This window comes from Petromyzon marinus, chromosome 21 (assembly GCF_048934315.1).
Source record: "Petromyzon marinus isolate PM22_M1 ecotype Great Lakes invasive population chromosome 21, UKy_Petmar_22M1.pri1.0, whole genome shotgun sequence".
In the NCBI taxonomy this organism is placed as follows: domain Eukaryota; kingdom Metazoa; phylum Chordata; class Hyperoartia; order Petromyzontiformes; family Petromyzontidae; genus Petromyzon; species Petromyzon marinus.
In genome coordinates, this window is record NC_133687.1 from 14,224,758 (window position 1) to 14,296,846 (window position 72,089).

A 72,089-nucleotide genomic window follows, 5' to 3' on the forward strand; every position below is an offset into this window, starting at 1 on the left:
GGCCAAGCCCCCCTTCTGGAACCTACTAGCGGGTTCTAGATGCGCCCCTTCTATCACCTTTCCCCTACATCCCTCTCTGGTCGATCACGTGACCTGCTGTCAGTCAGGGCTGCTGTAAGCTGCAGTTCCCTTCCCTGCCAACAGCCGGCGCTATGCTGCTACGTGACCGATTCTATGTCACTGCCCGAGTACTGCACGTTCAAATTTGACTGCTGCCTGACGATGCCGGTTCTAATTACTGGCAAACGTCGTACTCAGATTGTAAATGTTGTGGATTTGTTCTCCAACACACCGGTGTGCTGTACTAGTGTAGAGGATGTTCGGGACATCCTCACACACGAACACCACACAACCACGGGTTAAGGGTCACGAAGTGCGGGTTAAGGGTCACGGGGGCGCTGCCGTGTACGCCACCCAATCCGAGTATTGAGTGGAGGACACTCTGGTCGGATTGGCCCCCAGGAGGATTAGCGGTAGATATGTAAGCCCGAGAAGGGAATGAGTGTAAAAAAAAGGGCAGAAGACGGGCTATATAAGAGAGTCGATTTGGAGGGTTCGGGGTTGGTTTTCGGTGTTCAGTGGAAGTACAGTGTGAGTTGCCTTGAGAATAAAGATACTGCTTAAACCATCTCAAGTCTCCGCTTCACTAGTAACGAATGTTCTGTTTCCTTGACACTACTAAACTAATTGGCTGTGTCGGGTGGCGGCGGGTTTAACGACACGTTTATATATTCACGCGATTTAACCCAAAACAACAACCTGTATTATGGATAATACAGGATGCTTACATTTTTTAACACTTATATGGGACTATCGTTTTTAATGGAAAAAAGAACGAATAATACACTAACGTGATAACATATGTATGTAAATAGCTTCAAAGGGTCTCCAGTTGTTCGCCATCATTGTCAACGCGTGCCTGGAATCTGCTCCAGGTGGTCTCCAGAGCCCGGAGGAACATTTCTTGTAGTATTGTTGCAAATTCTCAAAAGTGTGAACACTTTTTGAAGCAACCTATATCGTGTAGTTACGATATACCGCTCCCCACAGAGCACGTGTTACTGCTGCTGTTATTGCTACCACATAGCACGTGTTGCTGCTGTTATTGCTACCACATAGCACGTGTTGCTGCTGTTGCTGCTACCACATAGCACGTGTTACTGCTGCTGTTATTGCTACCACAGAGGACGTGTTGCTACTGCTGTTATTGCTACCAGATAGCACGTGTTGCTGCTGCTGTTGCTGCTACCACATAGCACGTGTTACTGCTGCTGTTATTGCTACCACAGAGCACGTGTTGCTACTGCTGTTATTGCTACTACATAGCACGTGTTGCTGCTGTTATTGCTACCACATAGCACGTGCTGCTGCTGTTATTGCTACCACATAGCACGTGCTGCTGCTGTTATTGCTACCACAGAGCACGTGTTGCTGCTGCTGTTATTGCTACCACAGAGCACGTGTTGCTGCTGCTGTTATTGCCACCACAGAGCACGTGTTGCTGCTGCTGTTATTGCTACCACATAGCACGTGTTGCTGCTGCTGTTATTGCTACCACATAGCACGTGCTGCTGCTGTTATTGCTACCACAGAGCACGTGTTGCTGCTGCTGTTATTGCTACCACATAGCACGTGTTGCTGCTGCTGTTATTGCTACCACATAGCACGTGTTGCTGCTGTTATTGCTACCACAGAGCACGTGTTGCTGCTGTTATTGCTACCACATAGCACGTGCTGCTGCTGCTGTTATTGCTACCACATAGCACGTGTTGCTGCTGCTGTTATTGCTACCACATAGCACGTGTTGCTGCTGCTGTTATTGCTACCACATAGCACGTGTTGCTGCTGTTATTGCTACCACAGAGCACGTGTTGCTGCTGCTGTTATTGCTACCACATAGCACGTGTTGCTGCTGCTGTTATTGCTACCACATAGGACGTGTTGCTGCTGCTGTTATTGCTACCACATAGCACGTGTTGCTGCTGCTGTTGCTGCGACCACGTGGACCCGGGGTTTTATGTTCGTTTGTATGGGATCCGGTTCCTCTGTTTGACACACGGCGAAGGATCCGGTTCCCTCGGTTCTCCATCCAGGGTCTCGGGTCGCGATGGCGGCGCCGATGGAACAGCAGCAGCGCGGAGACTTGACGGAAAACAACAACAACAACAACAACAACAACGGCGGCGGCGGCAACAACAACAACAGCGGCAGCGGCGGCAGCAACGGCAGCGCGAAGGTGGCGATGGAGACGGGAGACGCGGAGAAGGAGGAGGAGGCTGCGGCGGAGGCGGCCGAAGCGTCCAGGAAAGACTCGGGCGCCGCCTCCGAGGTAGGCCCGAGTGTTGTGACCGTTTTCGTCCCTCAGCCGTGCTCGCTCCACTGCTGGATCGACGTCACCCCCACCCACAACCCTGTCACCCCCCACCCACAACCCTGTCACCCCCCACCCACAACCCTGTCACCCCCCACCCACAACCCTGTCACCCCTCACCCACAACCCTGTCACCCCCCCCACCCACAACCCTGTCACCCCCCCACCCACAACCCTGTCACCCCTCACCCACAACCCTGTCACCCCCCACCCACAACCCTGTCACCCCCCACCCACAAACCTGTCACCCACAACCCTGTCACCCCCCACCCACAACCCTGTCACCCCCCACCCACAACCCTGTCACCCCCCACCCACAAACCTGTCACCCACAACCCTGTCACCCCCCACCCACAACCCTGTCACCCCCCACCCACAACCCTGTCACCCCTCACCCACAACCCTGTCACCCCCCCACCCACAAACCTGTCACCCCCCACCCACAACCCTGTCACCCCCCACCCACAACCCTGTCACCCCCCACCCACACATCTGTCACCCCCCACCCACAAACCTGTCACCCCCCACCCACAAACCTGTCACCCCCCCACCCACAACCCTGTCACCCCCCACCCACAACCCTGTCACCCCCCACCCACAACCCTGTCACCCCCCACCCACAAACCTGTCGCCCCCACCCACAACCCTGTCACCCCCACCCACAAACCTGTGGCCCCCCACCCACAAACCTGTCACCCCCCACCCACAACCCTGTCACCCCCCACCCACAACCCTGTCATCCCCACCCACAAACCTGTGGCCCCCCACCCACAAACCTGTCGCTCGCTGTTCTCTCTGTGTCCGTGTGTGTCTGTGCTGTATGTGGGGAGCGGTGGTGTAGCGGTTAGCGCTGCGCTACGAACCTGGCCACCAAGGTTCGATTCCCGGCCGTCCCGCTCACGGCCAACACCAGTGACGATTTTCTGAACCGGTCCTGGGCCTCCCCTAGGTCGACTCAGCCTCAAATGAGTACCTGGTGCGGTGTGTAAACATTGCCACTAGGGAGACAAAGGCGGTCGGGCGTGGTGCTGGCCATCCACCCGCTCGTGTGCCGTGCCGGTCTTCATAGGTGCTCGCTAACAGCACTTGCCCCTACAGTCTGTTCAGGCTACACGGGGGATATTTGTCTTCGCTGTGGGTTGAACTTCTTTCGCACCGTACGTGACCAACCGCGCTAAATCTGGAAGTGCGTGGTGGTGGAAATGAGTTTGTCAATCTGGATGATGATTTAAAAGTGGCGTAGTACCCAGTGTCTTCCTAATATCCTAAGGAAGAGCGTTCCAGGCGTGTAACGATCCATCTGCTGATTTCTACGCTCCATCTCTCCGTGGACGGAACCCTTAACGCGTTCACTCCTTTCCCCGGCGTCACTCCCCTCCTCATCATCGTCACCTCCCGGCTATCCGGTCGGTGCCTTGTGTTAAACACACGCCCATGTTACATCGGAATGCTTACTCAATCTACGAGTGCGTTCTCTTTACCGCGACGATGTTCTACTACCAAGTTTGTTGTCTTTTGTTTTGGGCGAAGTGTGCCGCTCTTCGGGCGCGTTGCTCTTCTAAGATACCCTCTGCGGAGCGCCTGACTAGATTTCAAGATCGCACACTCGCAGGCGCTATTGTCATTACCCACGTATTACAGAGAGCAGGGTGCACCACAAGAAGATGACTGAGAATGATTGTAATGATAAGACAATGGGATTTGATCGGGACATTTACCTCTCCCCTCACATCTCTCCTCTCTCCTCTCCTCCGCCCCGAGCTCTTTATTATATTACTATAAAGTACCTCTTCCATGTCATCGTGGTGGTGGTGGTGGGTTCGGTTCTTTTTTAGTGCAGGGGTCGGCATCCTGCGGCTCCGGAGCCGCATGCGGTGGCTCTTTAAAGACTGCCGCTGCGTGACGCGTTATTTATTAAGGGATCATCACCGTCTCGTATTCATCACACAGTGCATTGCGGCTCTTGATATATTGACTTATTATTTGTGGTTGCCGGACCCCTGTTGAAGTGTGTTGATAGTAGATAGTAGTAGGGAGCGGTGGTGTAGCGGTTAGTGTGCTGCGCTACGAACCCGGCGACCCGAGTTCGATTCCCGCTCACGGCCAACACCAGTGAGGATTATCTGAACCGATCCTGGGCCTCTCCAAGGTCGACTCTGCCTCATGAGTACCCGGTGCGGTGTGTAGTAAACATCGCCACTAGGGAGACAAAGGCGGTTGGGCGTGGTACTGGCCACCTACCCCCTCGAGTGCCGTTCTGGCCTTCATAGGTTCTCACTAACAGCACTTGCCCAAACAGTCTGTTTTTAAAGACGTCCAGAGAAACCGAGTGACAGTCAACTTGCCATAGTATCTAAACATGAAAGTTGGATTGCATATTGTTAATTAATTTGCATATTGCCTGCTGTGACTTGGATCAGGAACATGGACTGCGATGAAAATGGAACAAAGGCTGAAAAGTGCGCAGAGTAGAATGGAAAGGTGCATGAAGAAAGGGGGAAGACAAATTGACGGACGGCGATATCCACACAGGGGCGAAATTATCGAACCCTTAACCGATCAACAAAAGGCGTCCAGATTATGACATATACAGCCAGCTAACCCTGTGAAGACCAAACATTCGCGTATAGATACCACGTACATAATATTCAGCCGATGTTCAGTGTCGCAATTGTAGCATGGGAAATCGTAACACTGTACTTCGTGGATAAATGCCCGACAGGCATGTGTGAATAAAGCAGGCCCTATGGTGGATAGTGCAGTCGCCAACTCATCCACTATATCTGTTTGGCCTCTCTATGTCCTATGAAGAAGGTCCTTTGGCCAAAACGTGGCTTATATATTTTTGTTCTCAAGCCAGCATTCTTGATGAATGTGTTGAGTCTTTATTTTAAGATAATAGGACATTTTATGCATCTGTAGCCGCCGGAATCGCATTTTATCTTATATATGCATGTTTGCACATGCGTAAAGCAACATGCGGGGGATCTTTGTCTTTGCCTAGGGCGAAGGAGGCGGTGGTAGCAGTGGCGGTGGTGGTGTCGTCCCACCGGCACCACCACCACCATCGTCGTCATCTTCCTCCTCCGTGCTGGACCGCAAGGCCCTTGCGGCGGTGCTGGAGTTCCTGCAGAGGAGTGGCCTTCACGACTCGGTCGAGACATTGCGTCGTGAGGCGGGCGTCGCGAGCGACCCTGGTCTCGTGACCTCCGGAGGGACTGCTTCCGCCGCAGCCTCAAAAGACGCGGGGGCCGCGGGCAGCAGCAGCAGCAGGGCCACGTCGGCGGACGTCAGCTCCCTCCTGTCGGCGTACAAGCAGGCGGGCGAGGCGGCACGTTACCACGACGACTACACCGGTACGGTTGCCCCTGCCGCCCACGAGAGAGTGTGGTTCTCCTCTGTTGCACTCACATTCTGGAACCCCTGAATAGATTTCAAGATCGCACTCTCACCGTCTTCGATATCCTCCATGGGTGCACCCTTGCCTCCCTCTCCCCTCTCATCTCTCCTGCCCTCCACGTGCTCGTCTCCTTCCTCCCTGTTATCTCACTGTGCTCGATTCGATGATTATCCTACGTCTCTCCTGAACCCCATTCTCTTCCCAATGTTGTCCTACCTCTCCCCTCTCATTTATCTCTACTCTCCTCCCCTCCCCCACACTCTTCTGCCTCTTTCCTCTAATTTTACTCTGGGTGGGAGAATAATTCCACACGCATTGCTTTCCAATCTAGCATTTATGCTTTAGCTCTGTCCCGTCTGCAACGTGGTGGCATTATAACTCCTGAAGATGATCTAATATTAACCAAAGTGGTTAAAGTTTGTGTTGCTATTCGGGACTTACCTGATTGAAAACTAGCCAAATTGGTTGAATGTTTGCCCAAAACGTGGAGAGACAAACCAGTGCAAAAAGTATTTGCAAATGTCACGTGAATTTGTGCTTTGACAGCTACCATCAGCTTCTCTACCGCTCAATAAATACTCGTGAAGACAAGCACATGCTTCCGTAATCCATGGATATAATGCGTGTTGCCCCTTGCACCTCGAACGTGCATCCTCGCTCCTTTCACGTGCTTCTCCTGCTCTTCGCTTCATCCCCCCCACCCCGCCCGGGGAGTAGAGATGAAGCGTTTTGTGGAGTCGAGCCTGGACTGTCACAAAGCGGAGCTGGCGGGGCTCCTGTACCCGCTCTTCCTGCACATGTACCTGGAGCTCGTTTATCACGAGCATGAGGTCGAGGCCAAAGCTTTCTTCACCCTCTTCAACGGGGACCAGGAGCCCTGCTACCAGGACGACCTGAGGTGAGCATCGCCTCGCTCGCCGGCACGGCGCCACCGCACTGCAGCCGGCACGGCAATGCCCACACGCGCAAAAAAAGCTTCACCGCGTTGCACTGCGCCAGCAACTTGAACTGCACCGCACACAATATACGCTCAGTCGTATTGCTCTGCGCGACTGCACTCAACGGCACCGCACTCGAGGCAACGCGTCGTCCCGCATCGCGCTGCACCGGCAGCCGCACTGCACGACACTGCACAACACTGCACCATACTGCACCGCTATCCCGCACTGAACTGCGCTGCTTACAATGCACTGAATTGCTCTTCACTGCTCGCCTGCACTGAACTGCACCACCCGCATTGAACCGCACCTGCCGTTCGCTCGGCATTGCATTGAATGCATTGTATTTATGCTGCACCATGCTGCATAGCACTATGCCAGCAGTACTTCACTGCACCATTGATCCGAGCTGAACTCCACCGCATCATTAGTTAGCACTGTGCTGCACCCGTTGGAACATATTGCACAGCACACACCACGGTCACTTGCAGCATACATCACTGCTCTTCACTGCATCACATTGCACTGCGCTGTATCATACATCACCACACTGCACTGCAATACACCGCACTGCAGCGCACCGCTCCGCCTTCACCGTGCGGCCTCCCTGCACTGCACAGGGTGCTGTCCGGACTGTCGAAGAGGCAGCACTTGCTGCGTGGGGACACCAGCTCGGCGCTGCTGTCCTCGTTCCGCACCGGCAAGTTCGTGGTTCGCATGGCTCGCGACAGCTACGCCGGCCTGCGCAGACACCTGCAGGTGTGTCTGCGTGCGTGCACATAGCCTGGCGCAGGCACCGTGTCGACGTCACCGCCGCATAGTGGCGAGCGGCGGCGGTTGTTGTTGCTGCGTGGATTCGTCGCGCAGTGGTTAGCGTGCCGTGCTACGAACCCGGCGACCCGAGTTCGATTCCCGCTCACGGTTAACGCCGGTGACGACTATCTGAACCGGTCCTGGGCGTCCCCTAGGTCGACTCAGCCTCAAATGAGTACCTGGTGCATTGCCACTAGGGAGACAAAGGCGGTCGGGTATGGTGCTGGCCACCCACCACCTCGTGTGCCGTTCCGGCCTTCATTGGTGCTCGCTAACAGCACTTGCCCCGACAGTCTGCTAAAGGCTACACGGGAGATCTGACGTCTATCTGAATGCAGAGTGACACCATCACCTCGCACAGAAATCTGCTCTTATCAAGACGCTCATTCATCGAGCTAAGAAAGTGTCAGATGGTGACAGTCTGAGAAGTGAAATTCAACATGTTAAAGAAACGCTGCAAATGAACGGTTACAATGATGCACAAATCAACAGGGCATTGAATGCCAAAACCAAATAAAATAACACGAGCATTGAAACTGCCCAAATAATTAAAACGATCAAAATAACTGATAAACTAGCCAGATGTTTGGAAAAAAATCATCCGAGTCAGATTTGGAAAGGTACATAAAATACAGAAATTAATATCTGGTACAAAAGATGTATTACCGAAGCTATCAACAAAAGGTGTGTACAGGATTAACTGCACGTGTGGTGAATGTTATGTTTGGCAAACAGGACGAATGATCAGCACGAGACTAAAAGAACATCAGAGAAATATTAAATTATCTCAAATACAACTGTCAGCAGTAGCAGAACATGCTTGCCAACAAGGACACTCCTTTGATTTTGATAATGTGGAAGTTCTGTGCAAAACTAGCTGCTACTGGCCAAGACTAATTAGAGAATCGACATTGAAAGAAATAAAAATAACTTTAACTGTTCGGATAGCTACCGCCTGAGTGCTGCATGGAAGTGAATCATCAAATAACACATTATTTAAATGCATGCCTATAATACACACAATAGACAGGAAGGACAAGTTCAAAGGGCTCGCATATTGCATAATGTTCGTTGCCTCAGTAATGCAAGAGCGCAGAGGCCTGGTCACCACATCTACGCCTCTATATAATGAACGAAACAGTTCGACTTCTTCACAAATCTGGATGTCGCCTGATGAAGCTAGTTGTAAATGCTGGTGAAACGTCGTACTCAGATTGTAAATGTTGTTGCTTGGCTCTCTCAACACACCGTTGTGCTGTACTAGTGCCGAATTTGCATTTTCTGTTTACGTGACAACCCTTATTAGTTGGCTGTGTCGGGTGGTAGCGGGTTTTAACGACACATTTATTTACGCGATCTAACCCAAAAAACCTCTATTATTAGGGAGATCTTTGTCTTTGCGGATACGTTGCTCTTGTTGTGGTTGCGACGGTTGTGCATGGCACAATGGTTTTGGCCGTTACTCCACGTCTGGTTGCTGGTGTGTGGCTTTGCATCGGCTTGTCGTGGCTGTGCGTTTGTGAGGGCATCTCGCGGACGTGGTGGCTTACGGGTTATGGTTTCTAACGGTCGCTGCCTCTGGTTCGCAGGAGCGCCCCACGTCGCGAGCGTCGCTCATCACGCAGGAGCACGTGTACGTGGACGTGTACGACGGCGCGCCCCGCACCGCCGCGCAGGTGGCGCTCACCTCGGGCGCCATGGGGGGCGAGGCGCCGCGCCACGCCAACAAGTCCAAGGTGCTAGCGCCACGACGACCACCTGACACCGTTTCGGGCCACGTCACACCCTCAAGGACCGTTTAGCCAATTAGAATAACGCTCGGGTGATGCATTTCAAGACATTCCCCCCTCCCCAACCCAATAAGAATAGGTAGTAATAGTATTACTCGAGCCCTGATAAAAATATCTTCTCTCAAAATCCTGCCACCTAAAGGCAGGAACCCCCCCCCCCCCCCAAACTAACAATTTTTTTAATTTTACCAGGTAAGGCCCACCGAGCTATGTAGCTCTTTTTCGGAAGCTACCTGACCACGAATGATAGCTCAAGAAAAATCCACACGACCACAGGGAGAGAGAGAGACATGCAAACTCCAAATATACAGTAGGCATCAGGGTCGGGATCGAACCCACGACCTCCTGTATACCAGGCGAAGTAGTTAACATCTCATAGCCACCATGGCGGCCACACCCAGTGTGACAACGCCTTTTGCCGCTGACGACATCACCAACGCCCACCCACGTCCCCCTCGCGTGGTCGCGAGCCGTGCCAAATGAAGCCGTGGGCCCTATCCATCCCAAGAGACCCCCGAGTCGCCCCCCCTTACCCCTGCCGCAGACGGTTCAGGAGTGCATTCACGGTGACCGGGGGCGATGCCGTGTCCACGCTCGCAGGTTTACTACGGGCTGCTCAAGGAGCCGGAGCTAGAAGTCCCTCCGGACGACGAGGATGAGGAGGGGGCAGGGGAGGGTGAGGAGGGGCGGCCCAAGAAGAAGAAGTCGAAGAAAGAAGCGACGGCCGGAAAGAGCAAAAAACAGGACCCGAATGCCCCCCCCATCACTCGGTGAGTGTTTCGAAGACTTCCACGTGGCAGGGAGTTGATAGGCGACGCTTACGTGGTGATGCCGACGCTGGCGAGCCAGTGGACGGCTTCCGTAGTACAGGTTTCCCTCGTTCTACGTGGCGGCGGTGGTAGTGGTAGATGCGTTCCAAGAAAAGGGACCGAGCGAAACCGCACAATGAGACGGCTGCCTGCCAAGTAGAGTGCACAGTACACACAGTACACACAGTACAGACAGTACGCACAGTACACACAGTACAGACAGTACACACAGTACACACACACAGTACAGACAGTACACACACACAGTACAGACAGTACGCACAGTACACACACAGTACAGACAGTACGCACAGTACACACACAGTACAGACAGTACGCACAGTACACACACACAGTACAGACAGTACGCACAGTACACACAGTACAGACAGTACGCACAGTACACACACACAGTACAGACGGTACGCACAGTACACACACACAGTACAGACGGTACGCACAGTACACACACAGTACAGACAGTATGCACAGTACACACAGTACACACAGTACAGACAGTATGCACAGTACACACAGTACAGACAGTACGCACAGTACACACAGTACAGACAGTACGCACAGTACACACACAGTACAGACAGTACGCACAGTACACACACACAGTACAGACAGTACGCACAGTACACACACAGTACAGACAGTACGCACAGTACACACACAGTACAGACGGTACACACAGTACGCACAGTACACACACACAGTACAGACGGTACGCACAGTACACACACACAGTACAGACGGTACGCACAGTACACACACACAGTACAGACGGTACGCACAGTACACACACACAGTACAGACGGTACGCACAGTACACACACAGTACAGACGGTACGCACAGTACACACACACAGTACAGACAGTACGCACAGTACACACACAGTACAGGCAGTTCGCACAGTACACACACACAGTACAGATGGTACGCACAGTACACACACACAGTACAGACGGTACGCACAGTACACACACACAGTACAGACAGTACGCACAGTACACACAGTACACACGCAAAGTCCGCACGCAAGTACACACAGTACACACACACAGACAATACACAGAGATCACACAATGTTCCACGTCTGACCATGTAGCCGCATACGGGTGAATTCAAACCACGCAGTACATTTTGTGTAGAAATCGGTGCGCTGCATATACGCGGAATCACACCAACCGAATCCGCACCCTTGTCCTGTCCGATACGGAGCCCTCATCCTGTCCGACACAGTACCCTCATGCCGATAGAGGAGCCTCATCCCATCTGGGGATGGGGGTGATTTTTATGAAGACAGCGATCACGTTTTTGATCGTAGGGATAATAAATCCGGTGGTGATAATAACGATGGTTGTGAATGTGGCTGCGATGACGATAGTGGTGATTGTTACGTCGGGAATGACGATAATTTTGACAGTAATTATGTATGCATGTTGAACTTCTATCACACCTTACGGAGCCAACCGTGCTAATCGGAAGGACAACAAACTAACGCACAAAAAGCAAAGTAGGGATGATGGTGATGACGTAATCACAATGCACGTCTTTCGTTTCCCTTGTCTCTCCCTCCCCGTGACCACCTCAAGGATTCCGTTGCCCGAGCTGAAGGACTCGGACAAGCTGGACAAGGTGATCGCTCTCAAGGAGAGCATGAAGCGGGTACGCCTGGGCCCTGACTGCCTGCCCTCCATCTGCCTCTACACCTTCCTCAACGCCTACCAGGTGGGTTTTATCAGTCTCGGCCATTGTCGATGGAGGCCCTCCCCAAGCCTGTCGGGATCTCTCACCGTCCCGCTACGCGTTTAGTTTTGTCGTCCTTCCCTCGCAACCTCCTCCGATTAGCATGATTGGCTGCGTACGATGCGAAAGATGTTCAACATACACACACACACACACCTCCAACATACATACACACCTACTACACCATACACACGTACGTAACAATCCGTCTCGCCTCCTTGCACACCGGCTGATTTCACCGCCGCGTCTTCATGCTTGATGCCCTCTCTGTGGCGGGTTCCCTCCTTTGGCCGCCACTCTGGCGTTCATCTCGTCCACCGACCATCGGTGGTTCTAGCGACGTATGCTGCCGCAGCCCGCTGCTTCAGAGTCGATATTCTGTGTGCAGTTTTGCGTTTGTCTTCTAATCCGTGTGTTCCTCTTTCTGTCTCGGTGTAATTCGGCGGCTTGCATTTGCCCACCTGTGTGGACGTTTTACTTTTTGGTTCCATTTTATTTGTCAATGTCAATGATTTTGCTCTGTCATAGCAGATAATGTATCGATTAAAAGGTTTCTTATAAAGGCTCATTGGTTTGCTGATTTTCATTACTTAGGTAAATTTTTATTCCAAAAATACTGCAACCTTCTCTCATTTGAAGGAGATTTAACAATATTTGGGAACTTCACAGTGCTATAGCTCGTAAACAGTGCAGGATATTCTGGCGATAATTACTGACGAACATGTTAATAAGTCGGCTCGTAATCAATGAGTATACGGGAGGATTGTTACGCTCATTTATATCTACACAGCCTCGTGAATTTAAGAATGGATTATTTGATGGTCTACATCGATTTGTATCAAAATGAAATGCTATCGTTACATTTAGGTAGATTCAATATGCATCAGAAACCCCGGGATTTCCTCAGCGCTGGTTCAGTCTCCTCTTACCCCTGAGCTACGCGGCCACCGCCCGTGCCGGATTAAGGTGGTGACTTGGCCCGGCGGTAGCGCCTCCATCGTCCGTGGCGGAGGCTCTCCGTTCGAATTCGATGCATTGGGGTTGTGATAGCCGTTTTAAAAACGGCGATTGTTAAAGATAGCGTCACGTCACTCGCGCGAGAGTGGGCCACTATATTTGAAAATTACCTACTGAAAATTGGGGTGGTAATCCTCACCCCCACCCCCCGCTAATGTCCCAGGTCACGGAGACTCTCCTGGCCTCGTGAGTTCTCACCTGGTTAAACAAAATATCAGAATCTTTATTCGTCTCGGATGAATCCGATGAGCTCAGGAGCTTTTATTCGCCAGTTGCAAGAAAGTTCACTCCCACATCCGAGTGTTTTTTTTTTTAACGGTCGTGTGCGAATCGGTTTGCCAAAAGTGTGCACAAGTGAGTGTCAACCGGGCCGCACTTCGTTGCCGCTCCTCCAGGGCCTGTCCTGCTGCGACATCTCTGATGACTCGAGCCTCGTCGCTGCCGGCTTTTCCGACTCCACCGTGCGGGTGTGGAGCCTCACGCCGAAGAAGCTGCGCTGCATCAAACCATCCAGCGGTAACACACGCGTGTGTCGGTGTCGGTGTGTCGTGTGTGGGGAGCGGCGGTGCAGCGGTTAGCGCTACGCTGCGCTACGAACCCGGCGACCGATTCCCGCTGACGGCCAACATTGGTGACGAATATCTGAACCGGTCCTGGGTCTCCCCTAGGTGGACTCGGCCTCAAATGAGTACCTCGTGCAGTGTGCAAACATCGCCACTGGGGAGACAAAGGCGGCCGGGCGCAGTGCTGGCCACCCACGCCCTCATGTGCCGTGCCGGCCTTCATAAGTGCTCGCTAAAAACACTTGCCCCAAGGGTCTGCTTAGGGCTATATGAGAGATCTTTGTGTGTGTGTAGTGGTTGTGTAGTGGTTGGCGTGCTGCGCTACGAACCCGGTGACCCGCGATCGATTCCCGTTCACACCCAACACCAGTGACAATTATCTGAACCGAGGTCGACTAAGCCTTAAATGAGCACCTGATGCAGTGTGCTTTCATCAGCATCGGGAAGACAAAGGTGGCCAGGCACAGCACCTGTCCCAACCCAACAGTCTGTTAAGGCTATACGGGGGATCTTTGTATATGCGTGTGACTGTGTGTGTGTGTGCGTTGGCACAGTTGGGGTGCACAGGTAGTGCATCGGCCAATCATCTCAGTCGACCCATGGCACCTGCTGGGTCTGCCCCGTGACCTCATGCCAGCGGGCGTTTGACACTTCACGTGGCCTGAACATGCTCCTAGCCTGGCACAAGCGCCGTGGTGACGTCACCGCCACTTAGTGCGTGTGCGTGCATCTCACAGAATTGGTCCTCATCGACAAGGAAGCGGACGACGTGATGGAGCGGATCATGGACGATCGCACGACGAGCGACTCGAAGCTGCTGCTCGGTCACGGTGGACCCGTCTTCTCCACCAGCTTCAGCCCCGAACGGTGCGGCACGCGCTCACTCGCTCACGACCCCCGCCCAGCCGTCAAACGCACCGCCGGCTCACAACGGCCAATGTCGGATACATTGAGCCTCGGAGCTGTGCTGTTTCTCTGTGGCTGTGTGCATCTTTATCTGTGTGCCCGGTGTGTCTGAGTGTGTCTGTCACCGCCACTCCGTGGCGAATGGCGATTATTGTTGTCTGAATGTGCATATGTCTCTGTGTTGGTCTGTGTCAGTGTATGTCTGTGTGTCTGTACATCTGTTTTATCTATGCTTGTGTGTGTGTTTGTATGTGTAAATGTGTACGCGATCTACCCCCCCCCCCCCCAAAAAAAAACACCTGTATTATGGATGATATTGTTCGCGAAAGCCTATGTGTAAGCATCAGCATGGTATGTGCGTGCGTGCAGGGCATGGCTGCTGTCCTCCTCCGAAGACGGCACGGTGCGCGTGTGGTCACTCCACACCTTCACGTGCCTCGTGGCGTACCGTGGACACATCTGGCCTGTCTGGCATGCCTCCTTCTCCCCGCACGGACACTACTTCGTGTCGGCCGGGCATGACCGCACCGCACGGTACGGCTAACGTCTGCCAGCCACCGTGATCGGTCGAGACTGCTAGCATGTGCTGGTGATGGTGGCGTTTTTGATTTTGCAGCGTTGGAAACCTTTTTGGCGGTGTTTTATGTTTGTGGTGTAGGTGCGCTTCTGTGGCCGTCTGGAACGCTCCTCCTTCCGATATTAGGAAACCACTGGAGCTGTGCACTTTTAAATAATCTTCTAGATTCAATTCGATTTTATTTGAGACTACTTTTTTGTTTAGTTATCCTTCCCCAGCACCCCCGATGATTGCGGTTGGCTACGTACGGTGCGAAAGAAGTTCAACATATGTACATACAGGTGGTTATAGTTATGTTTGTGACATTGACAACACTGATAGTGTTCAAGGTTATCGTGGTGATGGTGATCCAGTCATAAGTTTAGAGATGCGTTACAAAATGAGAAATAAATATATTATGGTCTGAAAGGGGGGAAATGGGGTCAGGACAGGATAGGGAAACATGGAAGAGGAGGGAAAACAACACAGCACAGCCCCTGTCAGGAAGTGACCAGGATCCACCAACAACAATCCCCAGGAACAAATGTAACCAGGGCAGCAGCGACAAGTTCCAGGGTATGCTCAGGGGGGAGTTGTGGGGTGGTCAAGCCGGCGACATCGCTGACGCTGTTGCTCGTCGTGCCCTCCGGTTGACGATGTGACCGCCGGCGCAGGCTGTGGGTGATGGACCACCACCAGGCGGTTCGCGTGTTCGCGGGCCACCTGAGCGACGTCACGTGCGCCTGCTTCCACCCCAACTCCAACTACGTGGCCACGGGCTCGGCGGACCGCTCAGTGCGCGTGTGGGACGTCCTGAACGGGGCCTGCGTGCGCACACTCACGGGACATAAGGTGCAGTGCGCGCGCGAGAGAGTTTGATCCTTTTGCCGTCGCGAGACAACTTCTGCGAGTTGCAGGGCGGGGGTTCCCGTTCACCGCCGAATCGCGGAACGTGCGAGCGGCTCGGCGTTCATTTTAATTAGGGAGGCGTAGTAGTGCCGTTGTTTTTTTAAAGACGTCACTGCAGAGAACCGTAGCGACACAACCGCACTCTACGATAGCTGGCACCAAACAATACCACATGCCCTTCACGCACGGCTTTGTGGGAGCCTCGATACCGTTAAAGTTATTTGAGTTTTTTTTGTTCAATTCTGAATCGCAATGAAAACTGATGATGTACACATATCATTGATAATGTTGATGTTTGTATGTATGTTGGACTTACGAGCAAACCATGCTGATGTTTGTGATGATGGTGATGTTTCTAGTGCTAGTGATTGTCACCGTTATGGCGATTATGCTTGTGATGATTTCAACTTTAATTGCAATAACGACGACGGTGACGATCATGCCGATGGTGTGCGGGATTATCATGATGACAAGGATGCTGACGACGATGCCGACGATGGTGTTGCCGTGTGTGCCTCAGGGTTCCGTCCACTGTGTGGCATTTTCGCCAAACGGGCGATTCCTGGCGTCAGGTGGCGCAGACAGCCGAGTGTTGCTTTGGGACATCGCGCATGGACTCCCCATTGCCGAGCTCAAGGTTCCCCAGCGCGTTCACTTTCATCCTCCCGTCGCGTTCCTCTTGTCCACATTGATTTAGTGTTAGCGAATCCCATGAGCTCACTCACCCGTGAATATCATTTATCAGCCATGAAGAATCTACCGCTGGGTGAAGGCTTCCCCAAAGTGTCTCCGGCTGTTATGATCCTATGATGTAACAAGCCACCTTGCCCCATCACATGAGCTGATGTCCATCGTCCCATCTCTCCAGTGATTTGTTGTCTCGGGCGCCTTCCCTCCCATCATCCACCGGCTTCTCGTGATGTGTACTCCCCAAATACACTTTTCTTAGTACTGTAGCCATAAACTTTTCCTATTATATCCTTGTTCTATGTATGTTCTGCAATCCATGTGTTCTTGTCATTGTCTCTCAGTGTAATTCCAAGCACGCATCTCTCCATGCCTCTTTGCGCACTGTCATTATTTTCTCCGTCTGTAACACGGGCTCACAATAACTCTTTCAAGATGATCCGAAGTCAAATTTAGTTCAAAATTTGTGTTGCTAATCCCCTGGAGAAATTGGGACCAATTGATCAGAGGTTTGACGAAAACTTGGTGATAAAAAAAAAACTAGCGCTAAATCTATAAGTATTCCCGGCCGAGGCAATGAGGTCACCCGCCATGCGTGTGCCTCACTTCCCCCTGATATAAATGTTTGCGTGACATCATCTCACGACGTCACACATCGTGCGCCAAGTGACATCATCTTGTGCAGCTCCGGGTGGTAATGTTAATATCGCTCATTAAATACTTAACAAGGATAAGCGCACGCCCAAAAGTTGCTCTGGAAAGTACGAATATGCGTGATCTATCTTCTCTGTTTCGTCTTTGCCTTTCAGGTAGGTGTTCCCAAACAGTTGCGCGTTTGCTATAAGGAGCGTCCTGTGCGTGTGTGTTGTTAGGGTCACACGGACACCGTGTACACGCTGAAGTTCAGCCGCGACGGGGAGGTGCTCGCTTCAGGTGAGTGGCAGTGGCCTCTTATGCATTGTATGCGTGTATTTTTTTACTTCTTTTGCACCGTAAATAGCCATCCGTGATAATTGAAGCAGTTGGCTCAATGGCCACGTTCGGAGTCAACCACAGAAAGTTATTCTGGGTTCTCGTTATTGCTCGAATGATTAGTCGATTAATAAACTCAACATTTTATTTGACTTTTTGGGGGTCAATTACTCGGGCCCCTTTAAGGTTAGCAGCCACCTCGACATGGTGCCTCTGGAGGCTGAAAAACTCCTTAAAGCTCTGCCTGGCGTGACATGGTTTATGATGTACCTGTGCATGTTGGACTTCTTTCGCACCGGACATAGCCAACCGTGCTAATCGGAGGTGCGGGGGAAGGACAACAAACCAAACACAAACAGCAGTTCTAAGGAAAAGTCTTCAATCTATATTTAAAAGTGAAATAGCTCCAGTGGCTTCCTAATATCGGAAGGAAGGCCGCTTTTTGGGCCATGAACATTTTCCTTGGCGTGGTAACGCCGCTGCCCCCTATTGATGATAAGGGGAAGTAAACGGCCTGCAGAGTGGTGAGTGACAATCACCCCTACACTTGTATAATGCTATCTGGTCTCTTATCCACATGTGTTCCTTCCACATTCCAATCTGGACACGTACATGTCGATCCCTTTTTGGCATTCCACTGCTGGATGAGGGCCTTGTATGTCAGTGGACCACGCAATCACCGCGCTGGTTGGTGCCGGTGGGGTAGGACAGTGAAGAACAATCGCACGCAATGGATAAGAGGAGCAAGTCCATCACTTCCTCCGTGACACCGTGTGCCGACTGAACATCTATGAAAAATAGCTTGTATAGCCCGTTGGATTCCTCCAGTATAAATACAAATTCTGGCCGTGGCTGTCGTCATTGTGACCTTATTTTTTTGTTTTGTTTGCGGGTTGCGGTCACGCACAGGCGGAGCGGACTGCTGCGTGCGCCTGTGGGACGTGACGCGGGCCGTCGACGAGCTGGACCCCGACGACTTCGTGTCAGCGTCGCTGCACTCGCCGCCCGCGGAGCACGCGGCCGACCTGACGCTGGGCGCGCACTTCACCAAGAGCACGCCCGTGGCGCACCTGCACTTCACGCGCCGCAACCTGCTGCTCGCGTGCGGCGCGTTCACGCCCTGAGCCGTCGCCGCCAGCGGGTGGGTGGCGGGGGGGGGGGCGGCCGTAGCAATGCGGGACACGGTTCACGCGGATTGAGCCGCGCGAGCTGGCGGTACGCGCGTTCCGCGGAGCGCGTGCGGGTACGCAGATATCGCAGTGCAGGACATAACGTCCCGAAGATAGGTTGCACAGAGCACAGGTGGTGAACCTCACAGGGCGTGTTTATTACACAGTTTGTTGTCGTGCCCCTCCCCCACACCGATTAATACGGTTGGCTACGTGCGGTGCGAAATAATTTCAGCATACGTACAACACGATGCGTGTGCAGTACACAGAATAGCGCAGTGCAGGATATAGTCAACTCTCGATTATCCAGGGTAATTGGGGAGAGGGGTGGCCCAGATAAATAAGACCACACAATGCAAAATATACATAAGTTAGGCTATTAAAACGTGTTTGTTGCTTACCCATGTAGAATGGTGGTGAATACGTGTAGAATGTTTCATATTGTGTTTTTTACGCTGGTTAAAGAAACCGGCATACTTCTGGACATGTGCGCTGTCACGGTCGGCACCAAGTCACTGAGCCGCGACGGGTGAGGAGCAGCCAGTAGCACCCGGCGCGCGCGTGTGTAAAGATTATCTTTGCAAGTTTGGTTAAACGGCAGCCCGTATAGTGGAGAGTTCACTGTCGCATACATAGGGCACTGCCAACTGCTGTCTCTTCAACTAGCTACCTATGGGCCAGATGTGGACTGTGAATGCTCTTTGATTTGCCTGCCAAACTATGGCCCACGGACACAAAACGGTAAACAGATTAGTGAGCTGAAAGAGAAACAACAGAGAGATGGGTGCTCTGGACGAGCAGTACAGATTAGTGAGATGAACAAAAACTGAACGAGAGAGAGAGCTGTAGACAAGAGAAATACGAGTGAGATGAAAGTTAAGATGAACAAAAAAAGGAGAGATGAGAGACCTGGAGGACGGGCAGTAGAGATTAGCAGAGACCCGTAATGTCACGGTGACTGAAAGAAAGTGGCCCACCAGCACAAGCTCGTGTTATTGTGACCCAAGTGTAAATACAAATTGGAGAACTCCACATTGCACAAATCGGACTGCATAGCGTGCGACACGTTGCATCCAGAGGGCACGCATGTTGTATACGGGTCGCCCGGCACATGAAGTACACAGCGCACCAAACGCATTTGGTACACGCACCGCACGGCGCACCAGTTTGACATTTGGAGTTGACCATTGGATTATCACTGCCGTCCGGGAAAATTTCTGCAGGGAATTTGTCGTCCGCTGTAATGTGGACATCGATCAAGAGAAACCCCCCCTGCATCGTTGTTGGAAAAAGAATGGCATATTGTGCTGATTTAAGTACGAAAGTGTTGTTGCGTAGCTACAGTGTCATTCTGACTTAATAAAAGGAAGTTGGCTTGGGCAGGACGCGTCACTAAAACGTATGATGGCCAGTGGTAGCGTCAACTGCTGCCAAGATGGAGCGATGGAGTTGGCTCGTGGAAGGAACTAAATGGATTGTTGTATAGCGAGACCACGAGAGATTTTGACGGCTTAGGGTGGTCGTCATCCACCAGTGTATTGATTCGGGCTGATCAGTTTGTCCAGTGTCTCCCCGGTAATAGAGGTAATTGGGTGTGACCTTGCCTGGATAAAGGTGTAAAAAAATGTTCACACCATAGGCAACATGCTATGCAAATGCCCTGTCTTGTTTAGTTTTTATTTATATTTCTATGTTTTTTTTTTAATAAGACCCTCCATCGCCTTAGCCATTTCCATTGTACGTATTCCCTGGCCAGTACTTGACTGTGTGAAATTTTGTACAAACTTTATTAAAAAAAATAGTAAAGATGCATGCGTTGCCTGCCTCCGTTTCTGGTGAACGAGATGATCCCTTAACCCAGCCAAACCCCTTGCTTTGGTTACAAGACTTTTTACAGGAGGGACCTGCATTTGGGTTAGTGTTTTTGTTTGTGTGACCATTTGCATTGCCAAAGTTGTTTGCCTTCGCATGGGAGAAAACCGGAGCACCGGAGAAAACCTACCGCGCACCTACCACAACGGGATGTGGAAACGTGACACTCGAATCTTCGTGCAAATCCCATTGCTGTTCGCCGCTTGTCTTGCCAACTTGCAGTGCGAGCCGTTCCTGGGCATTGTGAATATGAATGTCGTGCGGTGGTTAGTGCAGTTTGATTCCAAGGCACAGATAACATTATCGAGCGATGTGAATCGAACGGCAACGTACCAGCGTGGTCACGTGTGGTCAGGCAAGTGGCTTTTTATCGACAACTGCGTGGATAAGGCCTTCAGAATTTTTTCAAAAAATGAGCTGTGACATGAGACCTCCTTTGCCAGTAACAAGATATAGAAATAGGTTTTACCCTTTTTAACTGGCACAAAAACTGACACCTTTATTCAAGGCATGTTTGCAATAACCACAACACAAGCAGTCAAAATGCAAACAAAAGAGACAACTCTGATAATAATGCACTGTCCTTGAATTTGATTGGTCCAACACCAGTGGAGACTAGGCTCTAAGAAAAGCCGTCTCGGAAGACGCCAAAAGGCGTACAACTCAAAAACAGCGCACTATCAGAGTATTGAGGGCTCGGGGTGAGCATTTACATTATGAGACCTTTGCCAGTAACAAGATATAGAAATAGGTTTTACCCTTTTAACTGGCACAAAAACTGACACCTTTCAAGGATAGTGCATATTATTATCAGAGTTGTCTCTTTTGTTTGCATTTTGACTGCTTGTGTTGTGGTTATTGCAAACATGATGCCTTGAATAAAGGTGTCAGTTTTTGTTCCAGTTAAAAGGGTAAAACCTATTTCTATAATGAGCTGTGAATTGTGTGACATTACCCATAACAAGTTTGGCGCACACACCTCGATCAAGTGAGATGTTTTACCTGTAGGAAGGGTACGATGGTGTAAATTTATAGGTGTGAAATTCCACAGACACGTCAACATAACCCCGGATTGTACTTCCATCGTAAATCGCATCTATAATTGCCGACCATAAATAGGATTCATACCTGGGAGAGCCATTGATAGTGAAGATGATGAACTAGCAAAGAGATGTGGCCGCATGGCATTCATATTTGGTTCTGCTTTTTAAATAACGATATTTTTTTATTTTACCAAAACCTTTATTTAGACAACCGTTTTGGGAAGTTCGGTCTTTCTCTTTTTAACAATACCAGCACTTGTTTACTTTGTCACGGTACTGAATAAAACGCGTTACCTCGCTTTTAGTGATACGTCGGATTTGTCCGTCGAGTATTTTGTGTATTAAGTTTTGTGTGTGAGGAAAATTGTAAAGTGAAGTTTGTCAGAAGCAGTTTACTGTAACATAACTAACATACCTATCGACCCCTTATCAGTGCCCTACCTTATTAAGTTATTACACACCAATTCAGACCTTATTGGTCACTCCGTGCCCCTTATAAACCTCAACGTTCATCCTACAAAGTCCCATCACAAGGGGGAGACACAAAAAGACACAAACATTGCCCGAATTGAAACAGCTGTACGCCGTAGTAACCTGCCAACCTAATGTCCCGCTTTTTATCAAGGGTCTAAAAGCGCTGTACAGGACACGGCAGCAGACACTCAGTATAGAAATATCACATTTCTAAAGTCATTGACTGAATTAACTAAAAGTTGAATATGTAACTAATGTACAGTTGTACAGTAACAAGCAAAGTGATTATTTGGGGGGGGGGGGGGCTTGTATATTTTTTGCAAAAGTATTCGTTGAAAAGTGACTTTGAAAAAAATAAGTACTTGGCGCTTAAGGGCAATTTTTTTAAGGTACTTTACCGTACTTAAACAACCTTTAACTGTTCTAAGACCTGATTTAAAGCTTTCGTGACTGCAGGGATTCATATTCTTGGCTCCAAGAATGTTCCAAGACCGTTACGACGTAATTGCTTTAATATTTCACTCAGTAGGGTCTGCGTCATTGCTTTAATATTTCACTCAGTAGGGTCTGCGTCATCGGAAAGACGCCGCCTCATTGGCCGAGATGTTTGGCGGGACATTTGAAATGTCCCTCGCGCCCATCGCGTGACGTCACCAGGAGGTTTTATTTTTATTATTTAGCGGGAGACGCCTCACGCCAATAAACGGCAAAATGAGGCTACGCGAACAAAATATTTCTCGTTCGGTATAATCTCTCTCCACAATACAAAACAACAAATATATATGCCCCTTTTTACACAAAAAGCAGATTTATAGTCTGCCTCCATGTTCCAAGATTATTATAACGACGCGTATGATTGTTTATTTTGACTCCAGCCCATACGGCAACACAACCTTTTAACTGTTCTAAGGCGAGCTGCGGCTACCGCCACCGGTGGCGGAAGACACCGCCCCAAACACCCCCTCACTCCCCGCACTGACCAATGAGCTTTCAGAATTCCCCCCCTCCCCTTACCAAACCCCCCCTCCTTCCCCGCACTGACCAATGAGCTTTCAGAATTTCCCCGAACCAATCCCGGCCGACCAATATAAAGCAAAGGATTATCAAGACGACCGTTGGGGTGCCCCCCCCCCAACTCCTCAGTCTGCGCCAATCAGAATCGGCCGTGGGTGACGGCTTCACAATTTGAATTTTTTCCTCGCGAGGCAAAGCCGCTGAGTTTCACGAGTTGGTGGAGACTTGGTTCGGCTGCCCATCATCATGGCGAGAAAGAGGTGAGAATCGAGTGCTTTGAGACCCTTCGCCGTCGTCGGAATGTGGAGCACGATCAGGGAACTCGGGAGACGATCGTGACTTTCCGGCGCGGTGCCGGCGATACGGCCTGGTCACCCGCCGCGATGCCTCGGGTTCGCCTTTATTCTCCGCCTGGATTGCGTTCTCTCTTCACCGCGCCCACCTCCGGTTCGCGTGAGGGGTGGCGTGGGGGGAGGGGGGAGGCGTTTTGGTATTTGTGTTATTTTTATATTCTGAAATGTAACGTGTGTCATTTTGTTTAGGGGTGGTCCAATTGGCACATTACAACGGTAGAACTAAAATCACGCCGTACTTTAAGCCATGAGCCACTTTGTTGAGCTATCGTTTTTGGGCCAGGTCGCTTCTAAAAAAGAGATACTATATATAGTTCAGCGGGACCCTTACCTGGTACAATACCATGACACTAATACGGGGTGAAACGGTGGCGCGATAGAGTTCCCTGGCTGCCAAGCTACGAACCCGGTGGATTGAGAGTTCTCGTCACGGTTGAGGGTGTCGAGACGCATCTGAACCGGTCAATGCACCCCCATTACCTTCCATGGCGTGGGGAGACTTTCATCCAACAGTGGATTGATCCTGAATTGTAAATTAATACAACATATATGATATTGCTGCTTTGGCACAAGAAAGATTCATAAATGTCGCCCAATTGTTTTTTTCAGGCAGTGTTATTGACGAACGTGAGTTGTGTTTGTTGCTGTTAATTAATACATTGCGGTACAGTGATTTATATGTGCGGGTGTGTGTTTTAATATGTACACAAGTTGGTACATTAGGGAGCACAGGCGATGCATCTGCCAGTCTTCTCTGCTAATCCCTACGCACCTCGCCTCGCACAATCACCACCACCATGGGTGTGTGTATATAGATGGCACAGTAGGGGGTACAGCTGGTGGTGCATCTTGCCGGGCAGCTGTCAGCTAACCCATGGTAGCTGCTGGGGCTGTCCCGTGACCTGTCAGCAGCGAGCCTTCGACACTTCACGTGATAGCCTCAGAGTCACCGTCTCTTCGTGGCGAATGGCGATGGTATAGATGGGCGTGAGTGTTGCCGAGTGGCACTTAGCAGGTTTATTGCAACTACGCTGTTAGGCCGAATTCCACTGATAGTGCCGAGTGGTTTCTGAACCAGCCCTGGGTCTCACTCACATCGACCTGTGCCTTAAATGAGCACCTGGTGCGGTGGGTAAGCATTTAAGTACCAAGAGAAACAAGAACGGCCGAGCGTGGTGATGGTGTCTTTGCCACACTACCCACATTTGCGCACTTTGAAACTTAATAGGTGTTCGGTAACTTGCCCCATCATCAAGTCAATGCTATACGGGAGACTTTACTGCGCGTGTCTGGACCAGTGTGAGGGGCTGATAATCCCTTAAGTCATGAGGCGATGACTCCTACAAGGTTGTCCGATTTCGTTTCCCGGTCGTGGGTGACATCAGTGGCAAATGGAATCTGAATTTCTTTAGGGATCCCCCTGTTGCTGCTGGGTTGTCATCATCAGCACGGGGTAGAACAAAGCTGGCTGGAGACAATGCTGGTCAAACGATGACCGTTTCTTACACCGTGCCACCCCTTAATCGGTGCTTCCTCACAACACTTTCCTCAGCCTGCAGGGCTAAACGGGAGATCTGTGTGTGCTTTTTGTGCGCGTAGCGAGGTGCTCGCTTCGGAGTTGGTCGCCAGTCTCAACCACGCCATGGTGAATCTCCGAGACATTTGGGAGGACATAGGAATTCCCGAAGAACAGCGGCTGGAGCGGACACAAGTGGTTAAGAAGTACATGGAGGTACGGTCGGGGCACCGATTTGACACCGCTCAGATCCTCTGCGTGGTACTGTACTGATCGCCCTTCTCTACAAAATAAAATCATAAAGTCAACCCCCATTTTTTTACCAGCGTCTTGAGATACGGTCGTATACAGAACTCCAAATTGAATTATAATTGCATACAAAATATTAACATTCCCCGCACCTCCAATTAGCGCGGTTGGCTACGTACAGTGCGAAAGAAGTTCTACATAAATACATACAACTTCCAAAGTGTAACAGACCCCCAACTCTGCATTTTACTTTACCATAACTGCTTCCCACTCACTGCAGTGTAAGGGCCTGCCAGGTTGCTAAGAGATGAGCAGGGACTACTTGAGGGATCCTGGATTGGTTATTGGTTAATCTATTGCCGAGTAGAAATGGGGACAGGTGCTCCAAATTCGACGGAGCATAAAATTTATGCGCATGCGGTTTACACTTGCTGTGTGTGTGCGTGCTTCTGCGCACCCCCAGAGGCTGCTGAACGAGATGGTCTCGGAGGAGGAGGCCTTGAAGGATCGGTTGATGAAGAGCGTCGCCACTTGCAAGATGGAACTGCAGGGGCTTTGCTCCGACCTCTCTCTCCCGGCCTTCCAGGTTTACGATCCTTTGCCTCTCGACCTGGTTCTCAACTTGCTGTGGGTTGTTTTCAGTCTCAAGTCAGGCCTGGCCTGGTCCAATGTTCTTAAAGGCTGGTGGGGGTGAGTATCAATAGGACAACTGCTCTTGGCTTACCCACACAGTGGTATAAATTTTGTTGGTCTTGGAGGAATAATAGGCTCGGTCAACCCCCCCAGCGTGTACTTTAACTCCTAATTTTCCAATTGTGAGTTGCTCTGTCTACCACTGAGCCACCTGGCCAATTTATAGATCACGTCTGAGGATGGTGATGATGATATTTAGGCGAAATGGAACAAACTAGACGGTCGATAAAACCAGCATGCACGTCGTCGCGAGGAATGTGACGCATGTTTTTGCTCGGCGCGTGCAGCCGGACGAGAACCTGACGCTGCTGCAGCTGGAGAAGGACACGCGCACGCGCATGGAGACGCTGGTGCGCGAGAAGCGGGAGCGCCTACGCGAGCTGCAGAGCCTCGACGACGCCGAGGAGCGGCTGTGCGGCGTGCTGTGCGAGCGGCGCCCCCACCGGCCACCGACCTCCGGGCCCGTGCCTTCCATCGAGCAACTCGCGCTCCTGCGACAGGCGGTGGCGACGCTCGTCGCCGAGAAGGTGCGCGCAGGGAGGGGTGGGGGGAGAGATGGGGGCCAGCGTTGGCAAAGTTATTATTTTTTTTACACAACACGGGTCCGTTACAGTCACGTCGAGCAACTCGCAAATCCGGGAGTCGACAGTCCCGGAGATCCGTCCCGACGCAACTGAGCCGTATATGGGGGTGGGGAGAAAGAAGGGGGAGGAGGGGGGAGGTGGGCCCGAAGGCCCAACTAAGTGGGGCCGTCAAGACGGGAGGGAGGTGACAATTAAAATTGGGTGAAGACAGGGGACGGGAAATATGACCAACCTAATGAGGGAAATCTGGATAGGCGGGGGGCGTTGCCAACTCTTTGAACAAGGAAGTTGCCAAATGAGTCACCAGAGGCATCTCCAGATGGACTTCGTCATCAGAAATATCAGTGGAATGTATGCCGCGTGTCACAGTCATGTGGTACAGGACGATTAATGCATACCTCGGGAATTACTCCTGAACCTGTAATTCACTCGTCCAAGACTGTTGCCACTCCTGCCTTCAACTTACACCCTGAAAGTACATGCTATTCACGTAGAATCAAAACTGCGGGGTAAATTACTCAAAAGACCACAAACCTTATCTAGAGCACATGTTGTGGGTGTTGGTGCGACTGCACCGCGCTCTGTTTTCCTACGTCGGGCTGCGCACCATACTCCTGTCGCCTCTGCGCTGTGTGCTTGCAGACCCGGCGCCAGGAGCTGTTTACGCAGACGCGGCAGCAGATCGTGATGTGCATGGCGCAGCTAGAGCGTTCGCCGGACTCATCCTTTGAGCGCGACGTGGCGTGCGAGGACGAGGAGGAGTTCTGCCTCTCCAAGGACAACATCTTGAGCCTCCAGACGCTCCTCACTCAGGTGGGGGCGAGGATGCAGCCACCCAACCTCTTTGCCATCTCTCATCTCACTCTACTCCCCTCCACATACTCCCCACCTCTCTCCTCTCATCTCACTCTCCCCTCTCACTCTACTCCCCTCCACATACTCCCCACCTCTCTCCTCTCATCTCACTCTCCCCTCTCATCTCACTCTACTCCCCTCCACACCTCTCCAGTCTCATCTCGCTCTCCCCTCTCATCTTGCTCTACTCCCCACCACACACACTCCTACCTCTCCCCTCCCATCTCGCTCCCCTCCATGCACACTCTCCTACCTCCCTTCCTCTAATCTCACCCTCCTGCCCTCCACGCACTCTCTGAACTCTCCCCTGTCGTGTCACTCTCTACTCTAGCTGGAGCGCGAGTGTGCTCTGAACGACGAGGTATGCTCCGAGTTGCGCGACGAGGTGGAGAGGCTGTGGGATCGTCTGAACGTGGAGCAGGGCGAGCGGGACGCCTTCACTGCCTGCGTTCACGACAGCAAGCCCTCCGACATGGACAAGGTGCTCACCAAACATGCGCACACTGGACAAAGTGCTGACCGAACACACACACACTGGACAAGGTGCTGACAAAACACGCGCTTGCAAACACGGCTCTATAGCAAACCCCCCCTGCACCCGCCACCACTGACTCTGAGGGCCGAGTTTCCCAAACAATAGCCCTCGTACCAGCACGTATGTATGTACGTTGAGACCATCTCGTTCAACCGTACGTAGTGGAGCGAGTGTGTGGTTAGCGTGCTCCGCTACGAACCTAAAGACCCGAGTTCGATTGCCGTTCACGGCCACCACCAGTAACGAATATGTGAACTGGTCCGAGGCCTCCCCGAGGTCGACTCGGCCTCCGTTGATTACTCAGTGCGATGTGTAAACATAGTCACTGGGGAGACAAAGGTGGTCGGGCATGGCGCTGGCCACCCACCCCCCGCGCCACAGTGACGGCCTTCGTAGGCGCTACTCGCTAACAGCACTTGCCCCATCAAGTCCGTGGAAGCTACATGGGGGATCTTTGCCTTTGTCCGCGTGCAGCTTAAGCAGGAGCTGTCGCGCCTCGTGGAGCTGAAGAGACAGAACGTGCGCACGGTGTTGGCGGGCGTGCGCTCAGAGATTGCCGCGCTCTGGGAGAAGTGCTACGTCAGCGAGGAGGAGCAGCGAGCGTTCACCCCCTACCACAGCGGTAATAACGACAGCGGTAGTGACGGTGACGGTAAGCGCCCCCCTTCGTCGGCATCCCTGGCCATGGTTGCGGGAGGAGGAGAGTAGCTCGTCCGTCGGGGCTCCCGGCGCCGGCCTACGCCGGCCGTGAATCAGGATGCTGCTGTAGACGTACGTGCATGCTATCGGAACGGATTCGGAACAAAGAACTGATTATGTACACGCTTGCATCATGGGAATGGGAAAGGGTTGAAAGCTTGTCCAGTTAAAGATCAGCATTCGGTTGACAGCGCATTAACGATAATCCAATTCCTATTAAACTGAACTCGGCTTTAATTCGATTGAAAATACACCGTTTTGAAAATAGTTTTAACGGTTCAGTTGCAATCGTTTGTTTTCCGGGCACAGACGACGCGACGGAGGAGCTGCTGGTTCAGCATGAGGAGGAGGCGAACCGGCTGCGGGGTCACCACGAGCAGCACCGCGCCCTCTACGACGGCGTGCGCCGCTGGGACGCGGCCTGGCAGCAGTACCTGGAGTTCGAGGTGCGCGTGGAGTCCAATGGCGGTAGTAAGCGGTCGGGCTGCGGTTAATGTTAGGGGGTTTTGGGTAGGGTTATGGGGTGGGGGTGTTAATCGGGGTTTGGGTTGGTGCTGGGGTCAGCAATCTGCGGCTCCGGAGCCGCACGCGGTGGCTCTTTAGGGAACTGCCGCTTCGTGGCGAGTGATTTATAAAGGACCCACCACCGTCTCCTATGCACCGCGTGCATGCCGTTCTTGAAATATTGAGATTTTTTTTTACCGAATTCGAACAAAAAATGGCTGCTCTTGTTACCTTGCTTGGCCGACCCCTTGGGTTAGTGTTGTGAGCTAGAATTAGGGTTGAGGGTTAAGCTCAGGGGGTCGTTGGGTGTTAAGGGGGTTGGGATAAGCCTTGGGGTTAGCAGACTTGGTTCGTGTTAAGCGTTGGCATCATGGTTTATGAACAGCGTTAGCCTCGGAGGTAAAGTTGGTAGCGGTGTGACAGTCGTGTGCATTGCGTTATTATTCGCCTGTCTCCGAACGCTGTGTGGTCGAGCCCCACGCTTGTGCTGCGGCGTGTGCTGTGCTTGCTGCGCGTGTGTGCCATGTTTGTGCCTCGCGTGTCTCTCGCGCGTGTCTCGCGTGCCGCGCTTTTACCGCGTGCCCGTGCGAGCACGTACTGTCGTTGACGTGCCGTGTGCCCCCGTGGCGTGTGCGCAGCGGCGAGCCGCAGACCCCAACCGCTTCTCGAACCGCGGGGGCAGCCTGCTGCGCGAGGAGAAACAGAGGGCTCACCTGCAGAAGGGGCTGCCCAAGGTTGCCGCTGCCTCCCGCAACAGCGTTCGCAATCCCTTCAGCGTTCCCCACCCCTCCGGCGTTCCCAGATCTCTCCCGGCGTTCTTGTTTGCTCACGAACGGCACTCGCGCCCCGCACTTTCTGCCCGGATACGTGGAGGATAAGTACGGTTGTGAGAGGGGGGGTCGTGCCAGTGGATAGTGTATTCCGCTACAAAGCCGGCGACCCGAATTCGATTCCCGCTCACGGCCAATACCAGTGATGATTATCTGATTCGGTCTTGAGCCTCGCCTAGGTCAACTCGGTCTCTCAAATGAGGACTTGGTGCGGTGTGTTAAACATCGCCACTGAGGAGACAAAGGCGGTCGGACGTGGTGACGGCTACGCATCTTTATCAACTTATGTGCATGTGCACGACAGACTTATGTGTGCGTGCGTGTGTGAACACCAATGCCACTATGGTGGCAAAATGTTAATTACCACACCTGATGTACATGTTGTCGTGGGTTGATTGGTTCGATCCCGACCCTAACGCCTGTATATATGGAGTTTGCGTGTCTCTCTCCCCGTGGTCGCTCGGATTTTTCTCCGGGTCCTCCGATTTTTCCCTCCACATTTATAACCAACATGCGTTTAGAGTACTTGGATAGTATACATTTCCACGTGACGATAAGCCATTTCGTTGAGCTATTTATAACCAGGTCGCTTCTGAAAAAAAACTACATAGCTCGATGGGCCTTACGAGTTAAAATAAACCTCCGATTAGCACATTTGGCTACATATGGTGTGATAGAAGTTCAACATACATACAGATCGCTTCTGAAAGAGAGCTACATAGCTCAGTGGGACTTACCTGGTACAAATAAAATAGCTGAGCTATACATGGACTCCTCTATTTAGGAACATTTGACTACGAAATTTCAGAGATATGAACAAACCTGATCCATATGTTCTCGTTAAAGCGCATGAATATCTTTGTGAAGACCCACACCAGTTTGTGCTTGTCAGAAACTGTGCCGTGCGCGCGTGTTGCGGTGCGTACCTGCGTGCAGCTGGAGGAGGATCTGAAGGCCCAGATTGCTGTGTGGGAGGAGCAGGCCGGGCGGCGGTTCCAGGTGGCGGGCCGGCCCCTGCTGGACTACATCGCGGCGCAGTGGGAAGCTTTCAAGCAGGAGCGCGAGCGGGAGAAGATTGAGAGGGTAACACAACCCCTACCCACCTTTGGCGAGATACTGAGGGCACCCCGCCACCGCGTTACTCTGTCACTCCGCGTACCGTATCACTGCACCGCTCGGCTGTGCAGCTCAAGAAAGTAGTTTGTCGTCGACTGCTCATGAACTTGCCGTCATTTCTTTTACGTATTTGCATTATCGCACAGTGAGGTGGAGCATTTTCCTTTGCATCATTTCGCGTGAGCAGCAGGTGAAGAAGGTGCGCACCCTGGAGGAGGAGATGGCGTACGGGAGCCAGCCTAAGACGCCCTCGAAGCGCCGCTTCTGTGGCACCAACACGCCCAACAAGACGCGCAGGGTACGCCCGCAGAGGCAGATGGGAGGTCCGCTAGCCCGGCTTGCCGCAGTGCGATATACAACAATGTAATGAGCCGGTCATGTTCACCGCAGCACGCAGTTGGAACGCTCTTCCGATATTGGGAAGCCACTGGAGATACACACTTTAAAATCACCTACATTTAAAACCCATTTCTTTAGAACTGCTTTTTGTGTTTTAGTTTGTTGTCTTTTTCCCCCACACCTTCAATAAGCACGGTGGGCTACGTACGATGCGGAAGAAGTTCAACGTACATACGATGTGACAATTGTGAACAAAGAGATTATTTAAAAGTTATCTGCAGTTCGCTTTGTATAAGCTTGCCAAAAGTATTTTAATAATTGCAACTTTACAACCTATAACACGTGCCTCTTATCCAGCAGTGGATAGATCAATGCATGTTTGTTGCAGCGAATATAGTTTTTATTTCCAGATAGGGGGTGATGTTTGGAAACAATGAAATCCGCAAATAAGTCTGGAGTGCTACCAATGGTCAACTTTGTGCAACGGTTTGGTTTGTGCGTGAATGATTTGCATGTGCATGCTCGTTCACTTTGTGCGATAGTGATTGGTTAGTGCGCTTTTAACCCTTTGCCGTTGCGAGACATCTCCAAGTTGCAGGGAAGGGGTCCCGTTCACGCGCGAGCAGTTCGCCGTAAATTTTATTTACAGAGGCGAAGTAGCGCCGTTGTTTTTAAAGACGTTGTTACTAACCGCGGAGAACCCTAGTGATACGACCGCCACCCTACGATAGCTGGCGCCAAACTGTGCCGCGCGCCCAACCGCATGGCCTTGTGGGAGCCTCGGTACCGCTATTTTATTTTAGTTTGTCTTCCCGGTCTGATGACACACACGGACGACATCGGAACGGAATCGGAAACAACAACAACGGTACGACGTACACGTACGTCATCGGAACGGAAAAGGCTTCTTGATTTCACTTTTTTTTTCTTTCCCACCGCAGATGAACGCCACCACCGTTGCGCAGACGGGCATCAACTCCACACTGTTCCGCTCGGCTGCGAGCGGCACCATGTGCAACTCCCCGGTATCCGCCAACGGCAAACCCCCCACCTCGGAGCGCAAGGTACGACGACGAACACCCGCCAACGGTCTCGTGATGATCCCCACCCCGCTCCACTTTCACGCCTCCGCATGCAAAGGCACCCTCCGCAAGCCACCTCCACACCCCCCCCACCACCATCACGATTCAAGGCACCCTGACTCACCATTCGTAGGGATTTGTCACCATTCTGAAAAATGCAAGATTTTCTTATCGTCTAATTTGTGATGTCTCCTCTGTTTGTATAGACTTTCTGTAAAATCTCTTCCAATTGGTTATTGCTAAAATAATCTAACAAAGATGGTCACCGTGTCACGCGCCTACAGATGCGCTTCTGCGGCCGTCTGGAACGTGCTCTTCCTTCCGATATTAGGAAGCCGCTGGACCTGTGCACTTTTTTAAATCTATATTGAAAACTCATTTGTTTAGAACTCATTTTTGTTTTTAGTGTGCCTATTCCCCGCACCTCAGATTAGCTACGGTCCGGTGCGAAAGAAGTTCAACGTAAACATGTACATGAACTTGATTTGGACTGCCTTTCTCTCATTTGCTGTGCCTTGTTTTTATGTATATATTTGCGTGTGTGTATATATATCACAGCTGCTGAGCACAGGTCCAGATGCTTACGATGCAATGAGTGTAGCAACGGGAGAGAGCAGTACAGCTGATAGCACGTTTCTTTAATTTATCACGGGGAATGGGGATGGGATTCTTGTAAACCCTTTCATATCACCACCCCCCCTCCCAAAGACAAAGATCCCCCGTATAGCCTGTAACAGACTGTTGGGGCAAGTGCTGTTATCGAGCACCTATAAAGGCCGGCATGGGCACACGAGGGGGTGGGTGGCCAACACACCGCCCGGCCGCCTTTGTTTCCCCAGTGGTGATGTTTACACACCGCACCACTGGGTACTCATTTGAGGCTGAGTCGGCCTAGGGGAGGCCCAGTACCGGTTCGGATAGTCGGCACTGGTGTTGGCCGCGAGCGGGAATCGAACTCTGGTCGCTGTGTTCGTAACGCAGCGTAGTGCTAACCGCTTCACCCCCCCTCCTTCCTCGCCCCACAACATCGGGGTCCCCCCACAGACCCCCGGTCGCACGTGCGGGCGCCCCCCGCGCCCCCCACTTGCAGAGCACAACTCAAGGACCCCGAGCAGAGCGCCAACCCCCACGTCCTCGCTCAAATGCGTCGCGTCCTACTCGGAGTTCACGGTGAGGGCACACCGGGGGGGTGTTGGTGTGTGTCGGGTGGGTGTTGGTGTGTGTGTCGAGTGGGTGTTCGTGTGTGTGCCGGGTGGGTGTTGGTGCGTGTGTGTCGAGTGGGTGTTGGTGTGTGTGTCGAGTGGGTGTTGGTGTGTGTGTCGGGTGGGTGTTGGTGCGTGTGTGTCGAGTGGGTGTTGGTGTGTGTGTGTCGGGTGGGTGTTGGTGTGTGTGTCGAGTGGGTGTTGGTGCGTGTGTGTCGGGTGGGTGTTCGTGTGTGTGCCGGGTGGGTGTTGGTGTGTGTGTGTCAGGTGGGTGTTCGTGTGTGTGTCGAGTGGGTGTTGGTGCGTGTGTGTCGGGTGGGTGTTGGTGTGTGCGTGTGTGTGCCGGGTGGGTGTTGGTGCGTGTGTGTGCCGGGTGGGTGTTGGTGTCTGTGTGTGTCGGGTGGGTGTTGGTGTCTGTGTGTGTCGGGTGGATGTTCGTGTGTGTGCGTGTGTGTGCCGGGTGGGTCTTGGTGCGTGTGTGTGCCGGGTGGGTGTTGGTGTCTGTGTGTGTCGGGTGGATGTTCGTGTGTCCGTGTACCAGCGGTGTCAAGATCGGCCTCTGTGGAGGAGGTTTGTGAAGGACGCTGCTGGGGAGTTTGAGAGGCAGACGCCCTCCAGAAACTATGGAGGGCAGATGTCCAGTAGGGTCACAGATGTCCAGCAGATGCAGCTGTGTGGATGCAGGTGCGGGAGTGTGGTGTGTGTGTGTGTAGGCTGGGTGTGAGTGGCTGTGTGGTGGCGGTGGTGGGGGAGGGGAAGTATGTACGTATGTTGAACTTCTTTTGCACCGTACGTAGCCGACCGTGCTAATTGGAGGTGCTACTTTCGTGGGGGGGGGGTTGGTTTGTGCTCTTATACAGTGGTGCTGCTTGTGTTCACGTGGTATGTGTACAGTATGTCATGGTTTAATGAGCGTTTGTGTGGTGGTGCTGCTGCTGTTTTTACAGAGGGACCTGTCGCAGGCTCGTGGAAACAACTTCCATCAGGATATCCTCAACTCTACAGTCACGTCACTGGGCAAGCACTGACGGGGTGAGCGCTCGCCTGCACACAGCCCACACAACAACAAAGATCCCCCGTATAGCCTGAACAGACTGTTGGGGCAAGCGCTGTTAGCGAGCACCTATGAAGGCCGGCACGGCGCACGAGGCGGGGGGTGGCCAGCACCACGCCCTTGTCGCCTTTGTCTCCCCGGTGGCGATGTCTACATACAATACGCGCAACACACGCCACACATACGCCGTGCAAAAAAAGTCGAGTTGTTTTTTTACCGAATAAAAAAAACATTCTCTCTGTTTTGTTTGCCAACCAACCCTGCCCTACAAGAACGTGTACGCACACACGTACCCACGCACACACGTACCCACGCACACACGTACCCACGCACACACGTACCCACGCACACACACAACGCGCCTGTCACTGTTGCCGCCGCCCATTTCACCGACTGCGTGTGCCGTGTTGTGTTGCAGTGGGGGGCCCCCCCACCGGTGCGAGCGAGAGAGGCGTTTGGCCAAGCAGCTGCAATTGCCGCCCGCGCGCCGTTTATGCTCGCCACGGCCTTAAACCGTTTAAAAGTCCGCTTTCACGTCACGTTTGAACGCTGCCTGCACACACACCAATGAGCTTCTGTAGTTCCGATGTATATAAAGCGAGCGAGCGTGCGTGCGTCACTTTCGGACCCTCGACAGTTGTGTTGTTCTGATGGGGGTTTTTTTTTATTTTTCATTAACGTAGTGGGGTGGTGGGAGGGGATTGTAGGCGATAATTGAGAGGAACTGGGAGGTACGAGTGCTGGCCTCTAATTTTATCGAGCGTCTTGGATATATTTGTAAGCTAAGTGTGTGTGTGTGTATATATGTTGCACGCCCATGGGGGAGCGGTGGCGTAGCGGTTAGCACTATGGCGCTGCGCTACGAACCCGGCCACCCGAGTTCGATTCCCGCTCGCGGCCAGGGCCGGTGACGATCATCCAAACTGGCAGCGGGCCTCCCCTAGGTCGACTCGGCCTCAAATGAGTACCTGGTGGTGCGGTGTGTAAACATCGCCATTGGGGAGACAAAGGCTAGTTATTCACTTGACAGAAGAAGAAAAATGTCTACTAAGGCACCTTGAAGATATAGTTAAGAATAATAAACAAATAGCGCTGGCTGTGTTTCTAATGAGATTTTCCTTGGAATTAAATGACCATTAATCCGCCAATCGCAGTGGTCTGATGGATCCGTGTATCTTAGTAGCATTCCCTTAAACCATGAGACACTGCTGCACACCCGGCTTTGACTTGATGGCCTCTCGTCAGCAGGCCACCGTGGGCCTTTGACGCATGGGGTCGCGGGCCCGCAAAGGGCCGACGGACGTTGCCGGTCACAAGCGGATTCGTGGCGCGTTTAAAAGTGCGATGTTTGAGTGCTTTCGTTGGGTCATCGTTTTTTAACACTACAGCAATTCCTGCTTTAAGAATGTATATTCTGTGATGTTTGCAATGATTGCTCATTACGTAGTGACGGTGCATTTGTACGAACAAAAATAAACTACCCTTTTTAAAGTGGCAAATGTCACCTGGCTGTCGGGATTTCACTTCCCACAAAAAATTGCGACGGCGATGAAATTATTTTCAGTTGGGGACTTGAAAGGTCACACACACATGACTTGAAAGGTCACACACGTGACTTGAAAGGTCACACGTGACTTGAAAGGTCACACACCTTACTTGAAAGGTCACACACCTTACTTGAAAGGTCACACACCCGACTTGAAAGGTCACACGTGACTTGAAAGGTCACACGTGACTTGAAAGGTCACACACACCTGACTTGAAAGGTCACACACATGACTTGAAAAGTCAAACCTGACATGAAAGGTTACACACACCTGACTTGAAGGGTCACACACCTGACTTGAAAGGTCACACACCTCACAAGAAAGGTCACACACCTCACATGAAAGGTCACACCTCACATGAAAGGTCACACACCTGACTTGAAAGGTTACACACGACATGAAAGGTCACACCTCACATGAAAGGTCACACACCCGACTTGAAAGGTCACACCTGACTTGAAAGGTCACATGACATGAAAGGTCACACATGACATGAAAGGTCACACACACCTGACTTGACATGCTACACACATGACTTGACATGCTACACACACGTGACTTGATACACACCTGACTTGAAAGGTCACACACACATGACATGAAAGGTCACACACATGACATGAAAGGTCACACACATGACATGAAAGGTCACACACATGACATGAAAGGTCACACACATGACATGAAAGGTCACACACACCTGACTTGACATGCTACACACACGTGACTTGATACACACCTGACTTGAAAGGTCACACACACATGACATGAAAGGTCACACACATGACATGAAAGGTCACACACACATGACATGAAAGGTCACACACATGACATGAAAGGTCACACACATGACATGAAAGGTCACACACACATGACATGAAAGGTCACACATGACATGAAAGGTCACACACATGACATGAAAGGTCACACACACCTGACTTGAAAGGCCACACACATGACATGGAAGGTCACACTTGGAAGGTCACACACACATGACATGAAAGGTCACACACACATGACATGAAAGGTCACACACATGACTTGAAAGGTCACACACATGACATGGAAGGTCACACCTTACTTGGAAGGTCACACACACATGACATTAAAGGTCACACACACATGACTTAAAAGGTCACACACATGACTTGAAAGGTCACACACATGACATGGAAGGTCACACCTTACTTGGAAGGTCACACACATCACATGAAAGGTCACAGACATGACTTAAAAGGTCACACATGACTTGAAAGGTCACACATGACATGAAAGGTCACACACACATGACATGAAAGGTCACACACATGACATGGAAGGTCATACCTTACTTGGAAGGTCACACACATGACATGAAAGGTCACACACATGACATGAAAGGTCACACACATGACTTGAAAGGTCACACCTTACTTGGAAGGTCACACACACATGACATGAAAAGTCACAGACATAACTTAAAAGGTCACACACACCTGACTTGACATGCTACACACACGTGACTTGATACACACCTGACTTGACAGGTCACACACCTGATGGTGCAGTTGGGTGCCGTGTAAAAAGTGTCGGGACGTGACCGTTCTGCGCCATCCGACAGTCACGAGTGGTCATTCGGGAGAAGTCTTTAACTGGGACCAAGACCGTGACGGAAATCCATCTGGCTCGTGCACAATGTCGTCATAGCTGAGGAAGCTCAGCAGGGTGTGTGCTGTATGGGGTGGCTAGGAGATGTTAACTACCTTGCCTGGTATACAGAAGGTCGTGGGTTCGATCCCGACCTTGACGCCTGTATATTAGGAGTTTGCACGTTCTCCCCGTGGTAGAGTGGATTTTTCTCTGGGTCCACCGGTATTTCCCTCCACATTTAGAAACATATGTTAAGAGGATTTGGCCGCTATAAGTGTCCACATGATAAGCCACGGATTTGGCTGCTAAAATTTCAGAGCGACGATCATAAGCCCACTTGGTCGAGGCTATCACTTTGTGACCAGGTCGCTTCTGAAAAAAGTGCGCCTTACCTGGAAAAATAAAAAGCTTAGTTTGTTGAACATTTTTTTGCATCGTACATAGCCAACCATGTTTATTTGGAGGTGCAGGGGAAGGACAACAAACTAAACACAAAGAGCAGTTCTAAAGAAATTAAATACTCGATCACGAGAACCTTTGTGAACCAACAGCATGGGGGAGGCCTTTATCCAGCTGTGGGCAGTCAATTTTATTTTGCGGAAGTTTCAGCAGCGGAGGCGGCGTGGCGATTTGAAGGGGGGGGGGGGGGCTCCATGCGGGCACCGTGGCTGCTGAGTCTCTAAATATACGAGCCGAATTATCCTAACGGGAACCCACAGCCATTACCACCATCGCCCAAACCGCGAAAGGACAAAAAGCCAGGAGCTCGTCTTTTTTGCTGACTGCACGTCCGTAGGGTGGGGGTTTGTGGAGTTTTTTTTTGCGGAATTAAAACTGGACGCTTTGGTTTTTTTGTGTGTGTCTAGGAGGCATAACGATAGTTACAGCATCAGCCGGTCAGACTCGGTGAGTTCTTTTAAACGCCTTTCGTTTAACCAGCCCCCTTAGCCAAAGGAGAGAGCGAGAGATGTACCCGGGATTTGAGCGACGGATGATCGGGGCATCCCGTGGGCGCGAAGGTTGGACGCAGAGTGCGTGGAGAAACTTCATCCAGCAGTGGATAGACATGGTTCATGAAGAGGTTAATGATAACACTGCGTGTAATAATGATCACTTAGGGTGTCATCTTGTGCGGTGGGATGTCGCAAGCAATGCATTTCACAAATGCACGGGCAGAGTGGTGGGAGCGCATGGGATGCTGAAAACGTGGACACAACTGAAACATCTTTGTACAATAATGTTGAGGTGCAACTGACGACGCTGACACGGTTCTTGAGTAGGGGCGGATGCCAAGGTTTATTAAGGGCTACTGCCGGTAACCTATTAAAGGCTTACGCCTAACAGGTGACAACCCTAATATCTCCCCAGGGGAAAGGGTACTGGGAGGTCCCTAGCTCCACCCAGGATAGACGTGATCTTCCCCCAGCACCGACCGAGGGATCATCCAACTCGGTCGGCCGGGTGAACTATCACTCTCGCCTGGCGCTGATTCCCCCTACCCTGGATCCCGACTCCCTAACTCTCTCCGTTCCTGGCCCTTCGCGACGACCCCCTCTACGTCACGGGTCCCCCCTTATATATCCCCCGTAACCTGACGTCATCCATTCTCACCCCCCTGAGTGACATGACGTCCTCCACTACTCGTCTACAATAATACGGGGAACAATCGCACATCTTCTACAAAAAGCATTACGTCCCTACGGCCACACGTCCTGTGCAGAATTCGGCGGCGTTGATTCAGTGAAGCAAAGTCCGGACTGGCGTTTCAACATCCAGTTGCGTCTCGTCAGCAGAGTCGGGCCTGCTTGAACGCTGGTGGCCGTGCCCGATATTGTGAGTGGCGAGCTCGCGGAGTGGTTAACAACACTTCGTCACAGCAAGAAGCAGCAGAATGCCTACATCACAGCTCTCTGACCACGTCACAGCTCTGCCCACGTGTCTCGACCCACGTGTCTTGTCGCCATCGCTCCCCTCCCGTCTCTCCACGAATGTAAAACGAGAGCGTTGGCACCTGTTCGTGCCACGGGTGGTGCCATGTGTTCGTCACGTGACCGACCACTGACCATCACACTCCGCCTACAACACGCGGTATTATATACCTACTACAAAGATAAAGATCCCCGGTATAGACCTAGACGTTTGGGGCAAGTGCTGTCAGCGAGCACCCATGAAGGCAGGCACGGGCACACAAGGGGGTAGGTGTCCAGCACCACGCCTGACCGCCCTTGTCTCCCCAATGTCGATGTTTACACACCGCACTGGGTACTAATTTGAGACTGAGTCTACCTAGGGGAGGCCCAGGACCTGCTTAGGTAATTATCACTGGTGTTGTCCGTGAGCAGGAAGCGAACTTAGGTCGCAGGGTTTAATGCGCAGCGCGCTTACCACTGCGCGAGCCGCATCATCAATGCGCACCCTGCACCACACGCACCACGAATGTAAAACTTCTGCCGTGATCGCGGCTCCGTGTACGCGGGTTCACACCGGGCCCAGACGGGGCTCTTGGTACCAGAGCACTTCACGTTATCAACTCCCCCATGGCCCTGTAGATTCACGATGCTTGCGTGCTGTACAATCCAGTTCTTCAGATAGAGGATGTCCGAACACTCGCAGTCCCAGGGGTGAAATTGTTCACGTAAATAATAGTGCAGCGTGGTGTGATTATTATCACTGTCGGTTTGTAAGGCCATATTTAAATTAATTGTATACCACCCGTCTTTAGTATTAACGTATCGTAGGGTATTATAACCAGACCCGTATACACCGCATCTAACACATCTTAAGTTGCATATATCTCATTGTAACGTGAATATATTAGACACATTTTGAGACAATTTACGTGTAAATGCCGTTAAACTTAATCAATGCTTATTTCTCTATTTGACAGCGAGAGGAAGTCAGAGACCGCAGTGATCGACAGAATAGTTGTCTATCTCACAAGGCCCAAGGGAAGAACCGGGTTGGAACTGTCTAGAGCCGTAATTAGTGTCGACGTCTACATCATCGTCATCATCAGCCATGATCAATCAACTGCTGGATGGAGACCTCCCCCAAGCCGTCACCGTCCCTCGGGGATTGGCGGTCCAATAATCCATCGGGCAGCTGCACGCAAGATCATCTCGTCGCTGGCTGGGAGGTGGTAGCTTTCTCGTGGCCCACCTGTTAAGTGACTCATCGCACGACTAATACCATCACTTCGGCCTTTTTGGAAATCGTGTGTATTTTCGTTTTCCAGTATGTGTAAATCCAGTCCAAAAAGCGGACGTTTTGAGGACCAAAGATTGTCCAAATAAGAGTGGGACCTGCATTGTGAATGTAGAAACTAAACGTGGAAGGCCTCTCATGTGCAAAGTGTCAGGCGCTCGATAAGTATTTAAATCGAGAACATCGAGGTTTTTGCCCTCAGGCATCCCACGCCGAAGATAACCGACTCACGGACTACAAAATCAACGGATATGACATCATTTCCACCACCATCATCGGAAATGCGGCCTCGCCACTTACGTCGAGCATGGCCTTACAAACTATGAGGTGACAGAAGAAGTCATCGTCAATGAAACACCAGCCATTACCACCAGAATAGGCCAGGTGTCGGTCACCCACGTGTACGAACCACCGAAGAGTTCCTGGCCAACTCCAGTGAAAACTACTGCAGCTCATCCATCGGTATGCATGGGGTGACTTTAACAGCCAACACACGCAAAGGGGCTAATGACTTTAAAAGACCACACGCAAAGGGTGTTAATCCACAAACGACGAAGCAGGAGATCAACTCACCGAATGGTCGTCCACAAATGATCTGCATCTGCTTTTCGACCTAAAACAGATAGGCAGTTTCCACTCTGCTCGATGGAAACGGGAGTGCAATCCAGACCTCTGCTTTGTGTCCAAAGATCACCGTGGTCTCCTGCTCTCCTCAAAGAGGAAAATCTTTGGACCGTTCCCCAGAAGCCAACACCGACCAGCAGTCATTCACATCGGGCTTCAAATCCCGATGATCACATCCAAACCAATCGCTCGCTGGAACTTTTGGAAGGCGAAAGGGTCAGCCTTCCAGGCCGAAACAAAAATCACGCTTCAAACCATCGATGCGGTATCGCATCACTACAACGTTTTTGTTTAATAAAGTATTAAAGCTTTCATGACTGCATAAAATTGCTCGTTGTTTTTTCGATAAAGTCGCGTATGTAGAAATACAATAAAATTTTATTGTATTTCTAAAATTTTATTGTATTTCTACATACGCGACTTTATCGAAAAAACCAATGAGTAACGTTTTTGTTACCGCCATCATCAAAGCGGCCACCAAAAACGTTCCCATAGGTCACCAAAAGCGATACACTCCATACTGGAATCTGGAGAGCGATGAACTCCTCAAAGCATTCAAAAGAACTGGCGATGAGTTCAAAATAACTGGCGATGAGATAAAGGCATCACCACTCTTAGAGGCTCTGAATTCGGCCCTACAACAACAATGGTGAAAAAACCCCCAAAAACCTGTATTATGGATGTTATTGGTTGCAAAAGCCTACGTGTTAAACTGAGAAAGAGTTGAGTTAGATTAACTTTGCACACTCCAGCCACAAAACGTGGACTCTCCTTCACCATTTTGGCACCAGCGTTGCCGTCAATAAAAAAAAAGGTGCCGCAAGTGGCCACTAACCAAATCGCCTCTCACCTCCTCGCCAGTACAAACGCCGCAATAAACACGCAGCACAAACAAGACATGTGCAAAGATCTCACTGCAACTGTGAGGAGCTGTCTTCTTTGGTTCTTTCGGTAAAGTCACGTAGAATGAGAATAAAATAATAAATTGAGAAAATAAAATAACACAATAATATTCTCACGACGTTTCGGCCACAACACAAGCGGCCTTCATCAGGTGAAGGGACGAGACTGTCTGGTAGGACAGCGTTGGAGTGAAAGAGCCACGTTCAGATCACGGCCTTTAAGCTGAGTGAGAGGAACAAAGCGCCTTGACAAAGGAATTAGCATATAATTTAGCATTGAAATGGCTGAATGATTAGCTTGTGACTGGTCACAGAAATAGCTATGTTAAAAGTTAAAGCATATACATCCGCAGAGGCACCCATTGTTAAAGTAATTAGCATAGAATTTAGCATTGAAATAGCTAAGTTAAGGCATACACATCCGCAGAGGCACCCCTTGACAATGGAATTAGCATAGAATTTAGCATTGAAATAGCTGAGTGATTAGCTTGTAACGGCTCACAGAAATAGCTACGTTAAAGTCAGAGCATACACATTCACCGAGGCACTTAGTACAAATCAAACAGGAGAATTTAGCATTGAAATAACTAGGCGAATTTAGCATTGAAATAACTGAGTGATTAGCTAGTGACTGGTCACAGAAATGACTACACATCTGAGCTATTCACAGTACTATATAGTGAACCAATAAAAAACTAAAATATAAATTACCTTAATGTTATCAATAAACTCTATATTCTCCAATCAGCTAAGCTATCAACAATAAGTCGTTATATATCACAATGCTATATGGCGAAAAAATGGGTGGATTCTTACCCTCAACTTTAGTACCACGGATAGCTACGGGCCCCGTTCAGACGGACGAGTTCGTCCATGGTCGGAACAGAGGAGGGGGAGAGAGACAGCTGCGAGGCGCTACTCATACTCCATGTTGTAAAACCATACCATTAACCGTGGTGTGAGAGGTATTAAGAGTCAATGCTGGCGAAGGGGCTGCGGTCTGAAGGTCATCGTAAAAATACAATTAATTAAGAACAGAAATGATTTAAAACATCTTTCCAGTGGTTACTAAGCCAGAATCCATCTTCTCGGTTGAAATTGTCTCTGTGCTTGTATATGTGAATGGCCTCATGAACGAATCTCTCATGGTAGCCGGTTGGTTTGCAAAGAACCTCCGTCTTGGAGAAGTCAATGTCATGTGAGCCCACTGAATTATAACAGTGATCTGCCAAGGCAGAGGAGTTCGTCCTACCGTGTTTCAAGTCTGCTTTATGTTCGCGGAGGAGCTGGCCAACAAGCTCCACATTCGTTGACGCACTACAGGGCCACCAAAGCCAAAGAAGCCACAGGCAATGAAAACATCTATCCCCAATTCCTCAAGAACTTGGGACCTGTCAGCCAAGACTGGCTCGCGGCCTTGTTTACCACTGCCCATTTAAATGGCACAATCCCCAGAGCCTGGGAGGGAGCAAAAGTCGCTGCCATTCTCGAACCTGGAAAGCCAGAAGATCAGGCCGCAATTTACAAGCCCACCTCACTGCTGTCGACGGTATACAAATTGATGGAGGGCACGCTGCTTGCACGCATCGTCCCACAGTTGAGCCACGCTTGCCCGTTGAACAAGCCGGCTTTCGACCTGCCAGAAGCTACTGTGACCAGGTCCTTTCCCTCGCCAACTACATCGAAGCTAAATTCCAGCTAAAGCAAAAGAAAACGGTACCGCCACGATAGACCTCTCATCCGTCTATGACAGCGTCTGGAAACGTGGAGTTCCCACTCAAGGTAGCGTGTCATCATCAAGTGCCATTCAACACCGAATCTGCTGAACTCGATGCTCAGGAACTGAAACTTCTGGGTACACCTTTCCAGTAACACTCCCCAGTGGCGATATTTACACAGCCGTACAAAAAATGTCAACTACGACTCACTTCAGGGATCAGTACCATCTCCGATCCTGTTGAACATCTTCACCGGTGAACTGCCAAAGACATCATCCCGCAAATTTGTCTATACGGATGATCTAGCAATGGCTCACCTGGGAACATACCCACACTAACAGATGACTTGTCTGTATTAAGAATACTTCCGAAGGTGGTGACTACGGCCAAATCCATCCAAAACAACCGTCTCAATCCACCATCTCAATAACCGTGACATAAAACGTCCAGTTGGAAGTGACTTTCTGTGGTCACCCTGTCGAAAACGAGCCATATCACAAGTGTGTGGGCATAACATTGAACAGAAGCCTCGCATTCAAAAAGGACATCGAAAAGGTGTACGAACGAACAAAGCACAGGGGCTCGGATGCACAAACTGGCCGGCACAACGTGGGGAGCCGCCACCAAAACTCTTCACACAGCCACCCTCGCACTCAGCGCACTCCATTGCTGAGTACCGCGCACCAGTCTGGGCATTGAGCGCCCACACGAAGACATTGGACGTCCGGATGAACGGCGTCCATCTAACAATAACGGGAACGATTGTAACGCATTCCCACTGCGTGGCCACCGGTTCTAGCCAACATTACACCAACAAACCTCCACCGGGATGCCGCGACATGAAACCAACTGGGGAAAATCTGATTACGTGTTCCGTCTTCCCGTTACACCGAGGCCTGTACGACCCTCCACGAACCCGTCTGAGATCCCGGACACCAATGTGGGATTGTGCGAGAACACCGGATGAGGTAGAAGGTGACCTGAAGATTGCTGGAGAACACTGTGGAGTGCTGTGGAGGTTCCAAACAAAACACTCATTGACGACTCCACCATTGACGACTCCACCATTGACGACTATACCATCGACGACCCCACCATCGACGACTACACCATCGGCGACTCCACCATCGACGACTCCACCATCGGCGACTCCACCATCGGCGACTACACCATCGACGACTGCACCATCGGCGACTCCACCATCGACGACTCCACCATCGACGACTCCACCATCGACGACTCCACCATCAGCAACTCCACCATTGACGACTCCACCATCGACGACTCCACCATCAGCGACTCCACCATTGCTCCACACGGCCTCGACATGACAAGAAAACTACGGTGCTCCATCACCCGCTTCAAAACAGCAACTGGTCGCTGCGCTCGCCTCCTCCACAAGTGGAGAATTAAATACCACTCACAGTGTGACTGCGGCCACCCGAACCAGACAATGGACCACTTTATGAACATCTGCATCCTATGCCAACTGTCCGACAGGCTGAGCAGTATTAGTTGCGTTACTCCCGAATCTTTTGCATGACTCGCAGACTTAAGCTTGGACGTGTGAATTGCAGAGACTTGCCATACGCTCGCAAAAAAGAAAGAGATTTCATCGCTCCATCTCTGTAGGGGACGACCTCTTCCTTTGGCTGCCACTCCGTCGTTAGTTTCGACCACCGCTCGTCGTCCCTGCCAGTGACGCGCACTGCCCAAGCCCCCTTGCTTTTGTTACCACCCAATGTGTCTACAACTTTGCCTTTCTCCTCTGGTCCATGGCTTCCTCTCTCTGTCTCTCTGGAATTCCAATCCTTCACTTCTTCACGCTTCTTTGGACACTTTAAACGAGTTGTTCCATTGTATGTGTAGTGTGTTCAATTTAGGCGCACACTTGAAGTTGGAGGCAACACTTTATTTAACACAACAGTTACTGTAACTCTAACAGGATAACAACATAGGGTGGTGACCACCACGGCTAACTTAACTAACACTCGGAGGGATAACTACAGAGCCGGACCAGGAGAGCTACCAGGCTGCCTGGTCCACGCGTGACGACCAGAGACCAAGGATCGAGGATGGCGACTTCATTCCCAGAGTTGAACCGCCGAGATTCCTCTAGGGACCCCGCTTATAACTGCACCGGCGTGGCCGGGCTCTGCCTTTGGACACGCCCCCTTCCAGAACCCTCGTGGGGACTCTGGGTCCCCGTCACGTGATCCTCTCACCCACACCTGGGGGTCGCCCTGCCCCTTTCCTCCGGTCACGTGCCCTCTCGGGTTCACCTGGCTGTCATGTCCTCACGCGACCTCTGTCAGTGACACCCGGGCTCCTCCCTTACAGGACCACTCCTCACTCGGCACTGTCACTACACCATGGTGACACCCTCGAGGCCATTACGTATGTATATAATGTCCGTGTTTCCACTCAGTCCACTCGATGAATTGTTCACCAAGGTCACTGGGAAGCGGCTGACGGACAATGTAAGAGGCCAACCAACCACGTGAGCAAGCAAGGAAACGTTTCTCTACCATCAACCACGTGCAGAGTGGCACTCAGACTCTGGACAAGACTGACGCATGCCGTATATCACTACAGCTCTCCTTAGTACACTATGAAGAGGGCGTTAACTAGACGCTACATTTTGGCAGTGGGAGGATAAAGAAAAGACCAATTTAAACAAACTGAGTTTGATTATATTTTCTCTGTTAAAGTTTTCAAGATCGGTAAACGTGTAAAATCCGAATTAAATTAATTAAACATAACGCAAAAAGAGTATGAATGATACAATCTACCACTTTACTAGATATAGATAACCTATATATCATATCCATCCCATATACAAAGTCCTGTTTCCATGACTACTGATGTCTGTATGCAAAGAGTCAATTCCCAAAGATGTGTACACTTATTAGATGGGTAAACATCATCACCATCATCAATGTGCACCCTGCACCACACGCACCACGAATGTAAAACTTCTGCCGTGATCGCGGCTCCGTGTACGCGGGTTCACACAGGGCCCAGACGGGGCTCTTGGTACCAGAGCACTTCACGTTATCAACTCCCCCATTGTTCCATAAATTCACGATGCTTGCGTGCTGGACAATCCAGTTCTTCAGATAGAGGATGTCCGAACACTCGCAGTCCCAGGGGTGAAATTGTTCACGTCAATAATAGTGCAGTGTGGTGTGATTATTATCACTGTCGGTTTGTGAGGCCATTATCAAATATACTTTTTAAACCGTGCATCATTACATTATGTCATAGGGTATAATAGCCAGGACCGGCACAGCTGTGGTAATTGACTCATTGCATACAGACATTAGTCGTCATGTATATAGGCGGACCTCGCTTAGAAGAAGATCCACGTCGGGTTGAAGAAGTCTCTAGCCACGCGGTCCGAGAACCAGCTCGTGGTCCGGACCGGGATAGCGAACCGTGTCTAATTCTGCCATAGAGTGGTTAGATGGGCGTTCAACACCCCAAGTGTCGGTTACGTTATGTTGTGTGTTGAGTTGGTGTAACAAATAGTGTTGCTCTCAAGGCAACATCTGCGACTCAATTGGACTCACTAAATACTTATTAATATTTATAGCAGCCAAATATTATTCTAACGCATAATCGTGTTTCTAAATGTGGAGGAAAAAACCGGAGGAGCCGTAGAAAAAACCATGTGACCACGGGGAGAGAAACACTGCAAACTCCAACATGAGCGTTCCAAACTTTTGGTGGGTCAGGTCTGATCTCTCCATAATTATAATCAAACCGCGCGGTCAGTATTAGTGCCTAGAACAATTTCACCCCTGGGACTGCGAGTGTTCGGACATCCTCTATCTGAAGAACTGGATTGTGCAGCACGCAAGCATCGTGAATCTAGAGGGCCATGGGGGAGTTGATAACGTGAAGTGCTCTGGTACCAAGAGCCCCGTCTGGGTCCTGTGTCAACCCGCGTACACGGAGCCGCGATCACGGCAGAAGTTTTACATTCGTGGTGTGTGTGGTGCAGCGTGGTTCATGCTGATGATGATGATGTATACCCATTTAATAAGTGTACACATCAGTGGAAATTGACTCTTTGTATACGAACATCAGTGGTCAAGTTAAAAGGACTTTGTATATGGGATGGATATGTCGTATAGGTTGTTTATCTATATCTAGTAAAGTGGTACAGAGTTTTCATCTATATGTAGTGGAGTAAACAATACGCATAGGAATTGGCCATATACAGTACATACAGACAGACAAGGAGAACGGGTCACATGAGGTCGAACAGGTGGTCGAGTCGCGGGTGGCGTAAACAACCCGAAGTAATTAAGGGAGTCATGGCACGAGGGCTGTGATTGGTCGAGAGGCTGTTAGTGTTAAGTGGTGGCGTCTGGATGTCTGATGGAGGGGACAGGTGCGAGCTGGCGGAAAACGGCCTGCGAGCCACGTGGCAATTAATTAAGGCTAATGCGTAAGGGGATAAAACGCGAGGTGGTTTGAACGGAGTTGAGTTGCTGCTGGGGAGTTGTTGTTGGAGAGTTGTTGCTGGGCAGTTGTTAGCGAGAGGTGAAGAGATACGAAGAAGACAGCTGGAATGTTAGCTCCTATTGTCCTCGTTAAAAAACGTGATGGAACCATGCGATTTTGTGTTGACTATCGGAAATTGAATAAAGTTTCGGTGGCGGAAGCGTACCCGCTTCCACGAATTGATGATTCGCTGGACGCCCTGTCCGGCGCCAGAATCGTTTCGACCCTCGATTTGTTGTCGGGCTTTTGGCAATTGCCCCTGGATAAAGAGTCAAGACCTAAAACGGCATTTCGGACACCACAAGGATTGTATCAATTTAATGTGCTCCCGATGGGACTCCACTCAGCGCCGGCGACCTTCCAGCGATTAATGGAACTCGTGTTGTCGGGCTTGCAGTGGGAGTCATGCTTGATATATTTAGATGATGTGATTGTTTTCAGTAGGAATTTCGATGAACATTTGCAACGGCTGCGCGCCGTTTTTGGCAGAGTGCGGCGCGCCGGATTGAAATTTAAACCACAGAAGTGCCAATTGTTGAGAACATCGGTGAAGTATTTGGGGCATGTCGTTAGTGCGTCAGGAGTGGCCACTGATCCGGAAAAGACGAGTTGTGTGCGTACATGGCCAGTGCCGAAAACAGCAGGGGAAGTGCGTAGCTTTGTGGGCTTTGCGTCGTATTATCGGCGGTTCGTTAAGGATTTTGCCACGATTGCTCGACCATTGCATACGCTGACCGGGAAAGGTGTAAAGTTTCAATGGGGGATTGCTGAACAAAAATCGTTTGAAGCGTTGCGGGCCGCACTGGCGGACGCACCGCCGTTGGGATACCCAGATTTTACGAATCAATTTATACTTGACACGGATGCCTGTGATACGGGCATAGGCGTGGTTTTGTCACAAATGGTTGATGGCGTCGAGAGAGTGGTGGCATATGGCAGCCGGGTGTTATCGCCGGCGGAGCAAAAATACTGTGTGACGCGTAGGGAATTATTGGCGATTGTCCATTTTGTGCGCCAGTACCGACCGTATCTATATGGCAGGGAATTTTTTATCCGCACTGATCACGCAGCACTACAGTACTCGCTGCGCGTGGATCAGCCATCGGGGCAAATGGCTCGCTAGATTGAGACCCTCCAGGAGTACTCTTTCACGATCCAGCATAGGAAAGGGACGCACCATGTAAACGCGGATGTTTTGTCGAGGTTGCCGCGACCGGCTGAGACGTGTCGGTGCAAAGAGGGCTCGCTGCGTTGTGGCCCGCCGCTGCAGGAGGTTCCGCAAACGGTCGCTGCAGTGGGTTCGGGGGTGCCAGGGATAATCCCTGGAGGAGAAATTGGACTGTTGGGGTTGTCATTGAAGCAGTGGAAGCAACTGCAGGTGGAAGATTCCTCGCTGACCAGGATGAGGCTGCGTGCCTCTCGTTCAAGGGGATCGGAGGATCGCCCATTTTTTTGATGTTAACGGAGGTGTTGCTTGTTCGCTGGGATGTGGAAGCACAAAAAATTTGTATTGTTGTCCCGAAGGTGTTGCGGGGGAAACTGATTAACGAGGTACATGAGAAATTGCTGCATCTGGGGGAGAAGAAGACCGCGTTGATGGTGGGGAGTGAATTTTACTGGCCGGGAATGTTTAACTATGTGAAACAGCATGTAAAAGCGTGCCAGGAATGTGCACGAAGGAAAGCGCCGGCACGGCCATATCGTGTCCCTTTGCAATCGATTCAAGTTTCGAGAGTGAACGAAATTGTGACACTGGATATTTTGGGTCCGTTCCCCGTCACCCCCCGAGGGCACAGATATTTGCTCGTCGGGGTGGAATACTTAACTCGTTGGCCGATGGCATGGCCGCTAGTAGACCAGTCAGCGACGTCGATCGCTGAGGCTTTCTTGAATGGATACGTATTAGATAAGGGGGCCCCGGAACATTTGCTTACTGACAAAGGCAGAAATTTTTCATCGAAATTGATTAAGGACATGTGTGACTCGCTAGAGACCAAAAAGATTTGGACGTCCCCATACCACCCGCAGACTGACGGGATGGTCGAGCGGCTGCATAGGACGCTGACGTCCATGCTTTGTCACCAAGTAAACACTGCTCAAGATGATTGGGATCTGCATGTTGCAGCGACGCTGGCCGCGTATAGATTGGCCCCGCATGCCTCAACGGGGTACACGCCATTTTTTCTGATGTATGGACGGGAACCGGAAGTGCCGGCTATTGTGAAATTGGGAATTCGAAAACTGGAGAAATCTACGACGGTGCCTGCTCCGATGCAGGTGGCTTTGGACCGTCTGAGGGAAGCCCGAGAGGCTGCATTGAAAAATACGGCACGACGACAAGCCGCTAACGAAAGATTGTTCGGCAGGCAGCGGCCACGAGAGCCGTGGAGTGTTGGAGATAAAGCCTGGTTGCACTGCCCCATGGTGCCGGTGGGAACATCCCCGAAGTTTCACCGCCCCTACCAGGGGCCCGTTGATATTGTGGAGGTTTTATGGGATCAGAGTGTGCGAATAAAATTCGGTCGTCGGACATGGTTTGTTCACCCGTCGCGCCTGAAGAAATTTGTGTTACCATATGATGCGTCATCCCCCATCCGAGAGCAGCCTGTATTGGATGTGTCCGACGAACCTGTGGGGAGGTCACAAGTGTGCGTGTCCCAGAGATCTGCCCCCCGTGTGCCTGCAGGATCGCCCTTTTTGGGCAGGGTTACCGACCGGACGCCGATTGAACGGCCACAGATCCGGACCAATGGCCGTCCCGACCGTGAACGACGGACAGCCCCGCCAGCTGAGTGTCGCTGGGACAGGGATGGGCGCAGGGTTCATTGGCAAGATGAGCGAGGCCCTCCCTTACCGCAGGGTATCCCGTGCAGGGGGGATGGACCGGCAGCGGGAACCCGTTCCAGGAGGAATACAATACATTGGAGTCACTGTGTGTGAATAGATAGATGGAGTCACTGTGTGTGAATATATAGATGGAGTCACTGTGTGTGAATAGACAGACAGGATACTGTGTGTGAATAGATAGAAGAAGAACCACTGTGCGTGGAAGGGAAGTCACTGCGTGTGAAGAGATAGCGGCGATACTGTGTGTGTGAGGAGATAGAAGACAAACCACTGTGTGTGGAAGGAAAGTCACTGCGTGTGAAGAGATAGCGGCGATACTGTGTGTGAGGAGATAGAAGACGAACCACTGTGTGGAAGGGAAGACACTGTGTGTAAAGAGATAGAGGAAGGAACACTGTGTGTGGAAGGGGATGCACGGACGATGCTGAAGTAAATCGGAGTGTCCGAGTTGGCGGAGCACGGAGAGAATTACTGTGTGTACGGAACGATGGAATAAAAGTGACGGCGGAAAAAGAGACGGTTGTCGTCCGAGTGAATTCACGGCACTACATATATACTGTGTTTGCTCTGTTTCAATCGTATGCTTTTCATTAACAAATAGGAGCAATTTTGAAAATCCTACCAGAGAGATGACGAATTAAACTCAGATAATTTTAAATCGCGTTTTCTTTAACCACTCACTGCCAAAATGTTTCGTCTAGTTTGAGCCAAATATCCTGGTGATGTGATGTAAGAGCCTATTTTCTATTTAGGCCTCCATTGTGGAATTCCCTCTTCATAGTGTACTAAGGAGAACTGTCGTGATATACGGCATGCGTCAGTCTTGTCCAGAGTCTGAGTGCCACTCTGCACGTGGTTGATGATAGAGAAACCTTTCCTAAACCCTGCATCCTCACGTGGTTGGTTGGCCTCTTACATTTTTCGTCACCCGCTTCCCAGTGACCTTGTTGAACAATTCATTGAGTGGACTGAGTGGAAACACGGACATTTTATACATACGTAATGGCCTTGAGGGTGTCACCATGGTGTAGCGACAGTGCCGACAAAACCTCATCAAAGTGTCCAAAGAAGCGTGGAGAAGTGAAGGATTTGAATTCCACAGAGAGACAGAGGAAGCCATGTACCAGAGAAGAAACGCAAAGTTGTAGACACATTGGGTGGTAATAAAAGCAAGGGGGCTTGGGCAGTGCACGTCACTGGCAGGGACGATGAGCGGTGGTCGAGACTGACGACGAAGTGGCAGCCAAAGGAGGAATTCGTCCCCCGCAGAGACGGAGCGACGAGATGAGCTCGCGTGCAGTTGCCCGGTGGATTGTTGCACTGCCGATCCTCATGGGATGGTGACGGCTTGGGGGAGGCCTCTATCCAGCAGTTGATTGATCATGGCTGATGATGACGATGATGTAGACGTCGACACTAATGACGGCTCTCGACAGCTCGAACCCGGTTCGTCCCTTGGGCCTTGTCAGACAGACAACTATTCTGTCGATCACTGCGGTCTCTGGCTTCCTCTCGCTGTCAAATAGAGAAGTAAGCATCGATCTAAGTTTAACGGTATTTACACGTTCATTATCTCATAACGTGTCTAATCTATTACACTCACCAGTAGACATATGCAAATAAAGACGGGTGAGTGAAATTTGAAGCAGTCTATGCCGGTCTGGTTATTATACCATATGACAAAATCAAATGATGTGCGGTTTAAAAATATATTTTAACATGGCCTTAACAATCGACAGTGATAATAATCACACCACGCTGCACTATTATTTACGTGAACAATTTCACCCCTGGGACTGCGAGTGTTCGGACATCCTCTATCTGAAGAACTGGATTGTGCAGCATGCAAGCATCGTGAATCTACGGGGCCATGGGGGAGTTGATAACGTGAAGTGCTCTGGTACCAAGAGCCCCGTCTGGGCCCTGTGTGAACCCGCGTACACGGAGCCGCGATCACGGCAGAAGTTTTACATTCGTGGTGCGTGTGGCGCAGCGTGCTCCATGCTGATGATGATGTATACCCATCTATGAAGTGTACACATCTGTGGTAATTGACTCTTTGTATACGGACATCAGTATTCATGTATATAGGCGGACCTCGCTTAGTGCCCACGATGCGTTCCTGAAGAAGTGAGCGCTAAACGAAACGACGCTAAGAGGGGTCCATTGTGTTCATTGGGATGCGTTCCTGACTGCGTTATTTGTTACGTTTTGCCAGTATATGAGGGCTTCATTAGGGTATCAGTTACACAGATGATAAACATGATTCCTTAGATAAAAATGTTTTTTTTTTTATTACGACATCAGTACAGTACTTTGTATACGGGATGTACAGGCTGTTGGTAATGTAAAGTGTACGCAGCACTTCCGAACTGCAGTGCTTATGTTCAGTTCGATCGCTGTAAATGTCATTGTTTTTTAACGACAGTGTACGAGTGGAGGCGGGTGTTGGCATGCACACAACGATGGCCGGGGAGACTTCTTCTGAGTCGGTTCCGTTTCATTCTCAAACTCCAACTCGAACCTGTAGACAAAGAGCATCACGCGAGGCCTCTCGGTCCACGCTGACGCATCAAGCTGTGCCCCATCGTCCACCACTACAAACTGGTCTACTGACACTGCATGAACTAAACTATGTTTTAAATTATTATCTTACCAGGAAAGGACCAATTAGTTATTTAACTTGTTTTTTTTTTCAGAACCGACCAGGCCACAAATGACATTGCTGCAAAGTGGCTTATCAGGTAGAATTTACAGCATTGGCTCAACCTGGGGTGCGAGATGCCCTGTCTGAGGGTGCGAGTCATGGCCAGATCTTTTTAAGAACGTAAATAATCGAAAACCAAATTAAGCACGGACACCTAAGTACAATTTACTTTGTTTCATCAACCCTATATCCGTGGTGCTAACGTTAAAAAAACGCCACTTTTTTCAAAATTTGTTGCTGTGGTTTTCACACCTGATGATGATTGCTTGTGTTGCAGTCGAAACGTCGTGAGAATTTTATTGTTTTATATTTTTATTATTTTATTGTTTTCCTTCTACGTGACTTTACCGAAAGAACCAAGAACATGAATCCCTGCAGTTACGAAAGCTTTAAATAAAAATTCAACCCTATATACTTGTAGTGACTGTAAATATCACTGTGTGGTGCCGGGCTTGCTAAGCCACGGCGGATAATACAGGGTGTTTAAAAGATAATGACCCAATTTCAAAGCAGTATTTTTCACGAAGGCAACATTTTACAATTACACAAAAAGTTACAAACGGTTTAATGAGTTATGAATTTTAATTAACCATTTTATAAATTGTCTATGGGCCCTCCACCTACTGTACGGACAACATCGAGACGTTAGTTGAATTGGTCCCAAACGCCTCTCAAAGTGTCTTCTTCCACTGAAGTCACCGTTGCCGTGATTCTGTTTTTGAGGTCATCCAGATTAGTCGCTAACGGTGGCACAAAGACACCACGGTCTTTGACTTATCCCCACAAGAAAATGTCGCAGGGTGTGATGTCTGGGGATCTTGGTGGCCAAGAGTGAAGCGCAAAGTCTTGAGGTCCCGTGCGACCTATCCAACGTTGACGCAGTATTGTCTTGCGAATGACTGAGGCTAAGGGCTGGTTGCGCGCTGGGAGAGGCATTTAGCGGTCATGATTTGAAACTCTATGCCCCGCCCTTTCAAGTGGTAAGCATTTCATTCATGGGCGGTCAGTGGTTGCAGAGAAATAGCGATTTCAAATCTGGTCCATCTCTTTCAAACACCCTGTATGTTGTTAATATGTGCAGCCCGCTTACTGGGCATAGTACCAGCCCTAGCGGGGCTTGGGTGAGCGCTGGTCAGCGTGGAGGCACCACGTAGAGTGTGCGGTGCGGGCTCCCGGTGAGGGAGCGAGAGGGAGTGTCAGCTAGTCAGGGTTACGTTGGGGCATGATACGCCGGTTGACCTGCCGACACGTGACCGGATGATATTGGAGGGGGGCCACCGGTGGACGGGGGCCGCTGGACGGTCACGTGGTATAAAGGAGCTCTCGAAAGCCTTCGGGAAAGAACTCGAGAGATCTAGAAGGTGGGCGGGGCGAGGGGCGGAGCCAGCCCCAGCCCAGGCCGATATAACGAGGGCCCCGTTAGGAGCTCGGGGTTCTTTGGATTGTTGGTGAAGAAGATCCACGTCGGGTTGAAGAAGTCTCTAGCCACGCGGTCCGGGATCCAGCTCGTGGTCCGGACCGGGATAGCGAACCGTGTCTAATTCTGCCATAGAGTGGTTAGATGGGGGTTCAACACCCAAAGTGTCGGTTACGTTATGTTGTGTGTTGAGTTGGTGTAATAAATAGTGTTGCTCTCAAGGCAACATCTGCGACTCAATTGGACTCACTAAATACTTATTAACACTCTAAATATTTAAACGATTAAGAACCAATTGCTGCAGTAAAGGTTAAGAACCACTGCTCCAAATAATCTAAACGCACTAACCCCTGGGACTGTGCTTGCTCAGACATCCTCTACCTCAGCGGCTGGCTGGGCCAGCACGCAGGGAAAGAGCAGGGCCAGGCTGTCTGCTCTGGTACCAAGAGCCCCGTCCATCACGGCAGTTGCGGCGCTGCAGCGTGGCGGACCAACTCCACGTTGCCTAGCGAGGCGTGCGGGTGTGGCGTTGGGACTTTCTTTTAATAAGCGCAGAGTTCTGAATCCCCGCTTGATTCTAAATAGACCACAGGTTTGTGCGTGTACAGACCTTTGGTGTATCCACTGGTGGATGAGGGGCACTCCGTCGCCTGGTATACCGGAGGTCGTGAGTTTGATCCTGACTCTGTCGCCTGTATGTTTGAGCTTTTTTTAGGAAGTGACCTGCCCACAAATGATAACTCGACGAAGTGGATTATGACGTGGATATTTATAGCAGCCAAATATTATTCTAACGCGTAATCGTGATTCGAAATGTGGAGGAAAAAACCGGAGGAGCCATAGAAAAAACCACGTGACCATGGGGACAGAAACACCGCAAACTCCAACATGAGCGTTCCAAACTTTTGGTGGGTCAGGTCTGATCTCTCCATAATTATAATCACACCACGCGGCAGTATTATTGCCGAGAACAATTCCACCCCTGGGACGTGCAGCTGCCCGGTGGATTGTTGCACCGCCAATCCTCATGGGATGGTGACGGCTTGGGGGAGGCCTCCATCCAGCAGTTGATTGATCATGGCTGATGATGACGATGATGTCGACGTCGACACTAATTACGGCTCTAGACAGCTCGAACCCGGTTCGTCCCTTGGGCCTTGTCAGACAGACAACTATTCTGTCGATCACTGCGGTCTCTGGCTTCCTCTCGCTGTCAAATAGAGAAGTCAGAATCGATCTAAGTTTAACGGCATTTACACGTTCATTGTCTCAAAACGTGTCTAATCTATTGCACTTACGAGTAGATATATGCCAATAAAGACGGGTTAGTGAAGCTAAAGGCGGTGTATGCGAGTCTCGTTATAATACCCTATGACATAATCTAAAGACGGGTGGTATACATTATATTTGAAAATGGCCTTAACAACCGACAGTAATAATAATCATACAACGCTGCTCTATTATTGCCTAGAACAATTTCACCCCTGGGACTGCGAGTGTTCGGACATCCTCTATCTGAAGAACTGGATTGTGCAGCACGAAAGCATCGTGATTCGACAGACCTTTTGGGAAGTTGATAACGTGAAGTGCTCTGGTACCATGAGCCCCGTCTGGGCCCTGTGTGAACCCGCGTACACGGAGCCGCGATCACGGCAGAAGTTTTACATTCGTGGTGCGTGTGGTGCAGCGTGCTCCATGCTGATGATGATGTGTACCCATCTAATAAGTGTACACATGTGTGGGAATTGACTCTTTGTATACAGACATCAGTAGTCATGGAAACAGGACTTTGTATATGGGATGGATATGTTATATAGATTGTTTATCTATATCTAGTAAAGTGGTAGATTGTATCTATTCATACTCTTTGTATGATATGTTTGATTAGTTTTATTTGGATTGTAAAAGTTTACGAATCTTTAAAATCATCATAGAGGAAGAAAGAATCAACCTCAGTTTCTTTAACCTCTCACTGCCAAAATGTAGCGTCTAGATAACCCCAAATATGTTTGTGATGCGAGCTAAGAGTCTATTTTCCATTTAGGCCTCCATTGTGGAATGCCCTCTCACATAGTGTACTAAGGAGAGCTGTAGTGATATACGGCATGCGTCAGTCTTGTCCAGAGTCTGAGTGCCACTCTACACGTTGTCAATGATAGAGAAAACTTTCCTAAACCCTGCTTGCTCACGTGGTTGGTTGGCCTCTTACATTCTCCGTCAGCTGTTTCCCAGTGATCTTGGTGAACAATTCATCGAGTGGACTGAGTGGAAACACGGACATTATATACATACAATGGACAAAACCTCGTCAAAGTGTCCAAAGAAGCGTGAAGACGTGAAGGATTGGAATTCCACAGAGAGACAGAGGAAGCCATGGACCAGAGGAGAAAGGCAAAGTTGTAGACACATTGGGTGGTAATAAAAGCAAGGGGGCTTGGGCAGTGCACGTCACTGGCAGGGACGACGAGCGGTGGTCGAGGCTGACGACGGAGTGGCAGCCAAAGGAGGAATTCGTTCACCGCAGAGACGGAGTGAGGAGATGAGCTCGCGTGCAGCTGCCCGGTGGATTGTTGCACCGCCGATCCGCATGGGATGGTGACGGCTTGGGGGAGGCCTCCATCCAGCAGTTGATTGATCATGGCTGATGATGACGATGATGTCGACGTCGACACTAATTACGGCTCTCGACAGCTCGAACCCGGTTCGTCCCTTGGGCCTTGTCAGACAGACAACTATTCTGTCGATCACTGCGGTCTCTGGCTTCCTCTCGCTGTCAAATAGAGAAGTCAGAATCGATCTAAGTTTAACGGAATTTACACGTTCATTATCTCGAAACGTGTCTAATCTATTACACTTACGAGTAGATATATGCAAATAAAGACGGGTTAGTGAAAGTAGAAGCAGTGTTTGCCGGTCTGGTTATTATACCATATGACATAATCTAATGATGCGTGGTTTACAAATATATTTTAACATGGCCTTATAAACCGACTGTGATATTAATCACACCACGCTGCACTATCATTTACGTGAACAATTTCACCCCTGGGACTGCGAGTGTTCGGACATCCTCTATCTGAAGAACTGGATTGTGCAGCACGCAAGCATCGTGAATCCACACCCCTATGGGGGAGTTGATAACGTGAAGTGCTCTGGTACCAAGAGCCCCGTCTGAGCCCTGTGTGAACCCGCGTACACGGAGCCGCGATCACGGCAGAAGTTTTACATTCGTGGTGCGTGTGGTGCAGCGTGCTCCATGCTGATGATGATGTATACCCATCTAATAAGTGTACACATGTGTGGGAATTGACTCTTTGTATACAGACATCAGTAGTCATGGAAACAGGACTTTGTATATGGGATGGATATGTTATATAGATTGTTCATCTATATCTAGTAAAGTGGTAGATTGTATTTATTCATACTCTTTGTATGCTATGTTTGATTCGTTTTATTTGGATTGTAAAAGTTTACGAATCTTGAAAATCATCATAGAGGAAGAAAGAATCAACCTCAGTTTCTTTAATATCTCACTGCCAAAATGTAGCGTCTAGTTAACGCCAAATATGTTGGTGATGCGAGCTAAGAGTCTATTTTCTACTTAAGCCTCCGTTTGTGGAATGCCCTCTCACAGTGTACTAAGGAGAGCTGTAGTGATATACGGCATGCATCAGTCTTGTCCAGAGTCTGAGTGCCACTCTGCACGTGGTTGATGGTAGAGAAACCTTTCATAAACCCTGCTTGCTCACGTGGTTGGTTGGCCTCTTACATTGTCCGTCAGCCGTTTCCCAGTGATCTTGGTGAACAATTCATCGAGTGGACTGAGTGGAAACACGGACATTATATAAACACAATGGACAAAACCTCATTAAAGTGTCCAAAGAAGCGTGAAGAAGTGAAGGATTTGAATTCCACAGAGGGACAGAGAAGCCATGGACCAGAGGAGAAACGCAAAGTTGTAGACACATTGGGTGGTAATAAAAGCAAGGGGGCTTGGGCAGTGCGCGTCACTGGCAGGGACGATGAGCGGTGGTCGAGACTGACGACGGAGTGGCAGCCAAAGGAGGAAATCGTCCCCCGCAGAGACGGAGTGAGGAGATGAGCTCACGTGCAGCTGCCCGATGGATTGTTGCACTTCCGATCCGCATGGGATGGTGACGGCTTGGGGGAGGCCTCCATCCAGCAGTTGATTGATCATGGCTGATGATGACGATGATATCGACGTCGACACTAATTACGGCTCTCGACAGCTCGAACCCGGTTCGTCCCTTGGGCCTTTTCAGACAGACAACTATTCTGTCGATCACTGCGGTCTCTGGCTTCCTCTCGCTGTCAAATAGAGAAGTCAGAATCGATCTAAGTTTAACGGAATTTACACGTTCAATATCTCGAAACGTGTCTAATCTATTACACTTACGAGTAGACATATGCAAATAAAGACGGGTGAGTGAAAGTTGAAGCAGTCTATGCCGGTCTGGTTATTATACCATATGACAAAATCTAATGATGTGCGGTTTAAAAATATATTTTAATACGGCCTTACAAACCGACAGTGATAATAATCACACCACGCTGCACTATTATTTACGTGAACAATTTCACCCCTGGGACTGCGAGTGTTCGGACATCCTCTATCTGAAGAACTGGATTGTGCAGCACGCAAGCATCGTGAATCCATCGGGCCATGGGGGAGTTGATAACGTGAAGTGCTCTGGTACCAAGAGCCCCGTCTGGGCCCTGTGTGAACCCGCGTACACGGAGCCGCGATCACGGCAGAAGTTTTACATTCGTGGTGCGTGTGGCGCAGCGTGCTCCATGCTGATGATGATGTATGCCCATCTATGAAGTGTACACATCTGTGGTAATTGACTCTTTGTATACGGACATCAGTATTCATGTATATAGGCGGACCTTGCGTAGTGCCCACGATGCGTTCCTGAAGAAGTGATTGCTAAACGAAACGACGCTAAGAGGGGTCCATTGTGTTCATTGGGATGCGTTCCTGACTGCGTTATTTGTTACGTTTTGCCAGTATATGAGGGCTTCATTAGGGTATCAGTTACACAGATGATAAACATGATTCCTTAGATAAAAATGTTTTTTTTTTATTACGACATCAGTACAGTACTTTGTATACGGGATGTACAGGCTGTTGGTAATGTAAAGTGTACGCAGCACTTCCGAACTGCAGTGCTTATGTTCAGTTCGATCGCTGTAAATGTCATTGTTTTTTAACGACAGTGTACGAGTGGAGGCGGGTGTTGGCATGCACACAACGATGGCCGGGGAGACTTCTTCTGAGTCGGTTCCGTTTCATTCTCAAACTCCAACTCGAACCTGTAGACAAAGAGCATCACGCGAGGCCTCTCGGTCCACGCTGACGCATCAAGCTGTGCCCCCATCGTCCACCACTACAAACTGGTCTACTGACACTGCATGAACTAAACTATGTTTTAAATTATTATCTTACCAGGAAAGGACCAATTAGTTATTTAACTTGTTTTTTTTTTCAGAACCGACCAGGCCACAAATGACATTGCTGCAAAGTGGCTTATCAGGTAGAATTTACAGCATTGGCTCAACCTGGGGTGCGATATGGCCTGTCTGAGGGTGCGAGTCATGGCCAGATCTTTTTAAGAACGTAAATAATCGAAAACCAAATTAAGCACGGACACCTAAGTACAATTTACTTTGTTTCATCAACCCTATATCCGTGGTGCTAACGTTAAAAAAACGCCACTTTTTTCAAAATTTGTTGCTGTGGTTTTCACACCTGATGATGATTGCTTGTGTTGCAGTCGAAACGTCGTGAGAATTTTATTGTTTTATATTTTTATTATTTTATTGTTTTCCTTCTACGTGACTTTACCGAAAGAACCAAGAACATGAATCCCTGCAGTTACGAAAGCTTTAAATAAAAATTCAACCCTATATACTTGTAGTGACTGTGAATATCACTGTGTGGTGCCGGGCTTGCTAAGCCACGGCGGATAATACAGGGTGTTTAAAAGATAATGACCCAATTTCAAAGCAGTATTTTTCACGAAGGCAACATTTTACAATTACACAAAAAGTTACAAACGGTTTAATGAGTTATGAATTTTAATTAACCATTTTATAAATTGTCTATGGGCCCTCCACCTGCTGTACGGACAACATCGAGACGTTAGTTGAATTGGTCCCAAACGCCTCTCAAAGTGTCTTCTTCCACTGAAGTCACCGTTGCCGTGATTCTGTTTTTGAGGTCATCCAGATTAGTCGCTAACGGTGGCACAAAGACACCACGGTCTTTGACTTATCCCCACAAGAAAATGTCGCAGGGTGTGATGTCTGGGGATCTTGGTGGCCAAGAGTGAAGCGCCAAGTCTTGAGGTCCCGTGCGACCTATCCAACGTTGATGCAGTATTGTCTTGCGAATGACTGAGGCTAAGGGCTGGTTGCGCGCTGGGAGAGGCATTTAGCAGTCATGATTTGAAACTCTATGCCCCGCCCTTTCAAGTGGTAAGCATTTCATTCATGGGCGGTCAGTGGTTGCAGAGATATAGCGATTTCAAATCTGGTCCATCTCTTTCAAACACCCTGTATGTTGTTAATATGTGCAGCCCGCTTACTGGGCATAGTACCAGCCCTAGCGGGGCTTGGGTGAGCGCTGGTCAGCGTGGAGGCACCACGTAGAGTGTGCGGTGCGGGCTCCCGGTGAGGGAGCGAGAGGGAGTGTCAGCTAGTCAGAGTTACGTTGGGGCATGATACGCCGGTTGACCTGCCGACACGTGACCGGATGATATTGGAGGGGGGCCACCGGTGGACGGGGGCCGCTGGACGGTCACGTGGTATAAAGGAGCTCTCGAAAGCCTTCGGGAAAGAACTCGAGAGATCTAGAAGGTGGGCGGGGCGAGGGGCGGAGCCAGCCCCAGCCCAGGCCGATATAACGAGGGCCCCGTTAGGGGCTCGGGGTTCTTTGGATTGTTGGTGAAGAAGATCCACGTCGGGTTGAAGAAGTCTCTAGCCACGCGGTCCAGGATCCAGCTCGTGGTCCGGACCGGGATAGCGAACCGTGTCTAATTCTGCCATAGAGTGGTTAGATGGGGGTTCAACACCCAAAGTGTCGGTTACGTTATGTTGTGTGTTGAGTTGGTGTAATAAATAGTGTTGCTCTCAAGGCAACATCTGCGACTCAATTGGACTCACTAAATACTATTTAACACTCTAAATATTTAAACGATTAAGAACCAATTGCTGCAGTAAAGGTTAAGAACCACTGCTCCAAATAATCTAAACGCACTAACCCCTGGGACTGTGCTTGCTCAGACATCCTCTACCTCAGCGGCTGGCTGGGCCAGCACGCAGGGAAAGAGCAGGGCCAGGCTGTCTGCTCTGGTACCAAGAGCCCCGTCCATCACGGCAGTTGCGGCGCTGCGGCGTGGCGGACCAACTCCACGTTGCCTAGCGAGGCGTGCGGGTGTGGCGTTGGGACTTTCTTTTAATAAGCGCAGAGTTCTGAATCCCCGCTTGATTCTAAATAGACCACAGGTTTGTGCGTGTACAGACCTTTGGTGTATCCACTGGTGGATGAGGGGCACTCCGTCGCCTGGTATACCGGAGGTCGTGAGTTTGATCCTGACTCTGGCGCCTGTATGTTTGAGCTTTTTTTAGGAAGTGACCTGCCCACAAATGATAACTCGACGAAGTGGATTATGACGTGGATATTTATAGCAGCCAAATATTATTCTAACGCGTAATCGTGATTCGAAATGTGGAGGAAAAAACCGGAGGAGCCATAGAAAAAACCACGTGACCATGGGGACAGAAACACCGCAAACTCCAACATGAGCGTTCCAAACTTTTGGTGGGTCAGGTCTGATCTCTCCATAATTATAATCACACCACGCGGCAGTATTATTGCCGAGAACAATTTCACCCCTGGGACTGCGAATGTTCGGACATCCTCTATCTGAAGAACTGGATTGTGCAGCACGCAAGCATCGTGAATCCAGGGAACTATGGGGGAGTTGATAACGTGAAGTGCTCTGGTACCAAGAGCCCCGTCTGGGCCCTGTGTTAGCCCGCGTACACGGAGCAGCGATCATGGCAGAAGTTTTATATTCCTGTAGCAGCGTGGTCCATGCTGATGATGATGATGTATACCCATTTAATAAGTGTACACATCAGTGGAAATTGACTCTTTGTATACGAACATCAGTGGTCAAGTAAAACGTTTTTTGTATATGGGATGAATATGTTGTATAGGTTGTTTATCTATATCTAGTAAAGTGGTACAGAGTTTTCATATATATACTGTGTATGCTTTGTTTCAATCGTATGCTTTTCATTTACAAATAGGAGCAATTTTGAAAATCCTACCAGAGAGATGACGAATTAAACTCAGATTATTTTAAATCGCGTTTTCTTTAACCACTCACTGCCAAAATGTTTCGTCTAGTTTGAGCCAAATATCCTGCTGATGTGATGTAAGAGCCTATTTCATATTTAGGCCTCCATTGTGGAATGCTCTCTTCATAGTGTACTAAGGAGAGCTGTAGTGATATACGGCATGCGTAAGTTTTGTCCAGAGTCTCAGTGCCACCCTGCACGTGGTTGATGGTAGAGAAACCTTTCTTAAACCCTGCTTCCTCACGTGGTTGGTTGGCTTCTTATATTGTCCGTCAGCCGTTTCCCAGTGACCTTGGTGAACAATTCATCGAGTGGACTGAGTGGAAACACGGACATTATGTAAATACAATGGACAAAACCTCATCAAAGAGTCCAAAGAAGCGTGAAGAAGTGAAGGATTGGAATTCCACAGAGAGACAGAGGAAGCCATGGACCAGAGGAGAAAGGCAAAGTTGTAGACACATTGGGTGGTAATAAAAGCAAGGAGGCATGGGCAGTGCGCGTCACTGGCAGGGACGATGAGCGGTGGTCGAGACTGACGACGGAGTGGCAGCCAAAGGAGGAATTCGTCCCCCGCAGAGACGGAGTGACGAGATGAGCTCACGTGCAGCTGCCCGGTGGATTGTTGCACCGCCAATCCGCATGGGATGGTGACGGCTTGGGGGAGGCCTCCATCCAGCAGTTGATTGATCATGGCTGATGATGACGATGATATCGACGTCGACACTAATTACGGCTCTAGACAGCTCGAACCCGGTTCGTCCCTTGGGCCTTTTCAGACAGACAACTATTCTGTCGATCAATGCGGTCTCTGGCTTCCTCTCGCTGCCAAATAGAGAAGTCAGAATCGATCTAAGTTTAACGGAATTTACACGTTCATTGTCTCAAAACGTGTATAATCTATTGCACTTACGAGTAGATATATGCCAATAAAAACGGGTTAGTGAAGCTAAAGGCGGTGTATGCGAGTCTCGTTATAATACCCTATGACATAATCTAAAGACGGGTGGTATACATTATATTTGAAAATGGCCTTAACAACCGACAGTAATAATAATCATACAACGCTGCTCTATTATTGCCGAGAACAATTTCACCCCTGGGACTGCGAGTGTTCGGACATCCTCTATCTGAAGAACTGGATTGTGCAGCACGAAAGCATCGTGATTCGACAGACCTGTTGGGAAGTTGATAACGTGAAGTGCTCTGGTACCATGAGCCCCGTCTGGGCCCTGTGTGAACCCGCGTACACGGAGCCGCGATCACGGCAGAAGTTTTACATTCGTGGTGCGTGTGGTGCAGCGTGCTCCATGCTGATGATGATGTATACCCATCTAATAAGTGTACACATCTGTGGGAATTGACTCTTTGCATACAGACATCAGTAGTCATGGAAACAGGACTTTGTATATGGGATGGATATGTTTTATAGGCTGTTTATCTATATCTAGTAAAGTGGTAGATTGTATTTATCCATACTCTTTGTATGCTATGTTTGATTAGTTTTATTTGGATTGTAAAAGTTTACGAATCTTTAAAATCATCATAGAGGAAGAAAGAATCAACCTCAGTTTCTTTAATATCTCACTGCCAAAATTTACCGTCTAGATAACGCCAAATATGTTGGTGATGCGAACTAAGAGTCTATTTTCCATTTAGGCCTCCATTGTGGAATGCCCTCTCACAGTGTACTAAGGAGAGCTGTAGTGATATACGGCATGCGTCAGTCTTGTCCAGAGTCTGAGTGCATCTCTACACGTTGTCAATGATAGAGAAAACTTTCCTAAACCCTGCTTGCTCACGTGGTTGGTTGGCCTCTTACATTGTCCGTCAGCTGTTTCCCAGTGATCTTGGTGAACAATTCATCGAGTGGACTGAGTGGAAACACGGACATTATATACATACAATGGACAAAACCTCGTCAAAGTGTCCAAAGAAGTGTGAAGAAGTGAAGGATTTGAATTCCACAGAGAGACAGAGGAAGCCATGGACCAGAGGAGAAAGGCAAAGTTGTAGACACATTGGGTGGTAACAAAAGCAAGGGGGCTTGGGCAGTGCGCGTCACTGGCAGGGACGACGAGCGGTGGTCGAGACTGACGACGGAGTGGCAGCCAAAGGAGGAATTCGTCCCCCGCAGAGACGGAGTGACGAGATGAGCTCACGTGCAGCTGCCCGGTGGATTGTTGCACCGCCAATCCGCATGGGATGGTGACGGCTTGGGGGAGGCCTCCATCCAGCAGTTGATTGATCATGGCTGATGATGACGATGATGTAGACATCGACACTAATTACGGCTCTCGACAGCTCGAACCCGGTTCGTCCCTTGGGCCTTGTCAGACAGACAACTATTCTGTCGATCAATGCGGTCTCTGGCTTCCTCTCGCTGTCAAATAGAGAAGTCAGAATCGAGCTAAGTTTAACGGCATTTTCACGTTCATTGTCTCAAAACGTGTCTAATCTATTACACTTACGAGTAAGATATATGCAAATAAAGACGGGTTAGTGAAAGTAGAAGCAGTGTTTGCCAGTCTGGTTATTATACCATATGACATAAGCTACCGAGGCCCTAGTATACTAGGGCCTCGCAGCTGTCTCTCTCCCCCTCCTCTGTTCCGACCATGGACGAACTCGTCCGTCTGAACGGGGCCCGTAGCTATCCGTGGTGCTAAAGTTGAGGGTAAGAATCCACCCATTTTTTCGCCATATAGCATTGTGATATATAACGACTTATTGGTGGTAGCTTAGCTGATTGGAGAATATAGAGTTTATTGATAACATTAAGGTAATTTATATTTTAGTTTTTATTGGTTCACTATATAGTACTGTGAATAGCTCAGATGTGTAGGCCTTGACTTCAACATAGTCATTTCTGTGACCAGTCACTAGCTAATCACTCAGTTATTTCAATGCTAAATTCGCCTAGTTATTTCAAGGCTAAATTCTCCTGTTTGATTTGTACTAAGTGCCTCGGTGAATGTGTATGGTCTGACTTTAACGTAGCTATTTCTGTGAGCAGTTACAAGCTAATCACTCAGCTATTTCAATGCTAAATTCTATGCTAATTCCATTGTCAAGGGGTGCCTCTGCGGATGTGTATGCTTTAACTTAGCTATTTCAATGCTAAATTCTATGCTAATTCCATTGTCAAGGGGTGCCTCTGCGGATGTGTATGCTTTAACTTTTAACATAACTATTTCTGTGAGCAGTCACAAGCTAATCATTCAGCCATTTCAATGCTAAATTATATGCTAATTCCTTTGTCAAGGCGCTTTGTTCCTCTCACACAGCTTAAAGGCCGTGATCTGAACGTGGCTCTTTCACTCCAGCGCTGTCCTACCAGACAGTCTCGTCCCTTCACCTGATGAAGGCCGCTTGTGTTGTGGCCGAAACGTCGTGAGAATATTATTGTGTTATTTTATTTTATCAATTTATTATTTTATTCTCATTCTACGTGACTTTACCGAAAGAACCAAAGAAGATGTAGCGTCTAGTTAACGCCAAATATGTTGGTGATGCGAGCTAAGAGTCTATTTTCTACTTACGCCTCCGTTTGTGGAATGCCCTCTACATAGTGTACTAAGGAGAGCTGTAGTGATATACGGCATGCGTCAGTCTTGTCCAGAGTCTGAGTGCAACTCTGCATGTGGTTGATGGTAGAGAAACCTTTCATAAACCCTGCTTGCTCACGTGGTTGGTTGGCCTCTTACATTGTCCGTCAGCCGTTTCCCAGTGATCTTGGTGAACAATTCATCGAGTGGACTGAGTGGAAACACGGACATTATATAAATACAATGGACAAAACCTCATTAAAGTGTCCAAAGAAGCGTGAAGAAGTGAAGGATTTGAATTCCATAGTGAGACAGAGGAAGCCATGGACCAGAGGAGAAAGGCAAAGTTGTAGACACATTGGGTGGTAATAAAAGCAAGGAGGCTTGGGCAGTGCGCGTCACTGGCAGGGACGATGAGCGGTGGTCGAGACTGACGACGGAGTGGCAGCCAAAGGAGGAAATCGTCCCCCTCAGAGACGGAGCGACGAGATGATCTTGCGTGCAGCTGCCCGATGGATTGTTGCACCGCCAATCCGCATGGGATGGTGACGGCTTGGGGGAGGCCTCCATCCAGCAGTTGATTGATCATGGAGCGATGAAATCGCTTTCTTTTTTGCTAGCGTATGGCAAGTCTCTGCAATTCATACGTCCAAGCTTAAGTCTGCGAGTCATGCAAAAGATTCGGGAGTAACGCGACTAATACTGCTCAGCCTGTCGGAGAGTTGGCATAGGATGCAAATGTTCATGAAATAGTCCATTGTCTGGTTCGGGTGGCCGCAGTCACACTGTGAGTGGTATTTAATTCTCCACTTGTGAAGGAGGCGAGCGCAGCGACCAGTTGCTGTTTTGAAGCGGGTTATGGAGCTTTCTTGTCATGTCGAGGCCGTGTGGAGCAATGGTGGAGTCGCCGATGGTGGAGTCGTCGATGGTGGAGTCGCCGATGGTGGAGTCGTCGATGGTGGAGTCGTCAATGGTGGAGTCGTCAATGAGTGTTTTGTTTGGAACCTCCACAGCACTCCGCAGTGCTCGCCAGCAATCTTCAGGTCACCTTCTACCTCATCCGGTGTTCTCGCACGATCCCACATTGGTGTCCGGGATCTCAGACGGGTTCGTGGAGGGTCGAACAGGCCTCGGTGTAACGGGAAGACGGAACACGTCCTCAGATTTTCCCCAGTTGGTTTCATGTCGCGGCATCCCGGCGGAGGATTGTTGGTGAAATGTTGGCTAGAACCGGTGACCACTCAGTGGGAATGCGTTCCAATCGTTCCCGTTATTGTTAGATGGACGCCGTTCATCCGGACGTCCAATGTCTTCGTGTGGGCGCTCAATGCCCAGACTGGTGCGCGGTACTCAGCAATGGAGTGCGCTGAGTGCGAGGGTGGCTGTGTGAAGAGTTTTGGTGGCGGCTCCCCACGTTGTGCCGGCCAGTTTGTGCATCCGAGCCCCTGTGCTTTGTTCGTTCGTACACCTTTTCGATGTCCGTTTTGAATGCGAGGCTTCTGTTCAATGTTATGCCCACACACTTGTGATATGGCTCGTTTTTGACAGTGTGACCACAGAAAGTCACTTCCAACTGGACGTTTATGTCACGGTTATTGAGATGGTAGATTGAGACAGTTGTTTTGGAGGATTTGGCCGTGGGTGACTGACACCTGGCCTATTCTGGTGGTAATGGCTGATGTTTAATTGACGATGACTTCTTCTGTCATCTCATAGTTTGTAAGGCCGTGCTCGACGTAAGTGGCGAGGCCGCATTTCTGATGATGGTGGAAATGATGTCATATCCGTTGATTTTGTAGTCCGTGAGTCGGTTATCTTCGGCGTGGGATGCCTGAGGGCACAAACCTCGATGTTCTCAATTTAAACACTTGTCGAACACCTGACACTTTGCACATGAGAGGCCTTCCATGTTTAGTTTCTGCATTCCTAATGCAGGTCCCACTCTTATTTGGCCAATATTTTGGTCCTTAAAACGGCCGTTTTTTGGACTGGATTTACACATACTGGAAAGCAAAAATACACACGATTTCCAAAAATACTGAAGTGATGGTATTAGTCGTGCGATAAGTCACTTAACAGGTGGGCCACGAGAAAGCTACCACCTCCCAGCCAGCGACGAGGTGAACTTGCATGCAGCTGCCCGATGGATTATTGGACCGCCAATCCCCGAGGGATGGTGACGGCTTGGGGGAGGCCTCCATCCAGCAGTTGATTGATCATGGCTGATGACGATGATGTAGACGTCGACACTAATTACGGCTCTAGACAGCTCGAACCCGGTTCTTCCTTTGGGCCTTGTGAGAGAGACAACTATTCTGTCGATCACTGCGGTCTCTGGCTTCCTCTCGCTGTCAAATAGAGAAATAAGCATTGATCTAAGTTTAACGGCATTTACACGTACATTGTCTCAAAATGTGTCTAATATATTCACGTTACAATGAGATATATGCAACTTAAGATGGGTTACTGAAGTCAGAGGCGGTGTATATGGGTCTGGATATTAATCCCTATGATATATACTAAAGACGTGTGGTATACAATTTATTTTAATATGACCTTACAAACCGACAGTGATAATAATCACACCACGCTGCACTATTATTGACGTGAACAATTTCACCCCTGGGACTGCGAGTGTTCGGACATCCTCTATCTGAAGAACTGGATTGTGCAGCACGCAAGCATCGTGAATCCATTGGGCAATGGGGGAGTTGATAACGTGAAGTGCTCTGGTACCAAGAGCCCCGCCTGGGCCCGGTGTGAACCCGCGTACACGGAGCAGCGATCACGGCAGAAGTTTTACATTCGTGGTGCGTGTGGTGCAGCGTGCTCCATGCTGATGATGATGATGTAAACCCATCTAATAAGTGTACACATCTGTGGTAATTGACTCTTTGCATACAGACATCAGTAGTCATGTATATAGGCGGACCTCGCTTAGCAAACCAAGATGCGTTCCTGGAGAAGTGAGCGCTAATCCAATCCACACTAAAAGGGGTCCTTGTACCGTTGTGTTTATGGGGATGCGTTCCTGACTGTGTTATTTCTTACAAATTGCCAGTAAATGAGGGCTTCATTGGGGTATCAGTTACACAGATGATAAACATGATTCCATAGATAAAAAGATGTTTTTTTTTTATTATGACATCATTACAGTACTTTGTATACAGGATGGACATGCTGTTGGTAATGTAAAGTATTGATTGGAAGCTTTCGTGACTGCAGGAATCCATACTCTTTGGTTCTTTCGGTAAAGTCACGTAGGTAGAAAAATAATAGATCACGACGTTTCGATCGCAACACAAGCAATCGTCATCAGGTGGGACAACCACAGCGAGAAAAAAGTGCTGAAGTAGGCGAGAGATCTGCCGTGGCACGAGGTTATATAGTAGGCCTCGGCAGTAGGGGGGGAGAGAGGAGGTGGGGGGAGAGAGGGGGCGGGGCAGACAGTGGACCCCGCAGCAGCACCTGGGTCACTGGAGTAGAGATCGGAGAGAGATGCACAAGACATTCGGTCTACAGGAAAGCCACCCACACGGATGCCTATCTAAAGCCTGACTCCCACCACCATCCAGCCCAGAAGAATTCCCTCATCAAAACACTATACCATAGGGCCCGTTGCATCTCCGACCAGCACCACCTAGCCAGTGAGTTGGAGCACGTACACCAAGCCCTCAGGATGAACGGATACTCGGACCATACAATTCGCAAAGCTGTCTCCCCAGCCATGCGGAGACAACCTTCTGAGGATCCAACCAAAACCATCACTTTACCATACATAGCAGGCGTCAGGGTCGTGATCGAACCCACGACCTCCTGCAACCAGGCGAGGTAGTTAACATCTCCTAGCCATGGCGGCGCCGCTTAGGAGGCGGTGCTGATCTCTTGCTGACAGTGCTGAGCCAGTGGTGGAAATTCCACATTCCTATTGCGGGGCAGATGGGCAATGGTGGGTGAGTAGTTGGATGAGTGGGTGAGTGAGTGGGTGGGTGAGTGGGTGGGTGAGTGGTTGGATGAGTGGGTGAGTGAGTGGGTGAGTGATTGGTTGGGTGAGTGGGTGGGTTAGTGGATGGGTGAGTGAGTGGGTGGGTGAGTGGGTGAGTGAGTGGTTGGATGAGTGGGTGAGTGAGTGGGTGGGTGGATGGGTGAGTGGGTGGGTGAGTGGGTGAGTGAGTGGGTGGGTGAGTGGGTGAGTGAGTGGTTGGATGAGTGGGTGAGTGAGTGGGTGGGTGAGTGGATGAGTGAGTGGGTGAGTGGGTGGGTGAGTGGATGGGTGAGTGGGTGGGTGAGTGGGTGGGTGAGTGGATGGGTGAGTGGATGAGTGGGTGGATGGGTGGGTGGATGAGTGAGTGGGTGGGTGGATGAGTGAGTGG

At 50.0% G+C, this 72,089-nt stretch overlaps 2 protein-coding genes across 3 annotated transcripts; both read left to right on the plus strand.

The window, feature by feature from the left end:
* Window positions 1-2,032: 2,032 nt before the first annotated feature.
* Window positions 2,033-20,466, plus strand: TAF5 (TATA-box binding protein associated factor 5). The gene is made up of 14 exons (XM_032958283.2): window positions 2,033-2,329; window positions 5,376-5,727; window positions 6,489-6,669; window positions 7,330-7,468; window positions 9,112-9,258; window positions 9,913-10,082; window positions 11,724-11,859; window positions 13,290-13,410; window positions 14,195-14,324; window positions 14,733-14,897; window positions 15,594-15,771; window positions 16,349-16,465; window positions 17,388-17,448; window positions 18,397-20,466. Exons 1-14 carry the CDS (start codon window positions 2,108-2,110, stop codon window positions 18,609-18,611), a joined length of 2,334 nt encoding a protein of 777 aa, XP_032814174.2. The 5' UTR covers window positions 2,033-2,107; the 3' UTR covers window positions 18,612-20,466.
* Window positions 20,467-23,151: 2,685 nt separating this feature from the next.
* LOC116944578 (protein regulator of cytokinesis 1-like) lies at window positions 23,152-36,174 on the plus strand. 2 transcript variants are annotated; one of them, XM_032958281.2, is made up of 15 exons: window positions 23,152-23,319; window positions 25,012-25,144; window positions 25,641-25,763; window positions 26,158-26,397; window positions 27,097-27,267; window positions 27,641-27,790; window positions 28,319-28,466; window positions 28,853-28,989; window positions 29,686-29,781; window positions 30,814-30,960; window positions 31,181-31,291; window positions 32,274-32,396; window positions 33,459-33,584; window positions 34,564-34,648; window positions 35,089-36,174. In XM_032958281.2, the coding sequence occupies exons 1-14, from the start codon at window positions 23,306-23,308 to the stop codon at window positions 34,642-34,644; spliced, it is 1,800 nt and encodes a 599-aa protein (XP_032814172.2). In that variant the 5' UTR covers window positions 23,152-23,305; the 3' UTR covers window positions 34,645-34,648; window positions 35,089-36,174. The 2 variants fall into 2 exon arrangements, with proteins under 2 accessions (XP_032814172.2, XP_075924736.1); XM_076068621.1 differs by having other exon boundaries at window positions 34,564-36,174.
* The last annotated feature ends 35,915 nt before the right edge of the window (window positions 36,175-72,089 follow it).

Excerpts from the sequence above, each read along its gene's own strand:
- TAF5 (XM_032958283.2), top strand. The coding sequence starts at position 2,108 with ATGGCGGCGCCGATGGAACAGCAGCAGCGCGGAGACTTGACGGAAAAC. Across the intron at positions 15,772-16,348 it reads GCACACTCACGGGACATAAG|GGTTCCGTCCACTGTGTGGC; the intron begins GTGCAGTGCGCG and ends TGTGTGCCTCAG. Across the intron at positions 17,449-18,396 it reads CGGGGAGGTGCTCGCTTCAG|GCGGAGCGGACTGCTGCGTG; the intron begins GTGAGTGGCAGT and ends GGTCACGCACAG.
- LOC116944578 (XM_076068621.1), top strand. Across the intron at positions 28,467-28,852 it reads GTTCACCCCCTACCACAGCG|ACGACGCGACGGAGGAGCTG; the intron begins GTAATAACGACA and ends TTCCGGGCACAG. Across the intron at positions 30,961-31,180 it reads AGCGGGAGAAGATTGAGAGG|CAGGTGAAGAAGGTGCGCAC; the intron begins GTAACACAACCC and ends TCGCGTGAGCAG.